This window comes from Pleurodeles waltl, chromosome 5 (assembly GCF_031143425.1).
Source record: "Pleurodeles waltl isolate 20211129_DDA chromosome 5, aPleWal1.hap1.20221129, whole genome shotgun sequence".
Taxonomy (NCBI): domain Eukaryota; kingdom Metazoa; phylum Chordata; class Amphibia; order Caudata; family Salamandridae; genus Pleurodeles; species Pleurodeles waltl.
This window is the reverse complement of record NC_090444.1, coordinates 1,603,511,122-1,603,581,948: the sequence shown is the minus strand read 5'-3', so window position 1 is coordinate 1,603,581,948 and position 70,827 is coordinate 1,603,511,122. Positions and strand designations below refer to the sequence as shown.

General features: G+C 46.4%; 5 non-coding genes and 6 pseudogenes across 5 annotated transcripts; all 11 read right to left on the bottom strand.

Moving 5' to 3' along the window:
- Positions 1-5,507: 5,507 nt before the first annotated feature.
- LOC138297595 (U2 spliceosomal RNA) lies at positions 5,508-5,698 on the bottom strand. The gene has a single exon (XR_011204173.1). It is a non-coding gene; the product is annotated as a U2 spliceosomal RNA (small nuclear RNA).
- Positions 5,699-13,176: 7,478 nt separating this feature from the next.
- Positions 13,177-13,359, bottom strand: LOC138297568 (U2 spliceosomal RNA). The gene has a single exon (XR_011204164.1). It is a non-coding gene; the product is annotated as a U2 spliceosomal RNA (small nuclear RNA).
- A 7,154-nt stretch (positions 13,360-20,513) lies between these two features.
- On the bottom strand, positions 20,514-20,704 carry LOC138297553 (U2 spliceosomal RNA). Its single transcript, XR_011204152.1, has one exon. It is a non-coding gene; the product is annotated as a U2 spliceosomal RNA (small nuclear RNA).
- An 837-nt stretch (positions 20,705-21,541) lies between these two features.
- Positions 21,542-21,732, bottom strand: LOC138297556 (U2 spliceosomal RNA). The gene has a single exon (XR_011204155.1). It is a non-coding gene; the product is annotated as a U2 spliceosomal RNA (small nuclear RNA).
- A 796-nt stretch (positions 21,733-22,528) lies between these two features.
- LOC138297573 (U2 spliceosomal RNA) lies at positions 22,529-22,730 on the bottom strand (annotated as a pseudogene).
- Positions 22,731-29,853: 7,123 nt separating this feature from the next.
- LOC138297592 (U2 spliceosomal RNA) lies at positions 29,854-30,056 on the bottom strand (annotated as a pseudogene).
- A 7,064-nt stretch (positions 30,057-37,120) lies between these two features.
- Positions 37,121-37,322, bottom strand: LOC138297589 (U2 spliceosomal RNA; annotated as a pseudogene).
- A 7,117-nt stretch (positions 37,323-44,439) lies between these two features.
- On the bottom strand, positions 44,440-44,641 carry LOC138297591 (U2 spliceosomal RNA; annotated as a pseudogene).
- Positions 44,642-51,723: 7,082 nt separating this feature from the next.
- LOC138297588 (U2 spliceosomal RNA) lies at positions 51,724-51,925 on the bottom strand (annotated as a pseudogene).
- A 7,151-nt stretch (positions 51,926-59,076) lies between these two features.
- LOC138297581 (U2 spliceosomal RNA) lies at positions 59,077-59,276 on the bottom strand. The gene has a single exon (XR_011204169.1). It is a non-coding gene; the product is annotated as a U2 spliceosomal RNA (small nuclear RNA).
- Positions 59,277-66,386: 7,110 nt separating this feature from the next.
- On the bottom strand, positions 66,387-66,589 carry LOC138297575 (U2 spliceosomal RNA; annotated as a pseudogene).
- Between the last annotated feature and the right edge of the window lie 4,238 nt (positions 66,590-70,827).

Genomic DNA, 70,827 nt, shown 5'->3' with positions numbered 1-70,827 from the left:
GCTATTGTGGTGTATGTGTTGTTTATCCTAGAGGGTTTCTGTGCAGTGAGTATATAAGTAGATTTTTGTCCTTACCAACAAGTAGTCCATTGCCATACCGTCCTTCCTGGAAGTGTTGGTTGATGGTGCAGTGACGGAAGATGAATGCATCATGTACACTCCCAGGATATTTAGCCACGATGTTGCTGATCAGTCCTTGGTGATCGACTATGGCCTGCACGTTGATGGAATGTGTGTGCTTCCTGTTGCGGTAGAGGTGTTCACTCGCAGCAGGTGGCACAAGGCGTACGTGTGTGCAGTCAATTGCACCAAGGACGTGCGGAAAGCCACTGATGGCGTAGAACCCCTGTTTTGTTTCCTGCTGCTTCTGCAGTGTGTTAGGGAAGCAGATGTGGCGGGGTGTCAGTCCAATGATGGCATCCAGTACTTTAGGCAGGAATGCGGAGAAAGATGGTTGTGAGATTCCACCAACCAGGGCACCAGTTGTCTGAAAGGAGCCACTTGCCAGCAGGTGAAGTACGGCAAGCAGCTTTGTTTCTGTTGGGATAGTGCGTGGAGTCACTAAAGTGGGGGCCAATTGCTGTTCAATATTTGTCAGCAGCTGCTGAATGGCCTGCCAGTTCAACCGGTACCTCTGGATGATGTCTCGTTCCCTGAGGCCATGCAGGGTTGTTCTTGGGCGGAATATCCTCTCCTGCCTTCTGCGCTGTCTTTGGGGTCCCTGCTGTTGTTGTTGTGGCTGCTGTTGTTGCTGCAGGGCTCTGCGTCTACGTGCACGTTGAAGAAAAAGCACCTCCATGTCTCCCTGTTGCTGCTCTGCTGCTCTGTTGTTTGTTCTGTGTGTTCTGATTAAGTACAGGTGTGTTTGCCCCATTTTAACGCCTGCCCTGACCCATGCGTTAAAATTTCACGCTATTCGTGCTTTGCGCCATTTTTTTGCGCCGCCTGCCGCGCGGGAGTGATTTTTGCCCTGGAGCATAAATACCACGCACCGCTATGTGCGTCTGTTTTTAGACGGGAACGCCTTTCTTGCATCTAATTAACGCAAGGAAGGCGTTCACGCCAAAAAATGACGCTATTTGCCCATACTTTGGCGCTAGACGCGTCTAACGCCAAAGTATAAATATGGCGTTGTTTTTTTCGACGCAAATTCGGCGCAAAACTGACGCAAATTCGGCGCAAACGAAGTATAAATACGGGCCTTAATATGTTCTGATGTGAAAATATAGTCTATCCTAGAAGTGGTATTCCCATCTCCTGATAACCATGTAAACCCTGTGTTGTTTGGATTACATGTTAGACAATTGTTCCCTACAAGACACTTTTCAATTATGTCATTTAGGGTTTTTGAAGAAATATCTAATTTATAATGTGTCGCTGAACCTATTCTATCTTGTGGGGCTCTTATACAGTTAAAGTCCCCTGCAATAAAGGTGGGTTGTGAACCTGTAACAAAAAATGTTAGGAAAGAAATGATTTGTTCAATGAACTGTTTGTCTGCATGTGCATAAATGTTAATGACTTTAAAAATTGTTTCATTCACTTTTAAGCTACAGGACAAACCTCTCCCTGGGGAAATTACATTTTCCTGTAAAATAGAAAATTTGTTATTTTTACATAAAATGCCTACTCCTGCATTTTTGTTTCCACCTCCTGACCAGGATGATGGACCTTGTCTCCATTCTCTTTTTAGAAAGGAGTAATCTTCAGCATATGGAATGCCACACTCCTGCAAAAAAATAATGTCAGCCTTCAAATTTTCACAATAATTGAAGACAGCAGCTCTTTTGGACTGCTGTCTAATACCCCTGACGTTTAGGGTGGCTAAAGTAATAGCCATTAAAAAGTAGAAAGCATACATGTTTACATTATTATTCTATAGAATCAATCTCAATTATCTCCTGAGGGAGCAAAGATTGGCTCTCCTCAAATGTTATCTCTTCTTCTTTTCCCATGTAAGGGGGAAAACCTTTAAAAGACTTCCCCTCCTCCAAAGAAATCTTAGTAATTTCAGACAGGCCCTTTAAAGGAGGGTCTTCTGTGTCTGATTGTTCCTGGAGTACACTGTACCTGGATCCAGGAACACTGGTTATTTTTGAATTAATATCATTTTTCTGCGATGTTGCTTTTCTTTTATTTCTTTTTTGAACCATTTCTTCAGACGAATTTTGGTTCCTTTTGTCTTTCCTTTTTTTTAACCTCTCTAATTGTCTCATTGATTACCTTGGTGAGGCTTCAAGATCCCTTTCATTAGACCCCTGTTCAGTAGGCATCTCTTCTTCTGAATCGGTTAAAAAATTGTCTTTTAGAGTTTCTTTGGGGTCTGTATTTTTTATTTTTTTGGTGACTTTTCTGTTTTTGGGTTGATCATCTCCCTTAGATTCTATCTCCCCTTCTTCCATGTTCTCTTCTGTTGAAAAGAATGTTTCTGGTGTTTGTGTTACATGAGTGGACCCAGTTGATGGTGTTGCAAAAAGCCACTCCTGATTATAATCTAGATCCAAGTCAATTTCATGCCGCCTTTCAATTTTTTTGTTAGAGTCTGTGCTCTGAGCACTTGATTCAATAATATTTTCTTTTTGAACTAGTTCGCTTTCAGGAGTTTCTGGGATGACAATTTGGGGGTTGGGCTGTGAGGTTATCTCTAAACTTTCGCTCGCATTTATATCAGGTATGGTGGTTTTTTTTCCTCCCTTTGCTGGATCTTTAATGGTTGGGCTTATCTCGTTTGGCCCTGTTTGGTCTAATTGAGTTGAACTCTCCACTCTTGATTTATCATAGAGATTTTGCCTTGCAGGGCAATTTTTATAAAGGTGAGATAATTCCCCACATAAATTGCATTTTTTGGGGGCCTTACATTCATGGGCCATGTGCCCTTTGGTGCCACAATTCCTGCAAATATCCCCTGAACATTGCTCTTTGATATGTCCAAACTGGAAACAAGTTTTACAAAACATGGGTTGTCCTAGGTAGTACCGAAAACCCCTATTTGGCCCTATGGTGAAGTTTAGAGGTGGGTGTTTTGTACCTCCAATCCCTTCATCATCCCTTTGGAGCACTACCATGTATCTCCTCTTTCCATTCCATACCCCCCATTCATTCCTGACTTCACTCCCTCCTCTAACACTTTGGCAGTATCTGCGCAAAAAATGCTCTATTTCTGACGGTGCAGTAAAAGGGTTAAACATATGCACCGTCATTGGGATTTCTCTTGGTGCTGCAAGTGGGGTGATTACATAACTTTCTAAATCTTTGTTTTCTCTATTTTGATTTAATTTATAAATAAAATCTTGATAAATATTTTCGCTCTGGAATGTTATGTCAAATAGCCCCCTGACTCTAAAGTCTTGCATACATTTGATCTGATCAGGCTTAATGCCAAATACCTGTTTAAACACGGTGTCCATAAGGTGGTTCAGGCTCCTCTTGTGTTTTGCTTCCTCCAATATTTCAAATCGAACAGAGAATTTCATCCCTGTAAATGTGTTGTTTCCATTCCTTTGGTTTTTCCCATTATTTCCATTATTGCTCCCGCCAGCGGCTGCTGCGTAGCTCTTAGGGGCTGCCATGGTTTTTGATATTTTTTGTGGCTCCTTACTTTGTTAAAAAGCTCATCTGGGCCTTGTTTTGGGTGTCCCAGACGTGGTCTGTGAATGTCCCCGGGCCGAGCACTTTCCAAGTGCGCCCAGGGACTCTCACCACTTTTCTCCTCTTCTCTGAATCAAACCCCACCCTCTTGTACCCAGTATTTAAAAACACTGTGTTTTCCTGACCTGGGTCAGGTGTTCCTTTCTGGGTGGTGTGAGATACCTCCAATTCCCTCAAAAGAGTGTCCCTAGGCCGAGCACAATCACAGTGCGCCCAGGGACTCTCACTCTGACACCAGGACTCTGGTGCCAGCACCTCCAAATCTTCCAATTGAGTGTCCCTAGGCCGTGCACTCTCAAAGTGCGCCCAGGGACTCTCAGTCTGACACCAGGACTCTGGTGTCAGAACCTCCTGCTCCACGCAGCTATGTGCGTGAGCTCCAAAAATTCCTGGGATGCCTGGAGGGCTTTCCCCAAGCTAACGGATGTCTGGGCATCAGCTGGGTCCCAGTCATGCCAGGAATCCTCAGCCCGTCCCTCTATCGGCAAACCTAGGAATTACCTCCAGGTACAGGGATTCACCTCGGGGTCTCCCCCAGGCACACGCAGCCTTGCCACGGACAAGCCGTGGAGCGAAGGCCCAGTGTCGTCCTCCTGTCAAAAACCCTCCCCCTTCCTCCCCCCTTCCTCCCCCCTCACGCAGCCTGGCCCCGGACAAGCCAGGGAAACGCAGGCCCAGCAAAAAGGAATTCCGGGCTCGGATTCGCCGACCTCTTGACAAAAAACCACGTGTTCGGTTCAAAACATAAACACTGATCTTAGCCAAAAGGCCGAGAAGCAATAACCCGAATTGTGGCAGAATTCTCACCTCACCGGCCGGTCTCCCTGGCTGACTCGGGCTGGGGTCGTCCTTTCCTTGACCGTTGACGGGCCTTTCGCCTCTTTTCCCCATCTCTTGGCAAGAGCTCAGCCAGTGGCGAAAGGAAAAAAGAGGCCCTGGCGTCAGGGTGTCTCCCGGCTCCCAGAGTTCTCAGCAGTCGCCTCATTATGCGTCCATTAGCATACCCACGTTGCCCAGTTTCTAGTTTTTGCATGTCCCTCCCCTTCCTGTCCACTGGGTCCAGCCCCTGGGTCGGAAGGTCGGGCCACCCTGGACAGCAGCCTGGCAGCAAGCGGCCGGCTCCTCGCCCTCGCTTGCCCAGGACTCTGCTTAGGCAGAGCTTAGGCCTATAGATAAGGCTCGGCCGTTCGTGGACGGGCGGGGGTGGGCAAAGAAGGAAAAGGACTCTGTCTTTTCCTTCTGCCCGGAGAAGACCTGGACAGTGTCCACTTCTTCTCTTCTGCCAAAGGCAGCTGCCCCCCCCCCATATATATATATATATATATCTCTATCTATCTATCTATCTATCTCTCTCTCTCTCTCTCTCTCTCTCTCTCTCTCTCTCTCTCTCTCTCTCTCTCTCTCTCTCTCTCTCTTACCTTTCCTATCTTGCTCTTTCTATCTCGCTCCTCTTCACTTGCTGAAAACGCGGTAGATGAAGAAAGGCCTCTTGCCCTCTGCTTTGCCTCTTTGCCATCACTCGCTACCCTGGGAAATGGATCCAAAAACAAAACACTGCTGAAGATGCAGTCTCTTTCTGACATTTTTCTCCACCGAAGTGAAGCCTCTGAGCAGAGGACAATAAAAAAAAAAAAAAAGGGGGGGGGGGGGAGGAGAGTCAGGGAATAAAATACCACAGAAATATAAAACGGAATAAATAAATAAATAACGACATAAATAAAACAAGACACGGCTGCCACAAAGTGGCCAGGTTGGTTTTATTTACACACAAAGACATTAGCGTCACTTTACAGAGAGACAGTGAAACGCTACTTTTGCTTTTCAATCTTTTTTTTCAACAGCATGTTTTTCCCCGGGTGGGGAAGTGCACCATTCCTGGAGGTACTGCAATACCAGGTTGATGCGTGGGGTGGACAGAGCAAGCTCCTATTCCATCTCCCTGTTCCAAAAATCAATTTAATATATGGTCCCCAGATAGAGGACGTATCAGATATTAAACTGATAAGAACAGATTTTTGTTTTGAAAACCTTTATTTATTTATAAAGGGAAAAGGGTACAAAGGAAAATAATTATAATACAATTTGTACAATGTTTGTTTTGGAAAAAAATTTGTTAGTTTACAATGGTGTTTTTTATGATCTGCAAAACATTTTTATAAAGGAAATCAAAAAAGAGACATATGTTTTTTTTCTGAAGTGGAATACAATCCCCATTACCTCCTCCCCAAAACTTGGTTTACTAAAACTTTATTGAAAAAAGGCCTATATAAATGCCAATCCTTTTTCTTCAACACCTGGTGGCTAGGTGTATTCCTTCAAGTCACCCAGCCTTTCCAATTGTTTATTTGCCATAGTCTGTTGGCTTCTTGGGTACCATGAAATGTTTTATCGATATGCCAATATGTAGTCAGTTTGTCAAGGCATAAACACCGACAATCAGCTGGAGAAAGATCTTTATGGAGAAAAAGTAACATATTACGGGCGTCCCAAAGGGTCTGTTTACCGCTGTTAAGAAGCCTCCAGGCTACGAGTTTCCGTGCTGGTGGGAGGTGAAATCCGTACAGTATGGACTCCAGAGTGAGATTCTGAAGCCCGGCTACATGGTCCAAAAAAGGTTTCATCAGTGTCCAAAAGGTCCGTGCATATGAACATCCCCAAAACAGATGGGAAACAGTTTCTTCGTGGAGGCAGTGATTCCTAGGGCATATCGCAGAAGGTGCCAGGCCACGGCGGTGTTGAAAAGTTTTCACAGGTAGACAATCATGGGCGCTCAACCACGCCAAGTCTTTTTGGTTGTGTTGAAGAGAAGCATGGCTTACTAACCCCCATACTGTTTTAGTCTGTGGTTCAGAAAAGTTAAGGAGAGGTTCAGTTTTTTCTTGGCTGAAAAATAATTTCTTCAAACTTTTCGAATTTTTACAAATATCAAGGGATATAACAGTAAAATCCAACCGTTGCATAAAGGCTCTCATTTCTTTGTAATAAGGGGGTACAGAATAGCTTAGGGGGTACAAATTATTGGGGTGATATAAACCAAATTGGCGAAACAATACAGCTGTAAAATAACGTGTAAATAGACCAGCTATAGTTAAAGGTTCTGTATATAGTCGAGATAACGTATGTGAAAATAACTTGGAATACAAAAAAACATAAATATCAGGCATTCCTTTCCCTCCATTGCTCCAATGTTTACAGATTGTAGACCGAGCCAATTTCTCCATTCGGGACCCCCATAGGAATGTAAAAAACAATTTTGTACATTTTTGTAACATAATACGTGACGGGGGATAAACCATGGTAAGATATAACATGATTGGTAGTAACACTGCTTTGATAACCAAAATTTTACCTTCTAAAGACAATTTACGAGTGGTCCAAAGTGTACGTTTTTTCTCCATTTTTTTATATACTTCAGTCCAATTTTTTTGTTCATAGCCTGTTTCTGAAAAGAAAACCCCCAGAATTTTAGTGGGTGCTCGAGTAGTAGTAACTGGCAGGCGGGCAAGAGTGTCCCAGGGGCCCAGTGTTAGACACACACATTTTTCAAGATTAAGACGTAAGCCTGAGACTGGTTGAAATAAATCAGCATGATGTAAAACAGTCCTAACAACTTTGGGATTTGAACATAGAACAGACACGTCATCCATATATGCGACTATCTTGGCTTGTGTGCCAGAACCACCTGGGATAAAAGATCCATTGATTGTGGGATCATTTCGTAGATGACACAAAAAGGGCTCTACTGCACAAACAAATAGGGCTGGGGATAAGGGGCACCCTTGACGAACACCTGCTTTAACCGGGAAGGCTTGGGTGTAGAAGCCATTGATACTAACAACACTACTTGCATTGTGATACAAGGTGGATAACATGTGAATAAACTGTATAGGTACTTTAAGTTGTTGTAGTACTGTAAACAAAAAAGGATGTGAAACTCGATCAAATGCTTTTTCAAAATCTAGACTGAGAACACCAAGAGAATTATGCCGATCATTTGTATAGTACAGGACATCACAAATTGTAGTAAGACTGTCAACAATACGTCTCCCTTTAAGGGCGCAAGTTTGGTCTTGATGGATACATGTATATAATACTGTTTGAAATCTGAGAGCTAATACCTTTGATATCAGTTTATAATCCACATTCAGGAGAGATATTGGGCGCCAGTTTTTTAAAGATGTTTCATCTCCTTTTTTGTAAAGTAAAGTGATTATACCAATAGAAAAACTATTTGGGAATGTGTTGGTGTGAAAGCCATTTTGGATCATGGCCATGAAGTCGACACAGAGAAGGTCCCAATTTTTTTTATAAAAGTCCCAAGGGAGACCATCCATACCTGGACACGAACCAGTAGGTGCTTGTTTGATGGCGGTAAGAAATTCTTCTCCTGTAAGGGGTTTAGCTAAAACAGTTTGTTGTGCTTCGGTAAAGGTGTCTGTTAACAGTGTGCAATATTCTTTGATTGCGTGTTGGGAGAAAACGGAAGGAGCATACAATTGTTTGTAAAACTGAAAAGCAATATTTTGACAATTTTTGGTACCTTGACAACGAACCCCTTGAGCATCTTGTAGCACCTGTAACAATTTATGATGTTTGTGGTTTTTTTTTAAAAAGAAAGAAGTACATTGTTCATCTTCATGAAAAATGCGAACCCGTGCCTGAAAAATGATAGCTTTACTTTTTTTCTGCAACCACCGAGTCATGTCCGTTTTTACCTGTCGGATATCAGCAGTTACATCCTTTCCTGCAGCCCCCAGTTGATGAAGTAGAGTAAGCCGCCTCTGTAGTTTCTGGAAATCATCCCAAGTGGTTTTTCGAAGAAGAAAACTTTGCGTCTGAAAGAAATTCTTGGTTTTGTATTTCACCCATTGCCACCACTGAAATATAGTGGAAAATTTGTGTTTTTGGAGAGTCCATTTTTTATAACAAGCCCGGTATTTTACACATATTTGTTCATGAGTTAATAATGTACAGTTTAGTTTCCAAGATCCTGGGCCCAGGGCAGACTGGGTGGCAAGGTGAAAAGAAGTACAAAGCATATGATGATCAGAAAAAGCAATGGGATGTATACTGCTGTCAACTGACGTGAGGTTTTTAGAAGCAAAGATATAGGGGGTGATTCTGATTCTGGCGGGCGGCGGAGGCCGCCCGCCAGAATTCCGCCCCCATTATACCGCTCCGTGGTCAGAAGACCGCGGAGGGTATTATGAGTTTTTCCCTGGGCTGGCGGGCGGTCTCCAAAAGACCGCCCGCCAGCCCAGGGAAAAACTCCCTTCCCACGAGGATGCCGGCTCGTAATCGAGCCGGCGGAGTGGGAAGGTGCGACGGGTGCAGTGGCACCCGTCGCGTATTTCAGTGTCTGCAAGGCAGACACTGAAATACTTTGCGGGGCCCTCTTACGGGGGCCCCTGCCGTGCCCATGCCATTGGCATGGGCACGGCAGGGGCCCCCAGGGGCCCCGCGACCCCCCCTACCGCCATCCTGTTCATGGCGGCTTTCCCGCCATGAACAGGATGGCGGTAGGGGGGGTCAGAATCCTCATGGCGGCGGAGCGCGCGATTCCCCCGAGCAGCAGTAAGTCGGCGGGAGCCCGCCGACTTGCCGCTTCTCGTGGGAGCACCGCCAGCCTGTTGGCGGTGCTCCCGTGGTCGGTGGCCCTAGCGGCCACCGGCCGCCAGGGTCAGAATGACCCCCATAGTCTATTCGAGATCTTGTAGTACCATGCACTGCCTCCCATGTAAATCCGGTGCCAGGAGGAAAGTGTTTGGCATAAGTATCATATAATTGTAAATCAAACACCAATGACTGCAAAAGTTTAGATGTAACATCAAGAGTATACACATTTTGTTGTCCTTGACGGTCTTGTTGATGTAGTAGACAATTAAAATCCCCTGTGAGGATAAGAGGGATAGCGCCTGTAAGAAAGGGTTTGACTAATTGCAGAAGATACTCTCTATCGGTTTTTTTTGCAGGGGCATAAATATTACATAGCCTCATTGGGATACCATCCATTAGCAAGGACAGGAGAAGAGCTCGTCCGGGGTAAAGGACCTGTTCTCCTATGATTTGCCAATGTTTATTTTTAAAGAGGATTGCCACTCCATCATTTTTATTTGCTCCCCCAGACCAAGCAGATGGACCAGTTTCCCACGCACCACTGTAGGAAGAGTAATTTTTACGAAAGGGAATATGACATTCTTGTAAGCAAATAATATCTGCGGGAACTGTTTTAAAAAAATCAAGTACCATTACTTTCGTGACATCAGTGCTCATCCCACGCACATTGCAGGTGGCAACTGAAACATTCATGTAAAGTGTTGTAAAAGGAAGAGGTTCCACCTACTCCTAATCTGGGGAGGATAAATCTCCATCACTTTGTTGAGCTAGAAACATGCGATTTAGATCAGGGGTAGCATCTAAATCTTTTGGCAGACTGTCACTGACTTCTAGTTCTTGGGCCACTTCGTGAGAAACCTCCTCGGAATCCGAGAGGTGATGGAGAGGCGTAAAACGACTCCCCTTGGAAACACGGTCCAAGGAGGTCGTGCGCCTTTTGATTCGAGTAGGGAGCGGTGGATCTGGCGTGTTTTTTGAGGTTCTTCCTTTTCTTTTGTGTGACAAATAAGTGGACCACCCACTGTGATCCATGTCCGGTATAGGAGAATTCAAAAGGGGGGCAGACAAATTTAACTGTTCAACAGTACCTGATTCATCCTTTGTGGGAAGGTTCTCCTTTCCTTGACTTGGTGCAGATGTACTTGAAGAAGGGGTCTCTGGCACGCAAATAGGTTCATCAGTGGTAGTTTGAAGTTGTGCAGAAGAAGCCTCTGGGCTGGAAGGTGTTTGATTTTTTAAGCGCTTTTTCCGTTGTTCTAGAGCCTTACGTTTGATGCACGCGGCATCTATGCGGTCTGTTTCTTCTTCTATTATTTGTTGAATAGTTAGGCCGGGATCTGAAACAGGAAAAAAAGCAGAAGTAACATCTTTTTCAGGGGGGTCATCCCCTAAGATTCTGTGACTATGGATAGGCAGCCCATCAATATATCCTAAAATTTCTGAATCAGTGACTGGCACTTCAGACACTGGGTTGGTTTCTGTAGGAGGTGCAGGCAGGGTGGTGAGAAAAGGTTGTGCTATTGGAACTGGAGCACTAACCGCCTTGGCGTAGGAAAAATTTGCTTTTGGGCAGGTTTTAAAAAGATGGTCCTCACTGCCACATAAGTTACATTTCTTAGGAGCTGAACATGCCTGTGCACGATGAGTAGAGCTACCACAATTCCTACAATTTGACCCTGAGCAATTTTCTTTTGAATGACCAAATTGTTGACATAGGCGACAAAACAGAGGCTGTCCAGAGTAAAGCAGAAAGCCTTTGTTGACACCCAGGCTGAAGGTTTGGGGGGGGGGGTGTGCAAGGCCTCGAATGCCATTAGGATCTTCTTTAAATGTGACCAGATATTTACGCTTTCCGTTCCAAATGCCACAGATGTTTTTGATTTTTTGTCCCCCCCGGACCTTAGAACAATAACGGGAGAGGAAAACTTCAATCAAGCGGGGATCCGAGAAGGGATTGTACATGTGCACCACTATCACTGTTTCCTTCGGGGCAAACATAGGTATAAGGGTGATACCAGTTTTAATCAACGGGGCGGTGCATTCATTAAATTTCTGTAAAACCATTTGACAAATTGAATCGCTAGAAAATGTAACATCATATACTCCTCTATTTGAAAAATCTTGTATACATTCTATAGCAGTATCAGCAACGGCACACGTAGTTTTAATGCAATCAAATGCCCGGGCATTGCCCGGCATGAGTGGGGTGGTAGTCATTTTGTTAATCCAAAAAATGGGGTAAGAGACACTGTTGTGGGCTTACCTTTCCAAGAAGGTGTTGTTTCTTGATAGGTTTGGTTTTTCCAACAAAGGTATTTTCTTCCATTGATTTTTGGAGAGCTCCGTCCGGGGTTACCACTGACTACTGTTACCACTGACTACTACTGACTTGTGGATCCTTTGTTCGTAGGCAAACCGTAGCCCAAATACCAAAACACGAAAAAAACTTAAAAGGAAAGGAAGCTACTTCCCCCCCCAATCTCCCGAGGTCACAGCGCTAGAATGAACCTGCACTGCTCCTCAAGGGAGACAAGGGACCCCACACCAGTATAACCGGCAGGTGCTATCCAACTCAATGAACCTGCACTGCTCCTCAAGGGAGACAAGGGACCCCACACCAGTATAACCGGCAGGTGCTATCCAACTCAATCCTCGTGACAAGGGAGCATCAGCCCTGCTCCGGTCAGGCCAGAGTACGAGGGCCCGTCCCCCAAGTCACTTGGAAAGAGTATTGATCGCTTCAGAGGAGTTTCTCGTCACCTATGTGCAACGCAGCCAGGCTCCGGACAAGCCAGAGGGCGCAGGCCCAGTCACACAAGGGTCAGAAATTACCCTCACCTTTTTTTCAAGTTCAAACAAAAGTTAGAACTTAGCCAAAAGGCCGAGAAGCGATAACCCGAATGGTGGCAGAATTCTCACCTCACCGGCCGGTCTCCCTGGCTGACTCGGGCTGGGGTCGTCCTTTCCTTGACCGTTGACGGGCCTTTCGCCTCTTTTCCCCATCTCTTGGCAAGAGCTCAGCCAGTGGCGAAAGGAAAAAAGAGGCCCTGGCGTCAGGGTGTCTCCCGGCTCCCAGAGTTCTCAGCAGTCGCCTCATTATGCGTCCATTAGCATACCCACGTTGCCCAGTTTCTAGTTTTTGCATGCCCCTCCCCTTCCTGTCCACTGGGTCCAGCCCCTGGGTGGGAAGGTCGGGCCACCCTGGACAGCAGCCTGGCAGCAAGCGGCCGGCTCCTCGCCCTCGCTTGCCCAGGACTCTGCTTAGGCAGAGCTTAGGCCTATAGATAAGGCTGGCCGATCGTGGACGGGCGGGGGCGGGCAAAGAAGGAAAAGGACTCTGTCTTTTCCTTCTGCCCGGAGAAGACCTGGACAGTGTCCACTTCATCTCTTCTGCCAAAGGCAGCTGCCCCCCCATTTCTCTCTCTCTCTCTCTCTCTCTCTCTCTCTCTCTCTCTCTTACCTTTCCTATCTTGCTCTTTCTATCTCGCTCCTCTTCACTTGCTGAAAACGCGGTAGATGAAGAAAGGCCTCTTGCCCTCTGCTCTGCCTCTTTGCCATCACTCGCTACCCTGGGAAATGGATCCAAAAACAAAACACTGCTGAAGATGCAGTCTCTTTCTGAATTTTTTCTCCACCGAAGTGAAGCCTCTGAGCAGAGGACAATAAAAAAATTAAAAAAAAAAAAAAGGGGGGGGGGGGGTGGGGGGGTGTCAGGGAATAAAATACCACAGAAATATAAAACGGAATAAATAAATAAATAACGACATAAATAAAACAAGACACGGCTGCCACAAAGTGGCCAGGTTGGTTTTATTTACACACAAAGACATTAGCGTCACTTTACAGAGAGACAGTGAAACGCTACTTTTGCTTTTCAATCTTTTTTTTCAACAGCATGTTTTTCCCCGGGTGGGGAAGTGCACCATTCCTGGAGGTACTGCAATACCAGGTTGATGCGTGGAGTGGACAGAGCAAGCTCCTATTCCATCTCCCTGTTCCAAAAATCAATTTAATATATGGTCCCCAGATAGAGGACGTATCAGATATTAAACTGATAAGAACAGATTTTGTTTTGAAATCCTTTATGGAAGGTAATTGTCATAGAAAATACAACACAGTTTTTACAGAAAGGTTTCAAAAAAATGGTTAGGCATAGTTACAAAACATGTTTAGAAACATATGCATGGTTCAAAAAATGTTTACATTGTAACAGTGAGAGAGAAAAAACCCCAGTCCCTTTATGGGTGGGGAAAAACTAAAACTTTATTTAAGGCCTATATATAAGGGCCAATCCATAGACACCTGGTGGCTTGGCGTTATTGTTGAAACTGCCACTCCCGGTTGGGAGGGCTTGAAAAACTAAAATTTTATTCATGGCCTATATAAGTGCCAATCCGTTTGACACCCGGTGGCAAGGTGGGGTGGGGGAATAGGAATCAGGTCACCCAGCCCTTCCAGTTTTTCACCTGCCAAAGACGGTTTGCCTTGTCCTGACCTTGTAAGGTGCGGTCAATGTACAAATAGGTAGTCACTTTGTCGAGGCAAATGTTACGACAGTCTGAGAGGGTTAAATGTTTGTGTGCAAAAAGTAGCAGATTACGGGCTTCCCACAGCGTCTGTTTGCCGCAGTTCAGCAGTCTCCAGGCAACGATGCGCTGAGAGGGAGGAAGGCCCAAACCGTACAACAGAGTCGTAAAAGTGAGGGACGGAATGCCTGCTATGTGAGTCAAGAACGGTTGTAGTAAAGTCCAAAAATCCTTGGCGTATCTGCAGTTCCAAAAAAGATGAGCAATAGTTTCCTCGTGAAGACAAGTAGTCCGGGGGCAAACAGCAGAAGGAGCGAGGCCCCGCCTGTGCTGAAAAGTTTTCACCGGGAGACATCCGTGAACACTCATCCAAGCCAAGTCTTTCTGCACGTGTGTGAGGGAGGGATGACTCACAGATGACCAGATTTCTGTAGTACGTGCTATCGAAAAGGAAAGGACTGTTTCTGTCTGTTCTTTCTCAAAAAGATATTTGTTAAGAATTTTTGTATTCAAACTTGTGTCCAATGGTAAAACGGAAAAATCTAACTCTTTTAGAAATAAACGTAATTGTCGGAAATAGGGAGGGAGGACCTAGGATAAGGGGGTGAGGTTCGTGGGGCGAAATAATTTAAAACGACGTAAAAGAACACCTGCATAATATCGAGTAAAAAAACCAGCGGCATGCATTGGGGAACGAGATACACAGGATAAAACAGCACAAAGGAGTTTGGAATAAATGAAAAAATAGACATCGGGAAAAGTTTTACCACCATGGGACCAATGTTTACAAACTTTGATTCTTGAGAGTTTTTCCATACGGGAGCTCCACAGGTAAGAAAAAAACATTTTAACACATTTATGCAAAGTGGCCCGGGAAGGGGGATAAATCAGAGCCAGGTACAGCATGATTGGCAATAATACTGTTTTGATGATTAATATCTTACCCTCCATCGTGAGTTTCCTGGTAGACCACATAGCAATTTTTTGTGACATTTTTTCGTAAACAGTCACCCAGTTTTTTGTTTCGTGACCGTTCCCTGCAAAGTATATTCCAAGAATTTTTGTAGGTTGACTGGTTACCGATACTGGCAGTTTTGCCATATGGTCCCATGGGCCCAATGTAAGGCACACACATTTGTCCAAATTCAGACCTAGTCCTGACAGTGGCTGAAAGGAAGAAACATGCTGGACAGCACTACGAACTGCCTTTGGGGTAGCACAGAAAACAGTAACATCATCCATGTAAGCCACTACTTTTGCCGGGATACCTGACCCTCCGGGGACAAATGTGCCTGTAAGGAGGGGTTCAGCACGGAGGTGACTTAAAAAAGGTTCCAATGCACTAATAAATAGGATTGGGGACAGGGGGCAGCCCTGCCGGACTCCCGCATGTATAAACAGTTCCGGGGTATGAACACCATTGATATTGATAACACTGTTAGCTTGGGCATATAAAGTAGAAACCATGTGTATAAAGGGGTCAGGAACTTTAAATTTACGTAATACCTTGAACATGTATTGATGGGAAACCCTATCGAAAGCTTTTTGGAAATCTAAACTTAAGACACCTAGGGGGATGTGACGTTCTTGGGTATAGTATATTACGTCCCGGAGGGTAGTGAGGCTATCCGTTATGTGACGTCCACGCAAGGCACAAGTTTGATCTGGGTGTATGCAGGTGCCCATCACGGAACTGAGTCGCCGGGCCAGAATTTTGGACACTAATTTATAATCAATGTTTAAGAGGGAGATGGGTCGCCAGTTTTGGAGAGAGGTTTCATCTCCTTTTTTATGTAGGAGCGTAATGACCCCTTTGGAGAAGTCAGAAGTTAAATCCCTATTTTGAAAGCTGGTGGTTATCATGGTCATAAAGTCTGTACAAATGAGATCCCAAAAAGTCCTATAAAATTCCCATGGAAGACCATCGAGGCCCGGACTGGAGCCCCGTTTAGCAGTGGTGATTGCACTAAGATATTCTTCCCCAGTGAAGGGGGCGGCAAGGTTGGACTGATGGGCATCTGAAAGTTCTGTAATGATGGTTTGGCAATATGTATCTAATTCCTGTGTGGTGGGTAGGGGGTTGTGTGGAGTGTATAATGTTTGATAAAATTGAAAGGCAATTTGTTTACAGTGTGTAAGACCATGGCAGGGGACACCATCAGAATTTTGGAGGACCGTAATAAGCTTATGACTTTGTTTTGCTTTTTGGAAAAAGAAAGAAGTACATTTTTCGTCCTCTTGATAATGTTGAACTCGGGACTGAAAAATGAGCGATTTACCTTTGCGGTGCAGCCAAAGTGTTTGGGCCGTTTTAACGTGTCGCACTTCCTCACTGACATCTTTCCCTGCGTCACTCAGCTGTTGTAGCACTAGAAGTCGTCGCTGAAGATGTTGGAACTGCGCCCAAACTTCTTTCCGAAGAAGAGCTGCCTGTGATTGGAAAAACATTTTAGTTTTGCATTTCACCCACCTCCACCATTGATAGTTGGATGAAAAGAGGGTTTTATTCTGTGCCCATTTGGCATAGCAGCGTCTATATTTTTGGCAAATCAAGGCGTTCTCCAGCAGTTGGCAATTGAGCTTCCAATAACCAGGACCTCTGATTGGGTGCGCAGGAAGTTCGAAGGTGACATGGAGGCAACGGTGATCAGAGAAAGCCACTGGGGTCAAGCAGCACTTGGTGGCAACTAAAGTTTTTGAGGCAAAAACAAAGTCTATGCGAGAACGTGCGTGACCGTGAACAGCTTCCCAGGTGAAGCAGGTGCCTGGAGAATAATGTTTAGCATAGGTATCATACAGGTCCACATCGTACAACAACGTCTTTAAAACTTTTGAGGTGACATCCAGTGAATAAGTATTTTGCTGACCCTGACGATCGCTGAGATGCATGATACAGTTAAAGTCACCAACCAATAGCAGCGGAATAGTACCTGTGAGAAACGGCTTGATCACATGGAATAAGTGTTCTCTCTCCACTTTCTGAGCTGGGGCGTAGATAGTACATACTCTCATGGAAACCCCATCCATTTGTAAAGAGAGAAGGAGTGCACGCCCAGGTGACAAAATCTTTTCCCCTGTTATCTGCCAATGTTTGTTTCGGAAAAGGAGTGCTATTCCGTCATTTTTGTTTGGTCCACCTGACCACACGGAAGGGCCCTCTGTCCAATGTTTGCTGTAGGGGGAGTAGTCAAGACAAGGGGGCATATGACACTCTTGTAAACAAATTAGGTCAGCAGGCAAAGTTTTACAATAGTCCATGATGGCAACCCTAGTCAATTTTGTGCTCATACCTCTGACGTTGCAGGAGGTGATGTTGAGGAGCATAAATATGTAATAAAAAAGGTCTGGCATATACTTTATTCAGGAGAAGAAAGATCATCTGCCTCTGTGCCGAAACGTTGGGCATCAGGAAGCAGTGAAGCTGGAAAAAGAGCTTCCAGGTCAGGAGTGGCTTCGAAGTCTGGCACTGGGCCAGTACGTACCTTGAGTTCCTGAGCCACATGATGGTGATCCTCCTCGGAGTCCGAGAGGTGTGTGAGCGGGGCGTAGCGGCTCCCACTCGAAGGGCGGTCGAGGGATGTCGTCCGCCTCTTAGCTCGAGTAGGTGCAGGAGTGTCTGTTACCTTGGTACTTTTGGTCTTACGTTTACTGGAAAAATACGTTGTCCAGCCACTGTGATCCATGTCCGGTGCTGCAGGAAGTTTCTGTAAAGATACTTGAGGGGAAGAGGAGGATGCAACAACATGTGCAGGTGGTGCTATGTGCGAGGTGGTAGCCCGTGGGTGTGATATTAGGTCCTCTAGTGGTGTTTCTGGAATACAATCTGGCACTGGGCTTTCATTCTGACTGACGGAGGGAATGACTGTGGTTGGAGGGGGAGGTGTGGGGTCAGTGGGATGGGGTTTGGCTCGTTTTTGTCTTTGTTCTAAGGCTCTTTTTTTTATTTTTTGGGCGTCTAATCTATCTAGTTCTTCCTGTACTATCTGTTGTGTGATTTCATGGGGGTCAATTGGCAAAGGGAAGTTTGGATGAACAGTAATATCATCAGGGACCTCTGTCTCTGGGTGGGTGGATAAAATGGGAAGATTGTCAATACATCCTAAGAGCTGTGAGTCAGGAATGTCGGGAATGGCGTTGGGGTCCGGGTGGGGAGCCTCCGGGTTATCAGTGGGTTTGGTAATGGGGAGCGCTGGGTTTGGGGGGGATGAAATGTCACGGGTGGAAGCAGCCTGCGCATAAGTGAATTTCCCTTTTGGACATTGTTTAAATAAGTGGTCGTCGCTCCCGCATAAATTACATTTTTTGGGGGCGGGGCAGAAAGGAGCAGTGTGATTGGAACTACCACAATTGCGGCAAACTGACCCTGAACACTGATCTTTAGTGTGACCGAACTGTTGGCACAGTCTACAAAATAAAGGTTGCCCTGAATACACCAAAAAACCTTTGTTTGTGCCCAATGTGAATGTTTGTGGGGGGTGTGCTAGCCCACGTACACCTTGCGAATCTTCCTTAAAAACCACAGAATATTTACGTTTCCCATTCCATATCCCGCACATATTTTTAATCTTTTGTCCACCCCGAATTTTGGAACAGTACCGGGAAAGGAACACTTCAATAAATCTGGGATCTGTATAGGGGTTGTACATGTGGACAACCAATACCACTTCTTTAGGGGCAAACAGTGGGAGGACAGTAAGCCCGGAAAACACAGAGGGGGGGATTCCAGTATTAGAAGTGTCTAGAACCTGTTGGCAAATAGAGGCACTAGAAAACGTGATATCATAGACACCCCTATTAGAAAAATCTTGAATACATTCTATAGCTGTATGGGAAACATCACAGGTAGTTTTCAACAAATCCTCAACAATAAAAAACAGATTCTTATCTTTACGGTGGTCACCGTTGACCTCAACCCTAATTGAGTTAGGTATATAATCGTAGTTACGAGTAGGACTCGTAGTGGGGAGAGCAGCCGTCATAGTGAAAGGTAAAGGGAAACAGGATGAGGGAGAAAGAAGAAAAAGGAGGTTTGGGGATTAAATATTTGGTATATAGGTCTAAAAAAAGGTGCTTCAGTCCGTTCAGTCAAAGGAGCTGAACTGCGCAAGTAAAAACCATGAAGAATGGCGTGGACAGCAGGAGGTCCTGTGCCAAGCGCCTTACCGGGAGATAAAACAAGGTCCTCTGGTAAATGGCGCGGCGCGGAAATTCCTTTTCAACGGGTCTGTTGAAGAATGATGGCGAAGAACTGCGTCCAGAGGCCGGTGTAGTGATCCTGATGACCAGGGAGAGATGGAGGGCCCCGTCCGGGGCCTCCTGTAGAGGCACCTCTGGATAGTCCTTTCTTGAAGCACTATCGTGTGTTTACTATAAAAATGAAATAATCAAATAATAACATGAATAAAATTAAAATGAAAAAAAATGGGGAACGTAAAATGCAAAAAGAGTGCCTAAGGAGTAATTGTCCTGAAAAGGACAGCTCCTAGCACTACTGTCAACTCCGGTAGGGCTAGCCCAGATGTTACACAAGCTTCCCCCCCAATCTCCTGAGGTCACTGCGCAAGAACAAACTCGCACTGCTCCTCAAAGGAGATAAGGGACCCCACACCGCTCCTCAAAGGAGATAAGGGACCCCACACCGGGAGGGACCGGCAGGTGCAATCCGTCTCAATCCTTGTGACAAGGGGGCATCAGCCTTGCTCCGGACAAGCCAGAGGAGGCCCATCCCCCAAGTCACTCAGAAAGAGATTCGATCACTTCAGAGGAGTTTTCGTCCCCTTTGCGTGACGCAGCCAGGCTCCGGTCAAGCCAGAGGTCGCAGGCCCAGTCCCACAAGGGTCGGAAATCACCCTCACCTTTTTTTTAAGTTCAAACAAAAGTTTGAACTTAGCCAAAAGGCCGAGAAGCGATAACCCGAAGAGGGGCCAGAATTCTCACCTCACCGGCCGGTCTCCCTGGCTGACTCGGGCTGGCGCCGTCCTTTCCTTGGCCGTTCACGGGCCTTTCGCCTCTTTTCCCCATCTCTTGGCAAGAGCTCAGCCAGTGACAAAAGGAAAAAGAGGCCCTGGCGTCGGGGGCGGGGGTCTTCCGGCTCCCAGAATCCTCAGCAGTCGCCTCATTATGCGTCCATTAGCATACCCACGTTGCCCAGTTTCTAGTTTTTGCATGCCCCTCCCCTTCCTGTCCACTGCCTCCAGCCCCTTGGTCGGGAGGCCTGGCCACCCTGGACAGCACCCTGGCAGCAAGTGGCCGGCACCTCGCCCTCGCTTACCCAGGACTCTGTTGCCCTGTAGCTTAGGCCTATAGATAAGGCTCGGCCGTTCGGGGGCGGGCGGGGGCAGGCAAAGAAGGCAAAGGACTCTGCCTCTTCCTTCTACCCAGAGAAGGCATGGACAGTGTCCAGCTCTTCTGTTCTGCCACAGGCAGCTCCCCCCCCCCGACTCTCTCTCTCTCTCTCTCTCTCTCTCTCTCTCTCTCTCCCTCTCCCTCTCCCTCTCTCCCTCTCTCCCCCTTCCTTCCTTCCTGTCTTACCAACGCGGTAGGGCTAAAACGAAATAAATAATTAAATAAATCAATCAATCAATCAATAAAACAAGACACGGCTGCCAAAAAGTGGCCAGGTTGGTTTTATTTACACCCAAAGACATTAGCGCCACTTTACGGAAAGCCAGTGAAACGCTCCTTTTGCATCTTTTTTTTCAACAGCATGTGTTTCCCCGGGTGGGGAGGTGCACCATTCCTGGAGGTACTGCAATACCAGGTTGATGCGTGGAGTGGACAGAGCAAGCTCCTATTCCATCTCCCTGTTCCAAAAATCAATTTAATATATGGTCCCCAGATAGAGGACGTATCAGATATTAAACTGATAAGAACAGATACTACACTTGATCTTAGCCAAAAGGCCGAGAAGCGATAACCCGAAGAGGGGCCAGAATTCTCACCTCACCGGCCGGTCTCCCTGGCTGACTCGGGCTGGCGCCGTCCTTTCCTTGGCCGTTCACGGGCCTTTCGCCTCTTTTCCCCATCTCTTGGCAAGAGCTCAGCCAGTGACAAAAGGAAAAAGAGGCCCTGGCGTCGGGGGCGGGGGTCTTCCGGCTCCCAGAATCCTCAGCAGTCGCCTCATTATGCGTCCATTAGCATACCCACGTTGCCCAGTTTCTAGTTTTTGCATGCCCCTCCCCTTCCTGTCCACTGCCTCCAGCCCCTTGGTCGGGAGGCCTGGCCACCCTGGACAGCACCCTGGCAGCAAGTGGCCGGCACCTCGCCCTCGCTTACCCAGGACTCTGTTGCCCTGTAGCTTAGGCCTATAGATAAGGCTCGGCCGTTCGGGGGCGGGCGGGGGCAGGCAAAGAAGGCAAAGGACTCTGCCTCTTCCTTCTACCCAGAGAAGGCATGGACAGTGTCCAGCTCTTCTGTTCTGCCACAGGCAGCTCCCCCCCCCCGACTCTCTCACTCTCTCTCTCTCTCTCTCTCTCTCTCTCTCCCTCTCCCTCTCCCTCTCCCTCTCCCTCTCCCTCTCCCTCTCTCCCTCTCTCCCCCTTCCTTCCTTCCTGTCTTACCAACGCGGTAGGGCTAAAACGAAATAAATAATTAAATAAATCAATCAATCAATCAATAAAACAAGACACGGCTGCCAAAAAGTGGCCAGGTTGGTTTTATTTACACCCAAAGACATTAGCGCCACTTTACGGAAAGCCAGTGAAACGCTCCTTTTGCATCTTTTTTTTCAACAGCATGTGTTTCCCCGGGTGGGGAGGTGCACCATTCCTGGAGGTACTGCAATACCAAGTTGATGCGTGGAGTGGACAGAGCAAGCTCCTATTCCATCTCCCTGTTCCAAAAATCAATTTAATATATGGTCCCCAGATAGAGGACGTATCAGATATTAAACTGATAAGAACAGATACTACACTTGATCTTAGCCAAAAGGCCGAGAAGCGATAACCCGAAGAGGGGCCAGAATTCTCACCTCACCGGCCGGTCTCCCTGGCTGACTCGGGCTGGCGCCGTCCTTTCCTTGGCCGTTCACGGGCCTTTCGCCTCTTTTCCCCATCTCTTGGCAAGAGCTCAGCCAGTGACAAAAGGAAAAAGAGGCCCTGGCGTCGGGGGCGGGGGTCTTCCGGCTCCCAGAATCCTCAGCAGTCGCCTCATTATGCGTCCATTAGCATACCCACGTTGCCCAGTTTCTAGTTTTTTCATGCCCCTCCCCTTCCTGTCCACTGCCTCCAGCCCCTTGGTCGGGAGGCCTGGCCACCCTGGACAGCACCCTGGCAGCAAGTGGCCGGCACCTCGCCCTCGCTTACCCAGGACTCTGTTGCCCTGTAGCTTAGGCCTATAGATAAGGCTCGGCCGTTCGTGGCCGTTCGGGGGCGGGCGGGGGCAGGCAAAGAAGGCAAAGGACTCTGCCTCTTCCTTCTACCCAGAGAAGGCATGGACAGTGTCCAGCTCTTCTGTTCTGCCACAGGCAGCTCCCCCCCCCCCCCCCCCCCCCCTGACTCTCTCTCTCTCTCTCTCTCTCTCTCCCCCTTCCTTCCTTATTTCCTTCCTGTCTTACCAACGCGGTAGGGCTAAAACGAAATAAAGAATTAAATAAATCAATCAATAAAACAAGACACGGCTGCCAAAAAGTGGACAGGTTGGTTTTATTTACACCCAAAGACATTAGCGCCACTTTACGGAAAGCCAGTGAAACGCTCCTTTTGCATCTTTTTTTTCAACAGCATGTGTTTCCCCGGGTGGGGAGGTGCACCATTCCTGGAGGTACTGCAATACCAGGTTGATGCGTGGAGTGGACAGAGCAAGCTCCTATTCCATCTCCCTGTTCCAAAAATCAATTTAATATATGGTCCCCAGATAGAGGACGTATCAGATATTAAACTGATAAGAACAGATATTTTTTTTTTTTTTTTTTTTTTTTTTGAAATCCTTTATTGAAGGTATTTGTCATAGAAAATACAACACAGTTTTTACAGAAAGGTTTCAAAAAAATGGTTAGGCATAGTTTACAAAACATGTTTAGAAACATATGCATGGTTCAAAAATTGTTCATATTGTAACAGTGAGAGAGAAAAAACCCCAGTCCCTTTATGGGTGGGGAAAAACTAAAACTTTATTTAAGGCCTATATATAAGGGCCAATCCATAGACACCTGGTGGCTTGGTGTTATTGTTGAAACTGCCACTCCCGGTTGGGAGGGTTTGAAAAACTAAAATTTTATTCATGGCCTATATAAGTGCCAATCCGTTTGACACCCGGTGGCAAGGTGGGGTGGGGGAATAGGAATCAGGTCACCCAGCCCTTCCAGTTTTTCACCTGCCAAAGATGGTTTGCCTTGTCCTGACCTTGTAAGGTGCGGTCAATGTACAAATAGGTAGTCACTTTGTCAAGGCAAAGGTTACGACAGTCTGAGAGGGTTAAATGTTTGTGCGCAAAAAGTAGCAGATTACGGGCTTCCCACAGCGTCTGTTTGCCGCAGTTCAGCAGTCTCCAGGCAACGATGCGCTGAGAGGGAGGAAGGCCCAAACCGTACAACAGAGTCGTAAAAGTGAGGGACGGAATGCCTGCTATGTGAGTCAAGAACGGTTGTAGTAAAGTCCAAAAATCCTTGGCGTATCTGCAGTTCCAAAAAAGATGAGCAATAGTTTCCTCGTGAAGACAAGTAGTCCGGGGGCAAACTGCAGAAGGAGCGAGGCCCCGCCTGTGCTGAAAAGTTTTCACCGGGAGACATCCGTGAACACTCATCCAAGCCAAGTCTTTCTGCACGTGTGTGAGGGAGGGATGACTCACAGAGGACCAGATTTCTGTAGTATGTGCTTCCGAAAAGGAAAGGACTGTTTCTGTCTGTTCTTTCTCAAAAAGATATTTGTTAAGAATTTTTGTATTCAAACTTGTGTCCAATGGTAAAACGGAAAAATCTAACTCCTTTAGAAATAAACGTAATTGTCGGAAATAGGGAGGGAGGACATAGGATAAGGGGGTGAGGTTCGTGGGGCGAAATAATTTAAAACGACGTAAAAGAACACCTGCGTAATATCGAGTAAAAAAACCAGCGGCATGCATTGGGGAACGAGATACACAGGATAAAACAGCACAAAGGAGTTTGGAATAAATGAAAAAATAGACATCGGGAAAAGTTTTACCACCATGGGACCAATGTTTACAAACTTTGATTCTTGAGAGTTTTTCCATACGGGAGCTCCACAGGTAAGAAAAAAACATTTTAACACATTTCTGCAAAGTGGCCCGGGAAGGGGGATAAATCAGAGCCAGGTACAGCATGATTGGCAATAATACTGTTTTGATGATTAATATCTTACCCTCCATCGTGAGTTTCCTGGTAGACCACATAGCAATTTTTTGTGACATTTTTTCGTAAACAGTCACCCAGTTTTTTGTTTCGTGACCGTTCCCTGCAAAGTATATTCCAAGAATTTTTGTAGGTTGACTGGTTACCGATACTGGCAGTTTTGCCATATGGTCCCATGGGCCCAATGTAAGGCACACACATTTGTCCAAATTCAGACCTAGTCCTGACAGTGGCTGAAAGGAAGAAACATGCTGGACAGCACTACGAACTGCCTTTGGGGTAGCACAGAAAACAGTAACATCATCCATGTAAGCCACTACTTTTGCCGGGATACCTGACCCTCCGGGGACAAATGTGCCTGTAAGGAGGGGTTCAGCACGGAGGTGACTTAAAAAAGGTTCCAATGCACTAATAAATAGGATTGGGGACAGGGGGCAGCCCTGCCGGACTCCCGCATGTATAAACAGTTCCGGGGTATGAACACCATTGATATTGATAACACTGTTAGCTTGGGCATATAAAGTAGAAACCATGTGTATAAAGGGGTCAGGAACTTTAAATTTACGTAATACCTTGAACATGTATTGATGGGAAACCCTATCGAAAGCTTTTTGGAAATCTAAACTTAAGACACCTAGGGGGATGTGACGTTCTTGGGTATAGTATATTACGTCCCGGAGGGTAGTGAGGCTATCCGTTATGTGACGTCCACGCAAGGCACAAGTTTGATCTGGGTGTATGCAGGTGCCCATCACGGAACTGAGTCGCCGGGCCAGAATTTTGGACACTAATTTATAATCAATGTTTAAGAGGGAGATGGGTCGCCAGTTTTGGAGAGAGGTTTCATCTCCTTTTTTATGTAGGAGTGTAATGACCCCTTTGGAGAAGTCAGAAGTTAAATCCCTATTTTGAAAGCTGGTGGTTATCATGGTCATAAAGTCTGTACAAATGAGATCCCAAAAAGTCCTATAAAATTCCCATGGAAGACCATCGAGGCCCGGACTGGAGCCCCGTTTAGCAGTGGTGATTGCACTAAGATATTCTTCCCCAGTGAAGGGGGCGGCAAGGTTGGACTGATGGGCATCTGAAAGTTCTGTAATGATGGTTTGGCAATATGTATCTAATTCCTGTGTGGTGGGTAGGGGGTTGTGTGGAGTGTATAATGTTTGATAAAATTGAAAGGCAATTTGTTTACAGTGTGTAAGACCATGGCAGGGGACACCATCAGAATTTTGGAGGACCGTAATAAGCTTATGACTTTGTTTTGCTTTTTGGAAAAAGAAAGAAGTACATTTTTCGTCCTCTTGATAATGTTGAACTCGGGACTGAAAAATGAGCGATTTACCTTTGCGGTGCAGCCAAAGTGTTTGGGCCGTTTTAACGTGTCGCACTTCCTCACTGACATCTTTCCCTGCGTCACTCAGCTGTTGTAGCACTAGAAGTCGTCGCTGAAGATGTTGGAACTGCGCCCAAACTTCTTTCCGAAGAAGAGCTGCCTGTGATTGGAAAAACATTTTAGTTTTGCATTTCACCCACCTCCACCATTGATAGTTGGATGAAAAGAGGGTTTTATTCTGTGCCCATTTGGCATAGCAGCGTCTATATTTTTGGCAAATCAAGGCGTTCTCCAGCAGTTGGCAATTGAGCTTCCAATAACCAGGACCTCTGATTGGGTGTGCAGGAAGTTCGAAGGTGACATGGAGGCAACGGTGATCAGAGAAAGCCACTGGGGTCAAGCAGCACTTGGTGGCAACTAAAGTTTTTGAGGCAAAAACAAAGTCTATGCGAGAACGTGCGTGACCGTGAACAGCTTCCCAGGTGAAGCAGGTGCCTGGAGAATAATGTTTAGCATAGGTATCATACAGGTCCACATCGTACAACAACGTCTTTAAAACTTTTGAGGTGACATCCAGTGAATAAGTATTTTGCTGACCCTGACGATCGCTGAGATGCATGATACAGTTAAAGTCACCAACCAATAGCAGCGGAATAGTACCTGTGAGAAACGGCTTGATCACATGGAATAAGTGTTCTCTCTCCACTTTCTGAGCTGGGGCGTAGATAGTACATACTCTCATGGAAACCCCATCCATTTGTAAAGAGAGAAGGAGTGCACGCCCAGGTGACAAAATCTTTTCCCCTGTTATCTGCCAATGTTTGTTTCGGAAAAGGAGTGCTATTCCGTCATTTTTGTTTGGTCCACCTGACCACACGGAAGGGCCCTCTGTCCAATGTTTGCTGTAGGGGGAGTAGTCAAGACAAGGGGGCATATGACACTCTTGTAAACAAATTAGGTCAGCAGGCAAAGTTTTACAATAGTCCATGATGGCAACCCTAGTCAATTTTGTGCTCATACCTCTGACGTTGCAGGAGGTGATGTTGAGGAGCATAAATATGTAATAAAAAAGGTCTGGCATATACTTTATTCAGGAGAAGAAAGATCATCTGCCTCTGTGCCGAAACGTTGGGCATCAGGAAGCAGTGAAGCTGGAAAAAGAGCTTCCAGGTCAGGAGTGGCTTCGAAGTCTGGCACTGGGCCAGTACGTACCTTGAGTTCCTGAGCCACATGATGGTGATCCTCCTCGGAGTCCGAGAGGTGTGTGAGCGGGGCGTAGCGGCTCCCACTCGAAGGGCGGTCGAGGGATGTCGTCCGCCTCTTAGCTCGAGTAGGTGCAGGAGTGTCTGTTACCTTGGTACTTTTGGTCTTACGTTTACTGGAAAAATACGTTGTCCAGCCACTGTGATCCATGTCCGGTGCTGCAGGAAGTTTCTGTAAAGATACTTGAGGGGAAGAGGAGGATGCAACAACATGTGCAGGTGGTGCTATGTGCGAGGTGGTAGCCCGTGGGTGTGATATTAGGTCCTCTAGTGGTGTTTCTGGAATACAATCTGGCACTGGGCTTTCATTCTGACTGACGGAGGGAATGACTGTGGTTGGAGGGGGAGGTGTGGGGTCAGTGGGATGGGGTTTGGCTCGTTTTTGTCTTTGTTCTAAGGCTCTGTTTTTTATTTTTTGGGCGTCTAATCTATCTAGTTCTTCCTGTACTATCTGTTGTGTGATTTCATGGGGGTCAATTGGCAAAGGGAAGTTTGGATGAACAGTAATATCATCAGGGACCTCTGTCTCTGGGTGGGTGGATAAAATGGGAAGATTGTCAATACATCCTAAGAGCTGTGAGTCAGGAATGTCGGGAATGGCGTTGGGGTCCGGGTGGGGAGCCTCCGGGTTATCAGTGGGTTTGGTAATGGGGAGCGCTGGGTTTGGGGGGGATGAAATGTCACGGGTGGAAGCAGCCTGCGCATAAGTGAATTTCCCTTTTGGACATTGTTTAAATAAGTGGTCGTCGCTCCCGCATAAATTACATTTTTTGGGGGCGGGGCAGAAAGGAGCAGTGTGATTGGAACTACCACAATTGCGGCAAACTGACCCTGAACACTGATCTTTAGTGTGACCGAACTGTTGGCACAGTCTACAAAATAAAGGTTGCCCTGAATACACCAAAAAACCTTTGTTTGTGCCCAATGTGAATGTTTGTGGGGGGTGTGCTAGCCCACGTACACCTTGCGAATCTTCCTTAAAAACCACAGAATATTTACGTTTCCCATTCCATATCCCGCACATATTTTTAATCTTTTGTCCACCCCGAATTTTGGAACAGTACCGGGAAAGGAACACTTCAATAAATCTGGGATCTGTATAGGGGTTGTACATGTGGACAACCAATACCACTTCTTTAGGGGCAAACAGTGGGAGGACAGTAAGCCCGGAAAACACAGAGGGGGGGATTCCAGTATTAGAAGTGTCTAGAACCTGTTGGCAAATAGAGGCACTAGAAAACGTGATATCATAGACACCCCTATTAGAAAAATCTTGAATACATTCTATAGCTGTATGGGAAACATCACAGGTAGTTTTCAACAAATCCTCAACAATAAAAAACAGATTCTTATCTTTACGGTGGTCACCGTTGACCTCAACCCTAATTGAGTTAGGTATATAATCGTAGTTACGAGTAGGACTCGTAGTGGGGAGAGCAGCCGTCATAGTGAAAGGTAAAGGGAAACAGGATGAGGGAGAAAGAAGAAAAAGGAGGTTTGGGGATTAAATATTTGGTATATAGGTCTAAAAAAAGGTGCTTCAGTCCGTTCAGTCAAAGGAGCTGAACTGCGCAAGTAAAAACCATGAAGAATGGCGTGGACAGCAGGAGGTCCTGTGCCAAGCGCCTTACCGGGAGATAAAACAAGGTCCTCTGGTAAATGGCGCGGCGCGGAAATTCCTTTTCAACGGGTCTGTTGAAGAATGATGGCGAAGAACTGCGTCCAGAGGCCGGTGTAGTGATCCTGATGACCAGGGAGAGATGGAGGGCCCCGTCCGGGGCCTCCTGTAGAGGCACCTCTGGATAGTCCTTTCTTGAAGCACTATCGTGTGTTTACTATAAAAATGAAATAATCAAATAATAACATGAATAAAATTAAAATGAAAAAAAATGGGGAACGTAAAATGCAAAAAGAGTGCCTAAGGAGTAATTGTCCTGAAAAGGACAGCTCCTAGCACTACTGTCAACTCCGGTAGGGCTAGCCCAGATGTTACACAAGCTTCCCCCCCAATCTCCTGAGGTCACTGCGCAAGAACAAACTCGCACTGCTCCTCAAAGGAGATAAGGGACCCCACACCGCTCCTCAAAGGAGATAAGGGACCCCACACCGGGAGGGACCGGCAGGTGCAATCCGTCTCAATCCTTGTGACAAGGGGGCATCAGCCTTGCTCCGGACAAGCCAGAGGAGGCCCATCCCCCAAGTCACTCAGAAAGAGATTCGATCACTTCAGAGGAGTTTTCGTCCCCTTTGCGCAGCCAGGCTCCGGTCAAGCCAGAGGTCGCAGGCCCAGTCCCACAAGGGTCGGAAATCACCCTCACCTTTTTTTTAAGTTCAAACAAAAGTTTGAACTTAGCCAAAAGGCCGAGAAGCGATAACCCGAAGAGGGGCCAGAATTCTCACCTCACCGGCCGGTCTCCCTGGCTGACTCGGGCTGGCGCCGTCCTTTCCTTGGCCGTTCACGGGCCTTTCGCCTCTTTTCCCCATCTCTTGGCAAGAGCTCAGCCAGTGACAAAAGGAAAAAGAGGCCCTGGCGTCGGGGGCGGGGGTCTTCCGGCTCCCAGAATCCTCAGCAGTCGCCTCATTATGCGTCCATTAGCATACCCACGTTGCCCAGTTTCTAGTTTTTGCATGCCCCTCCCCTTCCTGTCCACTGCCTCCAGCCCCTTGGTCGGGAGGCCTGGCCACCCTGGACAGCACCCTGGCAGCAAGTGGCCGGCACCTCGCCCTCGCTTACCCAGGACTCTGTTGCCCTGTAGCTTAGGCCTATAGATAAGGCTCGGCCGTTCGTGGCCGTTCGGGGGCAGGCAAAGAAGGCAAAGGACTCTGCCTCTTCCTTCTACCCAGAGAAGGCATGGACAGTGTCCAGCTCTTCTGTTCTGCCACAGGCAGCTCCCCCCCCCGACTCTCTCTCTCTCTCTCTCTCTCTCTCTCTCTCCCTCTCTCCCCCTTCCTTCCTTCCTGTCTTACCAACGCGGTAGGGCTAAAACGAAATAAATAATTAAATAAATCAATCAATCAATCAATAAAACAAGACACGGCTGCCAAAAAGTGGCCAGGTTGGTTTTATTTACACCCAAAGACATTAGCGCCACTTTACAGAAAGCCAGTGAAACGCTCCTTTTGCATCTTTTTTTTCAACAGCATGTGTTTCCCCGGGTGGGGAGGTGCACCATTCCTGGAGGTACTGCAATACCAGGTTGATGCGTGGAGTGGACAGAGCAAGCTCCTATTCCATCTCCCTGTTCCAAAAATCAATTTAATATATGGTCCCCAGATAGAGGACGTATCAGATATTAAACTGATAAGAACAGATTTTTTTTTTTTTTTTTTTTTTTTGTTTTGAAATCCTTTATTGAAGGTATTTGTCATAGAAAATACAACACAGTTTTTACAGAAAGGTTTCAAAAAAATGGTTAGGCATAGTTTACAAAACATGTTTCGAAACATATGCATGGTTCAAAAATTGTTCATATTGTAACAGTGAGAGAGAAAAAACCCCAGTCCCTTTATGGGTGGGGAAAAACTAAAACTTTATTTAAGGCCTATATATAAGGGCCAATCCATAGACACCTGGTGGCTTGGTGTTATTGTTGAAACTGCCACTCCCGGTTGGGAGGGTTTGAAAAACTAAAATTTTATTCATGGCCTATATAAGTGCCAATCCGTTTGACACCCGGTGGCAAGGTGGGGTGGGGGAATAGGAATCAGGTCACCCAGCCCTTCCAGTTTTTCACCTGCCAAAGATGGTTTGCCTTGTCCTGACCTTGTAAGGTGCGGTCAATGTACAAATAGGTAGTCACTTTGTCAAGGCAAAGGTTACGACAGTCTGAGAGGGTTAAATGTTTGTGCGCAAAAAGTAGCAGATTACGGGCTTCCCACAGCGTCTGTTTGCCGCAGTTCAGCAGTCTCCAGGCAACGATGCGCTGAGAGGGAGGAAGGCCCAAACCGTACAACAGAGTCGTAAAAGTGAGGGACGGAATGCCTGCTATGTGAGTCAAGAACGGTTGTAGTAAAGTCCAAAAATCCTTGGCGTATCTGCAGTTCCAAAAAAGATGAGCAATAGTTTCCTCGTGAAGACAAGTAGTCCGGGGGCAAACTGCAGAAGGAGCGAGGCCCCGCCTGTGCTGAAAAGTTTTCACCGGGAGACATCCGTGAACACTCATCCAAGCCAAGTCTTTCTGCACGTGTGTGAGGGAGGGATGACTCACAGAGGACCAGATTTCTGTAGTATGTGCTTCCGAAAAGGAAAGGACTGTTTCTGTCTGTTCTTTCTCAAAAAGATATTTGTTAAGAATTTTTGTATTCAAACTTGTGTCCAATGGTAAAACGGAAAAATCTAACTCCTTTAGAAATAAACGTAATTGTCGGAAATAGGGAGGGAGGACATAGGATAAGGGGGTGAGGTTCGTGGGGCGAAATAATTTAAAACGACGTAAAAGAACACCTGCGTAATATCGAGTAAAAAAACCAGCGGCATGCATTGGGGAACGAGATACACAGGATAAAACAGCACAAAGGAGTTTGGAATAAATGAAAAAATAGACATCGGGAAAAGTTTTACCACCATGGGACCAATGTTTACAAACTTTGATTCTTGAGAGTTTTTCCATACGGGAGCTCCACAGGTAAGAAAAAAACATTTTAACACATTTCTGCAAAGTGGCCCGGGAAGGGGGATAAATCAGAGCCAGGTACAGCATGATTGGCAATAATACTGTTTTGATGATTAATATCTTACCCTCCATCGTGAGTTTCCTGGTAGACCACATAGCAATTTTTTGTGACATTTTTTCGTAAACAGTCACCCAGTTTTTTGTTTCGTGACCGTTCCCTGCAAAGTATATTCCAAGAATTTTTGTAGGTTGACTGGTTACCGATACTGGCAGTTTTGCCATATGGTCCCATGGGCCCAATGTAAGGCACACACATTTGTCCAAATTCAGACCTAGTCCTGACAGTGGCTGAAAGGAAGAAACATGCTGGACAGCACTACGAACTGCCTTTGGGGTAGCACAGAAAACAGTAACATCATCCATGTAAGCCACTACTTTTGCCGGGATACCTGACCCTCCGGGGACAAATGTGCCTGTAAGGAGGGGTTCAGCACGGAGGTGACTTAAAAAAGGTTCCAATGCACTAATAAATAGGATTGGGGACAGGGGGCAGCCCTGCCGGACTCCCGCATGTATAAACAGTTCCGGGGTATGAACACCATTGATATTGATAACACTGTTAGCTTGGGCATATAAAGTAGAAACCATGTGTATAAAGGGGTCAGGAACTTTAAATTTACGTAATACCTTGAACATGTATTGATGGGAAACCCTATCGAAAGCTTTTTGGAAATCTAAACTTAAGACACCTAGGGGGATGTGACGTTCTTGGGTATAGTATATTACGTCCCGGAGGGTAGTGAGGCTATCCGTTATGTGACGTCCACGCAAGGCACAAGTTTGATCTGGGTGTATGCAGGTGCCCATCACGGAACTGAGTCGCCGGGCCAGAATTTTGGACACTAATTTATAATCAATGTTTAAGAGGGAGATGGGTCGCCAGTTTTGGAGAGAGGTTTCATCTCCTTTTTTATGTAGGAGTGTAATGACCCCTTTGGAGAAGTCAGAAGTTAAATCCCTATTTTGAAAGCTGGTGGTTATCATGGTCATAAAGTCTGTACAAATGAGATCCCAAAAAGTCCTATAAAATTCCCATGGAAGACCATCGAGGCCCGGACTGGAGCCCCGTTTAGCAGTGGTGATTGCACTAAGATATTCTTCCCCAGTGAAGGGGGCGGCAAGGTTGGACTGATGGGCATCTGAAAGTTCTGTAATGATGGTTTGGCAATATGTATCTAATTCCTGTGTGGTGGGTAGGGGGTTGTGTGGAGTGTATAATGTTTGATAAAATTGAAAGGCAATTTGTTTACAGTGTGTAAGACCATGGCAGGGGACACCATCAGAATTTTGGAGGACCGTAATAAGCTTATGACTTTGTTTTGCTTTTTGGAAAAAGAAAGAAGTACATTTTTCGTCCTCTTGATAATGTTGAACTCGGGACTGAAAAATGAGCGATTTACCTTTGCGGTGCAGCCAAAGTGTTTGGGCCGTTTTAACGTGTCGCACTTCCTCACTGACATCTTTCCCTGCGTCACTCAGCTGTTGTAGCACTAGAAGTCGTCGCTGAAGATGTTGGAACTGCGCCCAAACTTCTTTCCGAAGAAGAGCTGCCTGTGATTGGAAAAACATTTTAGTTTTGCATTTCACCCACCTCCACCATTGATAGTTGGATGAAAAGAGGGTTTTATTCTGTGCCCATTTGGCATAGCAGCGTCTATATTTTTGGCAAATCAAGGCGTTCTCCAGCAGTTGGCAATTGAGCTTCCAATAACCAGGACCTCTGATTGGGTGTGCAGGAAGTTCGAAGGTGACATGGAGGCAACGGTGATCAGAGAAAGCCACTGGGGTCAAGCAGCACTTGGTGGCAACTAAAGTTTTTGAGGCAAAAACAAAGTCTATGCGAGAACGTGCGTGACCGTGAACAGCTTCCCAGGTGAAGCAGGTGCCTGGAGAATAATGTTTAGCATAGGTATCATACAGGTCCACATCGTACAACAACGTCTTTAAAACTTTTGAGGTGACATCCAGTGAATAAGTATTTTGCTGACCCTGACGATCGCTGAGATGCATGATACAGTTAAAGTCACCAACCAATAGCAGCGGAATAGTACCTGTGAGAAACGGCTTGATCACATGGAATAAGTGTTCTCTCTCCACTTTCTGAGCTGGGGCGTAGATAGTACATACTCTCATGGAAACCCCATCCATTTGTAAAGAGAGAAGGAGTGCACGCCCAGGTGACAAAATCTTTTCCCCTGTTATCTGCCAATGTTTGTTTCGGAAAAGGAGTGCTATTCCGTCATTTTTGTTTGGTCCACCTGACCACACGGAAGGGCCCTCTGTCCAATGTTTGCTGTAGGGGGAGTAGTCAAGACAAGGGGGCATATGACACTCTTGTAAACAAATTAGGTCAGCAGGCAAAGTTTTACAATAGTCCATGATGGCAACCCTAGTCAATTTTGTGCTCATACCTCTGACGTTGCAGGAGGTGATGTTGAGGAGCATAAATATGTAATAAAAAAGGTCTGGCATATACTTTATTCAGGAGAAGAAAGATCATCTGCCTCTGTGCCGAAACGTTGGGCATCAGGAAGCAGTGAAGCTGGAAAAAGAGCTTCCAGGTCAGGAGTGGCTTCGAAGTCTGGCACTGGGCCAGTACGTACCTTGAGTTCCTGAGCCACATGATGGTGATCCTCCTCGGAGTCCGAGAGGTGTGTGAGCGGGGCGTAGCGGCTCCCACTCGAAGGGCGGTCGAGGGATGTCGTCCGCCTCTTAGCTCGAGTAGGTGCAGGAGTGTCTGTTACCTTGGTACTTTTGGTCTTACGTTTACTGGAAAAATACGTTGTCCAGCCACTGTGATCCATGTCCGGTGCTGCAGGAAGTTTCTGTAAAGATACTTGAGGGGAAGAGGAGGATGCAACAACATGTGCAGGTGGTGCTATGTGCGAGGTGGTAGCCCGTGGGTGTGATATTAGGTCCTCTAGTGGTGTTTCTGGAATACAATCTGGCACTGGGCTTTCATTCTGACTGACGGAGGGAATGACTGTGGTTGGAGGGGGAGGTGTGGGGTCAGTGGGATGGGGTTTGGCTCGTTTTTGTCTTTGTTCTAAGGCTCTGTTTTTTATTTTTTGGGCGTCTAATCTATCTAGTTCTTCCTGTACTATCTGTTGTGTGATTTCATGGGGGTCAATTGGCAAAGGGAAGTTTGGATGAACAGTAATATCATCAGGGACCTCTGTCTCTGGGTGGGTGGATAAAATGGGAAGATTGTCAATACATCCTAAGAGCTGTGAGTCAGGAATGTCGGGAATGGCGTTGGGGTCCGGGTGGGGAGCCTCCGGGTTATCAGTGGGTTTGGTAATGGGGAGCGCTGGGTTTGGGGGGGATGAAATGTCACGGGTGGAAGCAGCCTGCGCATAAGTGAATTTCCCTTTTGGACATTGTTTAAATAAGTGGTCGTCGCTCCCGCATAAATTACATTTTTTGGGGGCGGGGCAGAAAGGAGCAGTGTGATTGGAACTACCACAATTGCGGCAAACTGACCCTGAACACTGATCTTTAGTGTGACCGAACTGTTGGCACAGTCTACAAAATAAAGGTTGCCCTGAATACACCAAAAAACCTTTGTTTGTGCCCAATGTGAATGTTTGTGGGGGGTGTGCTAGCCCACGTACACCTTGCGAATCTTCCTTAAAAACCACAGAATATTTACGTTTCCCATTCCATATCCCGCACATATTTTTAATCTTTTGTCCACCCCGAATTTTGGAACAGTACCGGGAAAGGAACACTTCAATAAATCTGGGATCTGTATAGGGGTTGTACATGTGGACAACCAATACCACTTCTTTAGGGGCAAACAGTGGGAGGACAGTAAGCCCGGAAAACACAGAGGGGGGGATTCCAGTATTAGAAGTGTCTAGAACCTGTTGGCAAATAGAGGCACTAGAAAACGTGATATCATAGACACCCCTATTAGAAAAATCTTGAATACATTCTATAGCTGTATGGGAAACATCACAGGTAGTTTTCAACAAATCCTCAACAATAAAAAACAGATTCTTATCTTTACGGTGGTCACCGTTGACCTCAACCCTAATTGAGTTAGGTATATAATCGTAGTTACGAGTAGGACTCGTAGTGGGGAGAGCAGCCGTCATAGTGAAAGGTAAAGGGAAACAGGATGAGGGAGAAAGAAGAAAAAGGAGGTTTGGGGATTAAATATTTGGTATATAGGTCTAAAAAAAGGTGCTTCAGTCCGTTCAGTCAAAGGAGCTGAACTGCGCAAGTAAAAACCATGAAGAATGGCGTGGACAGCAGGAGGTCCTGTGCCAAGCGCCTTACCGGGAGATAAAACAAGGTCCTCTGGTAAATGGCGCGGCGCGGAAATTCCTTTTCAACGGGTCTGTTGAAGAATGACGGCGAAGAACTGCGTCCAGAGGCCGGTGTAGTGATCCTGATGACCAGGGAGAGATGGAGGGCCCCGTCCGGGGCCTCCTGTAGAGGCACCTCTGGATAGTCCTTTCTTGAAGCACTATCGTGTGTTTACTATAAAAATGAAATAATCAAATAATAACATGAATAAAATTAAAATGAAAAAAAATGGGGAACGTAAAATGCAAAAAGAGTGCCTAAGGAGTAATTGTCCTGAAAAGGACAGCTCCTAGCACTACTGTCAACTCCGGTAGGGCTAGCCCAGATGTTACACAAGCTTCCCCCCCAATCTCCTGAGGTCACTGCGCAAGAACAAACTCGCACTGCTCCTCAAAGGAGATAAGGGACCCCACACCGGGAGGGACCGGCAGGTGCAATCCGTCTCAATCCTTGTGACAAGGGGGCATCAGCCTTGCTCCGGACAAGCCAGAGGACGAAGGCCCATCCCCCAAGTCACTCAGAAAGAGATTCGATCACTTCAGGCTCCGGTCAAGCCAGAGGTCGCAGGCCCAGTCCCACAAGGGTCGGAAATCACCCTCACCTTTTTTTTAAGTTCAAACAAAAGTTTGAACTTAGCCAAAAGGCCGAGAAGCGATAACCCGAAGAGGGGCCAGAATTCTCACCTCACCGGCCGGTCTCCCTGGCTGACTCGGGCTGGCGCCGTCCTTTCCTTGGCCGTTCACGGGCCTTTCGCCTCTTTTCCCCATCTCTTGGCAAGAGCTCAGCCAGTGACAAAAGGAAAAAGAGGCCCTGGCGTCGGGGGCGGGGGTCTTCCGGCTCCCAGAATCCTCAGCAGTCGCCTCATTATGCGTCCATTAGCATACCCACGTTGCCCAGTTTCTAGTTTTTGCATGCCCCTCCCCTTCCTGTCCACTGCCTCCAGCCCCTTGGTCGGGAGGCCTGGCCACCCTGGACAGCACCCTGGCAGCAAGTGGCCGGCACCTCGCCCTCGCTTACCCAGGACTCTGTTGCCCTGTAGCTTAGGCCTATAGATAAGGCTCGGCCGTTCGTGGCCGTTCGGGGGCAGGCAAAGAAGGCAAAGGACTCTGCCTCTTCCTTCTACCCAGAGAAGGCATGGACAGTGTCCAGCTCTTCTGTTCTGCCACAGGCAGCTCCCCCCCCGACTCTCTCTCTCTCTCTCTCTCTCTCTCTCTCCCTCTCTCCCCCTTCCTTCCTTCCTGTCTTACCAACGCGGTAGGGCTAAAACGAAATAAATAATTAAATAAATCAATCAATCAATCAATAAAACAAGACACGGCTGCCAAAAAGTGGCCAGGTTGGTTTTATTTACACCCAAAGACATTAGCGCCACTTTACAGAAAGCCAGTGAAACGCTCCTTTTGCATCTTTTTTTTCAACAGCATGTGTTTCCCCGGGTGGGGAGGTGCACCATTCCTGGAGGTACTGCAATACCAGGTTGATGCGTGGAGTGGACAGAGCAAGCTCCTATTCCATCTCCCTGTTCCAAAAATCAATTTAATATATGGTCCCCAGATAGAGGACGTATCAGATATTAAACTGATAAGAACAGATTTTTTTTTTTTTTTTTTTTTTTGTTTTGAAATCCTTTATTGAAGGTATTTGTCATAGAAAATACAACACAGTTTTTACAGAAAGGTTTCAAAAAAATGGTTAGGCATAGTTTACAAAACATGTTTAGAAACATATGCATGGTTCAAAAATTGTTCATATTGTAACAGTGAGAGAGAAAAAACCCCAGTCCCTTTATGGGTGGGGAAAAACTAAAACTTTATTTAAGGCCTATATATAAGGGCCAATCCATAGACACCTGGTGGCTTGGTGTTATTGTTGAAACTGCCACTCCCGGTTGGGAGGGTTTGAAAAACTAAAATTTTATTCATGGCCTATATAAGTGCCAATCCGTTTGACACCCGGTGGCAAGGTGGGGTGGGGGAATAGGAATCAGGTCACCCAGCCCTTCCAGTTTTTCACCTGCCAAAGATGGTTTGCCTTGTCCTGACCTTGTAAGGTGCGGTCAATGTACAAATAGGTAGTCACTTTGTCAAGGCAAAGGTTACGACAGTCTGAGAGGGTTAAATGTTTGTGCGCAAAAAGTAGCAGATTACGGGCTTCCCACAGCGTCTGTTTGCCGCAGTTCAGCAGTCTCCAGGCAACGATGCGCTGAGAGGGAGGAAGGCCCAAACCGTACAACAGAGTCGTAAAAGTGAGGGACGGAATGCCTGCTATGTGAGTCAAGAACGGTTGTAGTAAAGTCCAAAAATCCTTGGCGTATCTGCAGTTCCAAAAAAGATGAGCAATAGTTTCCTCGTGAAGACAAGTAGTCCGGGGGCAAACTGCAGAAGGAGCGAGGCCCCGCCTGTGCTGAAAAGTTTTCACCGGGAGACATCCGTGAACACTCATCCAAGCCAAGTCTTTCTGCACGTGTGTGAGGGAGGGATGACTCACAGAGGACCAGATTTCTGTAGTATGTGCTTCCGAAAAGGAAAGGACTGTTTCTGTCTGTTCTTTCTCAAAAAGATATTTGTTAAGAATTTTTGTATTCAAACTTGTGTCCAATGGTAAAACGGAAAAATCTAACTCCTTTAGAAATAAACGTAATTGTCGGAAATAGGGAGGGAGGACATAGGATAAGGGGGTGAGGTTCGTGGGGCGAAATAATTTAAAACGACGTAAAAGAACACCTGCGTAATATCGAGTAAAAAAACCAGCGGCATGCATTGGGGAACGAGATACACAGGATAAAACAGCACAAAGGAGTTTGGAATAAATGAAAAAATAGACATCGGGAAAAGTTTTACCACCATGGGACCAATGTTTACAAACTTTGATTCTTGAGAGTTTTTCCATACGGGAGCTCCACAGGTAAGAAAAAAACATTTTAACACATTTCTGCAAAGTGGCCCGGGAAGGGGGATAAATCAGAGCCAGGTACAGCATGATTGGCAATAATACTGTTTTGATGATTAATATCTTACCCTCCATCGTGAGTTTCCTGGTAGACCACATAGCAATTTTTTGTGACATTTTTTCGTAAACAGTCACCCAGTTTTTTGTTTCGTGACCGTTCCCTGCAAAGTATATTCCAAGAATTTTTGTAGGTTGACTGGTTACCGATACTGGCAGTTTTGCCATATGGTCCCATGGGCCCAATGTAAGGCACACACATTTGTCCAAATTCAGACCTAGTCCTGACAGTGGCTGAAAGGAAGAAACATGCTGGACAGCACTACGAACTGCCTTTGGGGTAGCACAGAAAACAGTAACATCATCCATGTAAGCCACTACTTTTGCCGGGATACCTGACCCTCCGGGGACAAATGTGCCTGTAAGGAGGGGTTCAGCACGGAGGTGACTTAAAAAAGGTTCCAATGCACTAATAAATAGGATTGGGGACAGGGGGCAGCCCTGCCGGACTCCCGCATGTATAAACAGTTCCGGGGTATGAACACCATTGATATTGATAACACTGTTAGCTTGGGCATATAAAGTAGAAACCATGTGTATAAAGGGGTCAGGAACTTTAAATTTACGTAATACCTTGAACATGTATTGATGGGAAACCCTATCGAAAGCTTTTTGGAAATCTAAACTTAAGACACCTAGGGGGATGTGACGTTCTTGGGTATAGTATATTACGTCCCGGAGGGTAGTGAGGCTATCCGTTATGTGACGTCCACGCAAGGCACAAGTTTGATCTGGGTGTATGCAGGTGCCCATCACGGAACTGAGTCGCCGGGCCAGAATTTTGGACACTAATTTATAATCAATGTTTAAGAGGGAGATGGGTCGCCAGTTTTGGAGAGAGGTTTCATCTCCTTTTTTATGTAGGAGTGTAATGACCCCTTTGGAGAAGTCAGAAGTTAAATCCCTATTTTGAAAGCTGGTGGTTATCATGGTCATAAAGTCTGTACAAATGAGATCCCAAAAAGTCCTATAAAATTCCCATGGAAGACCATCGAGGCCCGGACTGGAGCCCCGTTTAGCAGTGGTGATTGCACTAAGATATTCTTCCCCAGTGAAGGGGGCGGCAAGGTTGGACTGATGGGCATCTGAAAGTTCTGTAATGATGGTTTGGCAATATGTATCTAATTCCTGTGTGGTGGGTAGGGGGTTGTGTGGAGTGTATAATGTTTGATAAAATTGAAAGGCAATTTGTTTACAGTGTGTAAGACCATGGCAGGGGACACCATCAGAATTTTGGAGGACCGTAATAAGCTTATGACTTTGTTTTGCTTTTTGGAAAAAGAAAGAAGTACATTTTTCGTCCTCTTGATAATGTTGAACTCGGGACTGAAAAATGAGCGATTTACCTTTGCGGTGCAGCCAAAGTGTTTGGGCCGTTTTAACGTGTCGCACTTCCTCACTGACATCTTTCCCTGCGTCACTCAGCTGTTGTAGCACTAGAAGTCGTCGCTGAAGATGTTGGAACTGCGCCCAAACTTCTTTCCGAAGAAGAGCTGCCTGTGATTGGAAAAACATTTTAGTTTTGCATTTCACCCACCTCCACCATTGATAGTTGGATGAAAAGAGGGTTTTATTCTGTGCCCATTTGGCATAGCAGCGTCTATATTTTTGGCAAATCAAGGCGTTCTCCAGCAGTTGGCAATTGAGCTTCCAATAACCAGGACCTCTGATTGGGTGTGCAGGAAGTTCGAAGGTGACATGGAGGCAACGGTGATCAGAGAAAGCCACTGGGGTCAAGCAGCACTTGGTGGCAACTAAAGTTTTTGAGGCAAAAACAAAGTCTATGCGAGAACGTGCGTGACCGTGAACAGCTTCCCAGGTGAAGCAGGTGCCTGGAGAATAATGTTTAGCATAGGTATCATACAGGTCCACATCGTACAACAACGTCTTTAAAACTTTTGAGGTGACATCCAGTGAATAAGTATTTTGCTGACCCTGACGATCGCTGAGATGCATGATACAGTTAAAGTCACCAACCAATAGCAGCGGAATAGTACCTGTGAGAAACGGCTTGATCACATGGAATAAGTGTTCTCTCTCCACTTTCTGAGCTGGGGCGTAGATAGTACATACTCTCATGGAAACCCCATCCATTTGTAAAGAGAGAAGGAGTGCACGCCCAGGTGACAAAATCTTTTCCCCTGTTATCTGCCAATGTTTGTTTCGGAAAAGGAGTGCTATTCCGTCATTTTTGTTTGGTCCACCTGACCACACGGAAGGGCCCTCTGTCCAATGTTTGCTGTAGGGGGAGTAGTCAAGACAAGGGGGCATATGACACTCTTGTAAACAAATTAGGTCAGCAGGCAAAGTTTTACAATAGTCCATGATGGCAACCCTAGTCAATTTTGTGCTCATACCTCTGACGTTGCAGGAGGTGATGTTGAGAAGCATAAATATGTAATAAAAAAGGTCTGGCATATACTTTATTCAGGAGAAGAAAGATCATCTGCCTCTGTGCCGAAACGTTGGGCATCAGGAAGCAGTGAAGCTGGAAAAAGAGCTTCCAGGTCAGGAGTGGCTTCGAAGTCTGGCACTGGGCCAGTACGTACCTTGAGTTCCTGAGCCACATGATGGTGATCCTCCTCGGAGTCCGAGAGGTGTGTGAGCGGGGCGTAGCGGCTCCCACTCGAAGGGCGGTCGAGGGATGTCGTCCGCCTCTTAGCTCGAGTAGGTGCAGGAGTGTCTGTTACCTTGGTACTTTTGGTCTTACGTTTACTGGAAAAATACGTTGTCCAGCCACTGTGATCCATGTCCGGTGCTGCAGGAAGTTTCTGTAAAGATACTTGAGGGGAAGAGGAGGATGCAACAACATGTGCAGGTGGTGCTATGTGCGAGGTGGTAGCCCGTGGGTGTGATATTAGGTCCTCTAGTGGTGTTTCTGGAATACAATCTGGCACTGGGCTTTCATTCTGACTGACGGAGGGAATGACTGTGGTTGGAGGGGGAGGTGTGGGGTCAGTGGGATGGGGTTTGGCTCGTTTTTGTCTTTGTTCTAAGGCTCTGTTTTTTATTTTTTGGGCGTCTAATCTATCTAGTTCTTCCTGTACTATCTGTTGTGTGATTTCATGGGGGTCAATTGGCAAAGGGAAGTTTGGATGAACAGTAATATCATCAGGGACCTCTGTCTCTGGGTGGGTGGATAAAATGGGAAGATTGTCAATACATCCTAAGAGCTGTGAGTCAGGAATGTCGGGAATGGCGTTGGGGTCCGGGTGGGGAGCCTCCGGGTTATCAGTGGGTTTGGTAATGGGGAGCGCTGGGTTTGGGGGGGATGAAATGTCACGGGTGGAAGCAGCCTGCGCATAAGTGAATTTCCCTTTTGGACATTGTTTAAATAAGTGGTCGTCGCTCCCGCATAAATTACATTTTTTGGGGGCGGGGCAGAAAGGAGCAGTGTGATTGGAACTACCACAATTGCGGCAAACTGACCCTGAACACTGATCTTTAGTGTGACCGAACTGTTGGCACAGTCTACAAAATAAAGGTTGCCCTGAATACACCAAAAAACCTTTGTTTGTGCCCAATGTGAATGTTTGTGGGGGGTGTGCTAGCCCACGTACACCTTGCGAATCTTCCTTAAAAACCACAGAATATTTACGTTTCCCATTCCATATCCCGCACATATTTTTAATCTTTTGTCCACCCCGAATTTTGGAACAGTACCGGGAAAGGAACACTTCAATAAATCTGGGATCTGTATAGGGGTTGTACATGTGGACAACCAATACCACTTCTTTAGGGGCAAACAGTGGGAGGACAGTAAGCCCGGAAAACACAGAGGGGGGGATTCCAGTATTAGAAGTGTCTAGAACCTGTTGGCAAATAGAGGCACTAGAAAACGTGATATCATAGACACCCCTATTAGAAAAATCTTGAATACATTCTATAGCTGTATGGGAAACATCACAGGTAGTTTTCAACAAATCCTCAACAATAAAAAACAGATTCTTATCTTTACGGTGGTCACCGTTGACCTCAACCCTAATTGAGTTAGGTATATAATCGTAGTTACGAGTAGGACTCGTAGTGGGGAGAGCAGCCGTCATAGTGAAAGGTAAAGGGAAACAGGATGAGGGAGAAAGAAGAAAAAGGAGGTTTGGGGATTAAATATTTGGTATATAGGTCTAAAAAAAGGTGCTTCAGTCCGTTCAGTCAAAGGAGCTGAACTGCGCAAGTAAAAACCATGAAGAATGGCGTGGACAGCAGGAGGTCCTGTGCCAAGCGCCTTACCGGGAGATAAAACAAGGTCCTCTGGTAAATGGCGCGGCGCGGAAATTCCTTTTCAACGGGTCTGTTGAAGAATGACGGCGAAGAACTGCGTCCAGAGGCCGGTGTAGTGATCCTGATGACCAGGGAGAGATGGAGGGCCCCGTCCGGGGCCTCCTGTAGAGGCACCTCTGGATAGTCCTTTCTTGAAGCACTATCGTGTGTTTACTATAAAAATGAAATAATCAAATAATAACATGAATAAAATTAAAATGAAAAAAAATGGGGAACGTAAAATGCAAAAAGAGTGCCTAAGGAGTAATTGTCCTGAAAAGGACAGCTCCTAGCACTACTGTCAACTCCGGTAGGGCTAGCCCAGATGTTACACAAGCTTCCCCCCCAATCTCCTGAGGTCACTGCGCAAGAACAAACTCGCACTGCTCCTCAAAGGAGATAAGGGACCCCACACCGGGAGGGACCGGCAGGTGCAATCCGTCTCAATCCTTGTGACAAGGGGGCATCAGCCTTGCTCCGGACAAGCCAGAGGACGAAGGCCCATCCCCCAAGTCACTCAGAAAGAGATTCGATCACTTCAGAGGAGTTTTCGTCCCCTTTGCGTGACGCAGCCAGGCTCCGGTCAAGCCAGAGGTCGCAGGCCCAGTCCCACAAGGGTCGGAAATCACCCTCACCTTTTTTTTAAGTTCAAACAAAAGTTTGAACTTAGCCAAAAGGCCGAGAAGCGATAACCCGAAGAGGGGCCAGAATTCTCACCTCACCGGCCGGTCTCCCTGGCTGACTCGGGCTGGCGCCGTCCTTTCCTTGGCCGTTCACGGGCCTTTCGCCTCTTTTCCCCATCTCTTGGCAAGAGCTCAGCCAGTGACAAAAGGAAAAAGAGGCCCTGGCGTCGGGGGCGGGGGTCTTCCGGCTCCCAGAATCCTCAGCAGTCGCCTCATTATGCGTCCATTAGCATACCCACGTTGCCCAGTTTCTAGTTTTTGCATGCCCCTCCCCTTCCTGTCCACTGCCTCCAGCCCCTTGGTCGGGAGGCCTGGCCACCCTGGACAGCACCCTGGCAGCAAGTGGCCGGCACCTCGCCCTCGCTTACCCAGGACTCTGTTGCCCTGTAGCTTAGGCCTATAGATAAGGCTCGGCCGTTCGTGGCCGTTCGGGGGCAGGCAAAGAAGGCAAAGGACTCTGCCTCTTCCTTCTACCCAGAGAAGGCATGGACAGTGTCCAGCTCTTCTGTTCTGCCACAGGCAGCTCCCCCCCCCGACTCTCTCTCTCTCTCTCTCTCTCTCTCTCTCTCTCTCTCTCTCTCCCTCTCTCCCTCTCTCCCCCTTCCTTCCTGTCTTACCAACGCGGTAGGGCTAAAACGAAATAAATAATTAAATAAATCAATCAATCAATCAATAAAACAAGACACGGCTGCCAAAAAGTGGCCAGGTTGGTTTTATTTACACCCAAAGACATTAGCGCCACTTTACAGAAAGCCAGTGAAACGCTCCTTTTGCATCTTTTTTTTCAACAGCATGTGTTTCCCCGGGTGGGGAGGTGCACCATTCCTGGAGGTACTGCAATACCAGGTTGATGCGTGGAGTGGACAGAGCAAGCTCCTATTCCATCTCCCTGTTCCAAAAATCAATTTAATATATGGTCCCCAGATAGAGGACGTATCAGATATTAAACTGATAAGAACAGATTTTTTTTTTTTTTTTTTTTTTTTTTTTGAAATCCTTTATTGAAGGTATTTGTCATAGAAAATACAACACAGTTTTTACAGAAAGGTTTCAAAAAAATGGTTAGGCATAGTTTACAAAACATGTTTAGAAACATATGCATGGTTCAAAAATTGTTCATATTGTAACAGTGAGAGAGAAAAAACCCCAGTCCCTTTATGGGTGGGGAAAAACTAAAACTTTATTTAAGGCCTATATATAAGGGCCAATCCATAGACACCTGGTGGCTTGGTGTTATTGTTGAAACTGCCACTCCCGGTTGGGAGGGTTTGAAAAACTAAAATTTTATTCATGGCCTATATAAGTGCCAATCCGTTTGACACCCGGTGGCAAGGTGGGGTGGGGGAATAGGAATCAGGTCACCCAGCCCTTCCAGTTTTTCACCTGCCAAAGATGGTTTGCCTTGTCCTGACCTTGTAAGGTGCGGTCAATGTACAAATAGGTAGTCACTTTGTCAAGGCAAAGGTTACGACAGTCTGAGAGGGTTAAATGTTTGTGCGCAAAAAGTAGCAGATTACGGGCTTCCCACAGCGTCTGTTTGCCGCAGTTCAGCAGTCTCCAGGCAACGATGCGCTGAGAGGGAGGAAGGCCCAAACCGTACAACAGAGTCGTAAAAGTGAGGGACGGAATGCCTGCTATGTGAGTCAAGAACGGTTGTAGTAAAGTCCAAAAATCCTTGGCGTATCTGCAGTTCCAAAAAAGATGAGCAATAGTTTCCTCGTGAAGACAAGTAGTCCGGGGGCAAACTGCAGAAGGAGCGAGGCCCCGCCTGTGCTGAAAAGTTTTCACCGGGAGACATCCGTGAACACTCATCCAAGCCAAGTCTTTCTGCACGTGTGTGAGGGAGGGATGACTCACAGAGGACCAGATTTCTGTAGTATGTGCTTCCGAAAAGGAAAGGACTGTTTCTGTCTGTTCTTTCTCAAAAAGATATTTGTTAAGAATTTTTGTATTCAAACTTGTGTCCAATGGTAAAACGGAAAAATCTAACTCCTTTAGAAATAAACGTAATTGTCGGAAATAGGGACGGAGGACATAGGATAAGGGGGTGAGGTTCGTGGGGCGAAATAATTTAAAACGACGTAAAAGAACACCTGCGTAATATCGAGTAAAAAAACCAGCGGCATGCATTGGGGAACGAGATACACAGGATAAAACAGCACAAAGGAGTTTGGAATAAATGAAAAAATAGACATCGGGAAAAGTTTTACCACCATGGGACCAATGTTTACAAACTTTGATTCTTGAGAGTTTTTCCATACGGGAGCTCCACAGGTAAGAAAAAAACATTTTAACACATTTCTGCAAAGTGGCCCGGGAAGGGGGATAAATCAGAGCCAGGTACAGCATGATTGGCAATAATACTGTTTTGATGATTAATATCTTACCCTCCATCGTGAGTTTCCTGGTAGACCACATAGCAATTTTTTGTGACATTTTTTCGTAAACAGTCACCCAGTTTTTTGTTTCGTGACCGTTCCCTGCAAAGTATATTCCAAGAATTTTTGTAGGTTGACTGGTTACCGATACTGGCAGTTTTGCCATATGGTCCCATGGGCCCAATGTAAGGCACACACATTTGTCCAAATTCAGACCTAGTCCTGACAGTGGCTGAAAGGAAGAAACATGCTGGACAGCACTACGAACTGCCTTTGGGGTAGCACAGAAAACAGTAACATCATCCATGTAAGCCACTACTTTTGCCGGGATACCTGACCCTCCGGGGACAAATGTGCCTGTAAGGAGGGGTTCAGCACGGAGGTGACTTAAAAAAGGTTCCAATGCACTAATAAATAGGATTGGGGACAGGGGGCAGCCCTGCCGGACTCCCGCATGTATAAACAGTTCCGGGGTATGAACACCATTGATATTGATAACACTGTTAGCTTGGGCATATAAAGTAGAAACCATGTGTATAAAGGGGTCAGGAACTTTAAATTTACGTAATACCTTGAACATGTATTGATGGGAAACCCTATCGAAAGCTTTTTGGAAATCTAAACTTAAGACACCTAGGGGGATGTGACGTTCTTGGGTATAGTATATTACGTCCCGGAGGGTAGTGAGGCTATCCGTTATGTGACGTCCACGCAAGGCACAAGTTTGATCTGGGTGTATGCAGGTGCCCATCACGGAACTGAGTCGCCGGGCCAGAATTTTGGACACTAATTTATAATCAATGTTTAAGAGGGAGATGGGTCGCCAGTTTTGGAGAGAGGTTTCATCTCCTTTTTTATGTAGGAGTGTAATGACCCCTTTGGAGAAGTCAGAAGTTAAATCCCTATTTTGAAAGCTGGTGGTTATCATGGTCATAAAGTCTGTACAAATGAGATCCCAAAAAGTCCTATAAAATTCCCATGGAAGACCATCGAGGCCCGGACTGGAGCCCCGTTTAGCAGTGGTGATTGCACTAAGATATTCTTCCCCAGTGAAGGGGGCGGCAAGGTTGGACTGATGGGCATCTGAAAGTTCTGTAATGATGGTTTGGCAATATGTATCTAATTCCTGTGTGGTGGGTAGGGGGTTGTGTGGAGTGTATAATGTTTGATAAAATTGAAAGGCAATTTGTTTACAGTGTGTAAGACCATGGCAGGGGACACCATCAGAATTTTGGAGGACCGTAATAAGCTTATGACTTTGTTTTGCTTTTTGGAAAAAGAAAGAAGTACATTTTTCGTCCTCTTGATAATGTTGAACTCGGGACTGAAAAATGAGCGATTTACCTTTGCGGTGCAGCCAAAGTGTTTGGGCCGTTTTAACGTGTCGCACTTCCTCACTGACATCTTTCCCTGCGTCACTCAGCTGTTGTAGCACTAGAAGTCGTCGCTGAAGATGTTGGAACTGCGCCCAAACTTCTTTCCGAAGAAGAGCTGCCTGTGATTGGAAAAACATTTTAGTTTTGCATTTCACCCACCTCCACCATTGATAGTTGGATGAAAAGAGGGTTTTATTCTGTGCCCATTTGGCATAGCAGCGTCTATATTTTTGGCAAATCAAGGCGTTCTCCAGCAGTTGGCAATTGAGCTTCCAATAACCAGGACCTCTGATTGGGTGTGCAGGAAGTTCGAAGGTGACATGGAGGCAACGGTGATCAGAGAAAGCCACTGGGGTCAAGCAGCACTTGGTGGCAACTAAAGTTTTTGAGGCAAAAACAAAGTCTATGCGAGAACGTGCGTGACCGTGAACAGCTTCCCAGGTGAAGCAGGTGCCTGGAGAATAATGTTTAGCATAGGTATCATACAGGTCCACATCGTACAACAACGTCTTTAAAACTTTTGAGGTGACATCCAGTGAATAAGTATTTTGCTGACCCTGACGATCGCTGAGATGCATGATACAGTTAAAGTCACCAACCAATAGCAGCGGAATAGTACCTGTGAGAAACGGCTTGATCACATGGAATAAGTGTTCTCTCTCCACTTTCTGAGCTGGGGCGTAGATAGTACATACTCTCATGGAAACCCCATCCATTTGTAAAGAGAGAAGGAGTGCACGCCCAGGTGACAAAATCTTTTCCCCTGTTATCTGCCAATGTTTGTTTCGGAAAAGGAGTGCTATTCCGTCATTTTTGTTTGGTCCACCTGACCACACGGAAGGGCCCTCTGTCCAATGTTTGCTGTAGGGGGAGTAGTCAAGACAAGGGGGCATATGACACTCTTGTAAACAAATTAGGTCAGCAGGCAAAGTTTTACAATAGTCCATGATGGCAACCCTAGTCAATTTTGTGCTCATACCTCTGACGTTGCAGGAGGTGATGTTGAGGAGCATAAATATGTAATAAAAAAGGTCTGGCATATACTTTATTCAGGAGAAGAAAGATCATCTGCCTCTGTGCCGAAACGTTGGGCATCAGGAAGCAGTGAAGCTGGAAAAAGAGCTTCCAGGTCAGGAGTGGCTTCGAAGTCTGGCACTGGGCCAGTACGTACCTTGAGTTCCTGAGCCACATGATGGTGATCCTCCTCGGAGTCCGAGAGGTGTGTGAGCGGGGCGTAGCGGCTCCCACTCGAAGGGCGGTCGAGGGATGTCGTCCGCCTCTTAGCTCGAGTAGGTGCAGGAGTGTCTGTTACCTTGGTACTTTTGGTCTTACGTTTACTGGAAAAATACGTTGTCCAGCCACTGTGATCCATGTCCGGTGCTGCAGGAAGTTTCTGTAAAGATACTTGAGGGGAAGAGGAGGATGCAACAACATGTGCAGGTGGTGCTATGTGCGAGGTGGTAGCCCGTGGGTGTGATATTAGGTCCTCTAGTGGTGTTTCTGGAATACAATCTGGCACTGGGCTTTCATTCTGACTGACGGAGGGAATGACTGTGGTTGGAGGGGGAGGTGTGGGGTCAGTGGGATGGGGTTTGGCTCGTTTTTGTCTTTGTTCTAAGGCTCTGTTTTTTATTTTTTGGGCGTCTAATCTATCTAGTTCTTCCTGTACTATCTGTTGTGTGATTTCATGGGGGTCAATTGGCAAAGGGAAGTTTGGATGAACAGTAATATCATCAGGGACCTCTGTCTCTGGGTGGGTGGATAAAATGGGAAGATTGTCAATACATCCTAAGAGCTGTGAGTCAGGAATGTCGGGAATGGCGTTGGGGTCCGGGTGGGGAGCCTCCGGGTTATCAGTGGGTTTGGTAATGGGGAGCGCTGGGTTTGGGGGGGGATGAAATGTCACGGGTGGAAGCAGCCTGCGCATAAGTGAATTTCCCTTTTGGACATTGTTTAAATAAGTGGTCGTCGCTCCCGCATAAATTACATTTTTTGGGGGCGGGGCAGAAAGGAGCAGTGTGATTGGAACTACCACAATTGCGGCAAACTGACCCTGAACACTGATCTTTAGTGTGACCGAACTGTTGGCACAGTCTACAAAATAAAGGTTGCCCTGAATACACCAAAAAACCTTTGTTTGTGCCCAATGTGAATGTTTGTGGGGGGTGTGCTAGCCCACGTACACCTTGCGAATCTTCCTTAAAAACCACAGAATATTTACGTTTCCCATTCCATATCCCGCACATATTTTTAATCTTTTGTCCACCCCGAATTTTGGAACAGTACCGGGAAAGGAACACTTCAATAAATCTGGGATCTGTATAGGGGTTGTACATGTGGACAACCAATACCACTTCTTTAGGGGCAAACAGTGGGAGGACAGTAAGCCCGGAAAACACAGAGGGGGGGATTCCAGTATTAGAAGTGTCTAGAACCTGTTGGCAAATAGAGGCACTAGAAAACGTGATATCATAGACACCCCTATTAGAAAAATCTTGAATACATTCTATAGCTGTATGGGAAACATCACAGGTAGTTTTCAACAAATCCTCAACAATAAAAAACAGATTCTTATCTTTACGGTGGTCACCGTTGACCTCAACCCTAATTGAGTTAGGTATATAATCGTAGTTACGAGTAGGACTCGTAGTGGGGAGAGCAGCCGTCATAGTGAAAGGTAAAGGGAAACAGGATGAGGGAGAAAGAAGAAAAAGGAGGTTTGGGGATTAAATATTTGGTATATAGGTCTAAAAAAAGGTGCTTCAGTCCGTTCAGTCAAAGGAGCTGAACTGCGCAAGTAAAAACCATGAAGAATGGCGTGGACAGCAGGAGGTCCTGTGCCAAGCGCCTTACCGGGAGATAAAACAAGGTCCTCTGGTAAATGGCGCGGCGCGGAAATTCCTTTTCAACGGGTCTGTTGAAGAATGACGGCGAAGAACTGCATCCAGAGGCCGGTGTAGTGATCCTGATGACCAGGGAGAGATGGAGGGCCCCGTCCGGGGCCTCCTGTAGAGGCACCTCTGGATAGTCCTTTCTTGAAGCACTATCGTGTGTTTACTATAAAAATGAAATAATCAAATAATAACATGAATAAAATTAAAATGAAAAAAAATGGGGAACGTAAAATGCAAAAAGAGTGCCTAAGGAGTAATTGTCCTGAAAAGGACAGCTCCTAGCACTACTGTCAACTCCGGTAGGGCTAGCCCAGATGTTACACAAGCTTCCCCCCCAATCTCCTGAGGTCACTGCGCAAGAACAAACTCGCACTGCTCCTCAAAGGAGATAAGGGACCCCACACCGGGAGGGACCGGCAGGTGCAATCCGTCTCAATCCTTGTGACAAGGGGGCATCAGCCTTGCTCCGGACAAGCCAGAGGACGAAGGCCCATCCCCCAAGTCACTCAGAAAGAGATTCGATCACTCGTCCCCTTTGCGTGACGCAGCCAGGCTCCGGTCAAGCCAGAGGTCGCAGGCCCAGTCCCACAAGGGTCGGAAATCACCCTCACCTTTTTTTTAAGTTCAAACAAAAGTTTGAACTTAGCCAAAAGGCCGAGAAGCGATAACCCGAAGAGGGGCCAGAATTCTCACCTCACCGGCCGGTCTCCCTGGCTGACTCGGGCTGGCGCCGTCCTTTCCTTGGCCGTTCACGGGCCTTTCGCCTCTTTTCCCCATCTCTTGGCAAGAGCTCAGCCAGTGACAAAAGGAAAAAGAGGCCCTGGCGTCGGGGGCGGGGGTCTTCCGGCTCCCAGAATCCTCAGCAGTCGCCTCATTATGCGTCCATTAGCATACCCACGTTGCCCAGTTTCTAGTTTTTGCATGCCCCTCCCCTTCCTGTCCACTGCCTCCAGCCCCTTGGTCGGGAGGCCTGGCCACCCTGGACAGCACCCTGGCAGCAAGTGGCCGGCACCTCGCCCTCGCTTACCCAGGACTCTGTTGCCCTGTAGCTTAGGCCTATAGATAAGGCGGGGGCGGGCGGGGGCAGGCAAAGAAGGCAAAGGACTCTGCCTCTTCCTTCTACCCAGAGAAGGCATGGACAGTGTCCAGCTCTTCTGTTCTGCCACAGGCAGCTCCCCCCCCCCGACTCTCTCTCTCTCTCTCTCTCTCTCTCTCTCTCTCTCTCCCTCTCTCCCCCTTCCTTCCTTCCTGTCTTACCAACGCGGTAGGGCTAAAACGAAATAAATAATTAAATCAATCAATCAATCAATAAAACAAGACACGGCTGCCAAAAAGTGGCCAGGTTGGTTTTATTTACACCCAAAGACATTAGCGCCACTTTACAGAAAGCCAGTGAAACGCTCCTTTTGCATCTTTTTTTTCAACAGCATGTGTTTCCCCGGGTGGGGAGGTGCACCATTCCTGGAGGTACTGCAATACCAGGTTGATGCGTGGAGTGGACAGAGCAAGCTCCTATTCCATCTCCCTGTTCCAAAAATCAATTTAATATATGGTCCCCAGATAGAGGACGTATCAGATATTAAACTGATAAGAACAGATTTTTTTTTTTTTTTTTTTTTTTGTTTTGAAATCCTTTATTGAAGGTATTTGTCATAGAAAATACAACACAGTTTTTACAGAAAGGTTTCAAAAAAATGGTTAGGCATAGTTTACAAAACATGTTTCGAAACATATGCATGGTTCAAAAATTGTTCATATTGTAACAGTGAGAGAGAAAAAACCCCAGTCCCTTTATGGGTGGGGAAAAACTAAAACTTTATTTAAGGCCTATATATAAGGGCCAATCCATAGACACCTGGTGGCTTGGTGTTATTGTTGAAACTGCCACTCCCGGTTGGGAGGGTTTGAAAAACTAAAATTTTATTCATGGCCTATATAAGTGCCAATCCGTTTGACACCCGGTGGCAAGGTGGGGTGGGGGAATAGGAATCAGGTCACCCAGCCCTTCCAGTTTTTCACCTGCCAAAGATGGTTTGCCTTGTCCTGACCTTGTAAGGTGCGGTCAATGTACAAATAGGTAGTCACTTTGTCAAGGCAAAGGTTACGACAGTCTGAGAGGGTTAAATGTTTGTGCGCAAAAAGTAGCAGATTACGGGCTTCCCACAGCGTCTGTTTGCCGCAGTTCAGCAGTCTCCAGGCAACGATGCGCTGAGAGGGAGGAAGGCCCAAACCGTACAACAGAGTCGTAAAAGTGAGGGACGGAATGCCTGCTATGTGAGTCAAGAACGGTTGTAGTAAAGTCCAAAAATCCTTGGCGTATCTGCAGTTCCAAAAAAGATGAGCAATAGTTTCCTCGTGAAGACAAGTAGTCCGGGGGCAAACTGCAGAAGGAGCGAGGCCCCGCCTGTGCTGAAAAGTTTTCACCGGGAGACATCCGTGAACACTCATCCAAGCCAAGTCTTTCTGCACGTGTGTGAGGGAGGGATGACTCACAGAGGACCAGATTTCTGTAGTATGTGCTTCCGAAAAGGAAAGGACTGTTTCTGTCTGTTCTTTCTCAAAAAGATATTTGTTAAGAATTTTTGTATTCAAACTTGTGTCCAATGGTAAAACGGAAAAATCTAACTCCTTTAGAAATAAACGTAATTGTCGGAAATAGGGAGGGAGGACATAGGATAAGGGGGTGAGGTTCGTGGGGCGAAATAATTTAAAACGACGTAAAAGAACACCTGCGTAATATCGAGTAAAAAAACCAGCGGCATGCATTGGGGAACGAGATACACAGGATAAAACAGCACAAAGGAGTTTGGAATAAATGAAAAAATAGACATCGGGAAAAGTTTTACCACCATGGGACCAATGTTTACAAACTTTGATTCTTGAGAGTTTTTCCATACGGGAGCTCCACAGGTAAGAAAAAAACATTTTAACACATTTCTGCAAAGTGGCCCGGGAAGGGGGATAAATCAGAGCCAGGTACAGCATGATTGGCAATAATACTGTTTTGATGATTAATATCTTACCCTCCATCGTGAGTTTCCTGGTAGACCACATAGCAATTTTTTGTGACATTTTTTCGTAAACAGTCACCCAGTTTTTTGTTTCGTGACCGTTCCCTGCAAAGTATATTCCAAGAATTTTTGTAGGTTGACTGGTTACCGATACTGGCAGTTTTGCCATATGGTCCCATGGGCCCAATGTAAGGCACACACATTTGTCCAAATTCAGACCTAGTCCTGACAGTGGCTGAAAGGAAGAAACATGCTGGACAGCACTACGAACTGCCTTTGGGGTAGCACAGAAAACAGTAACATCATCCATGTAAGCCACTACTTTTGCCGGGATACCTGACCCTCCGGGGACAAATGTGCCTGTAAGGAGGGGTTCAGCACGGAGGTGACTTAAAAAAGGTTCCAATGCACTAATAAATAGGATTGGGGACAGGGGGCAGCCCTGCCGGACTCCCGCATGTATAAACAGTTCCGGGGTATGAACACCATTGATATTGATAACACTGTTAGCTTGGGCATATAAAGTAGAAACCATGTGTATAAAGGGGTCAGGAACTTTAAATTTACGTAATACCTTGAACATGTATTGATGGGAAACCCTATCGAAAGCTTTTTGGAAATCTAAACTTAAGACACCTAGGGGGATGTGACGTTCTTGGGTATAGTATATTACGTCCCGGAGGGTAGTGAGGCTATCCGTTATGTGACGTCCACGCAAGGCACAAGTTTGATCTGGGTGTATGCAGGTGCCCATCACGGAACTGAGTCGCCGGGCCAGAATTTTGGACACTAATTTATAATCAATGTTTAAGAGGGAGATGGGTCGCCAGTTTTGGAGAGAGGTTTCATCTCCTTTTTTATGTAGGAGTGTAATGACCCCTTTGGAGAAGTCAGAAGTTAAATCCCTATTTTGAAAGCTGGTGGTTATCATGGTCATAAAGTCTGTACAAATGAGATCCCAAAAAGTCCTATAAAATTCCCATGGAAGACCATCGAGGCCCGGACTGGAGCCCCGTTTAGCAGTGGTGATTGCACTAAGATATTCTTCCCCAGTGAAGGGGGCGGCAAGGTTGGACTGATGGGCATCTGAAAGTTCTGTAATGATGGTTTGGCAATATGTATCTAATTCCTGTGTGGTGGGTAGGGGGTTGTGTGGAGTGTATAATGTTTGATAAAATTGAAAGGCAATTTGTTTACAGTGTGTAAGACCATGGCAGGGGACACCATCAGAATTTTGGAGGACCGTAATAAGCTTATGACTTTGTTTTGCTTTTTGGAAAAAGAAAGAAGTACATTTTTCGTCCTCTTGATAATGTTGAACTCGGGACTGAAAAATGAGCGATTTACCTTTGCGGTGCAGCCAAAGTGTTTGGGCCGTTTTAACGTGTCGCACTTCCTCACTGACATCTTTCCCTGCGTCACTCAGCTGTTGTAGCACTAGAAGTCGTCGCTGAAGATGTTGGAACTGCGCCCAAACTTCTTTCCGAAGAAGAGCTGCCTGTGATTGGAAAAACATTTTAGTTTTGCATTTCACCCACCTCCACCATTGATAGTTGGATGAAAAGAGGGTTTTATTCTGTGCCCATTTGGCATAGCAGCGTCTATATTTTTGGCAAATCAAGGCGTTCTCCAGCAGTTGGCAATTGAGCTTCCAATAACCAGGACCTCTGATTGGGTGTGCAGGAAGTTCGAAGGTGACATGGAGGCAACGGTGATCAGAGAAAGCCACTGGGGTCAAGCAGCACTTGGTGGCAACTAAAGTTTTTGAGGCAAAAACAAAGTCTATGCGAGAACGTGCGTGACCGTGAACAGCTTCCCAGGTGAAGCAGGTGCCTGGAGAATAATGTTTAGCATAGGTATCATACAGGTCCACATCGTACAACAACGTCTTTAAAACTTTTGAGGTGACATCCAGTGAATAAGTATTTTGCTGACCCTGACGATCGCTGAGATGCATGATACAGTTAAAGTCACCAACCAATAGCAGCGGAATAGTACCTGTGAGAAACGGCTTGATCACATGGAATAAGTGTTCTCTCTCCACTTTCTGAGCTGGGGCGTAGATAGTACATACTCTCATGGAAACCCCATCCATTTGTAAAGAGAGAAGGAGTGCACGCCCAGGTGACAAAATCTTTTCCCCTGTTATCTGCCAATGTTTGTTTCGGAAAAGGAGTGCTATTCCGTCATTTTTGTTTGGTCCACCTGACCACACGGAAGGGCCCTCTGTCCAATGTTTGCTGTAGGGGGAGTAGTCAAGACAAGGGGGCATATGACACTCTTGTAAACAAATTAGGTCAGCAGGCAAAGTTTTACAATAGTCCATGATGGCAACCCTAGTCAATTTTGTGCTCATACCTCTGACGTTGCAGGAGGTGATGTTGAGGAGCATAAATATGTAATAAAAAAGGTCTGGCATATACTTTATTCAGGAGAAGAAAGATCATCTGCCTCTGTGCCGAAACGTTGGGCATCAGGAAGCAGTGAAGCTGGAAAAAGAGCTTCCAGGTCAGGAGTGGCTTCGAAGTCTGGCACTGGGCCAGTACGTACCTTGAGTTCCTGAGCCACATGATGGTGATCCTCCTCGGAGTCCGAGAGGTGTGTGAGCGGGGCGTAGCGGCTCCCACTCGAAGGGCGGTCGAGGGATGTCGTCCGCCTCTTAGCTCGAGTAGGTGCAGGAGTGTCTGTTACCTTGGTACTTTTGGTCTTACGTTTACTGGAAAAATACGTTGTCCAGCCACTGTGATCCATGTCCGGTGCTGCAGGAAGTTTCTGTAAAGATACTTGAGGGGAAGAGGAGGATGCAACAACATGTGCAGGTGGTGCTATGTGCGAGGTGGTAGCCCGTGGGTGTGATATTAGGTCCTCTAGTGGTGTTTCTGGAATACAATCTGGCACTGGGCTTTCATTCTGACTGACGGAGGGAATGACTGTGGTTGGAGGGGGAGGTGTGGGGTCAGTGGGATGGGGTTTGGCTCGTTTTTGTCTTTGTTCTAAGGCTCTGTTTTTTATTTTTTGGGCGTCTAATCTATCTAGTTCTTCCTGTACTATCTGTTGTGTGATTTCATGGGGGTCAATTGGCAAAGGGAAGTTTGGATGAACAGTAATATCATCAGGGACCTCTGTCTCTGGGTGGGTGGATAAAATGGGAAGATTGTCAATACATCCTAAGAGCTGTGAGTCAGGAATGTCGGGAATGGCGTTGGGGTCCGGGTGGGGAGCCTCCGGGTTATCAGTGGGTTTGGTAATGGGGAGCGCTGGGTTTGGGGGGGATGAAATGTCACGGGTGGAAGCAGCCTGCGCATAAGTGAATTTCCCTTTTGGACATTGTTTAAATAAGTGGTCGTCGCTCCCGCATAAATTACATTTTTTGGGGGCGGGGCAGAAAGGAGCAGTGTGATTGGAACTACCACAATTGCGGCAAACTGACCCTGAACACTGATCTTTAGTGTGACCGAACTGTTGGCACAGTCTACAAAATAAAGGTTGCCCTGAATACACCAAAAAACCTTTGTTTGTGCCCAATGTGAATGTTTGTGGGGGGTGTGCTAGCCCACGTACACCTTGCGAATCTTCCTTAAAAACCACAGAATATTTACGTTTCCCATTCCATATCCCGCACATATTTTTAATCTTTTGTCCACCCCGAATTTTGGAACAGTACCGGGAAAGGAACACTTCAATAAATCTGGGATCTGTATAGGGGTTGTACATGTGGACAACCAATACCACTTCTTTAGGGGCAAACAGTGGGAGGACAGTAAGCCCGGAAAACACAGAGGGGGGGATTCCAGTATTAGAAGTGTCTAGAACCTGTTGGCAAATAGAGGCACTAGAAAACGTGATATCATAGACACCCCTATTAGAAAAATCTTGAATACATTCTATAGCTGTATGGGAAACATCACAGGTAGTTTTCAACAAATCCTCAACAATAAAAAACAGATTCTTATCTTTACGGTGGTCACCGTTGACCTCAACCCTAATTGAGTTAGGTATATAATCGTAGTTACGAGTAGGACTCGTAGTGGGGAGAGCAGCCGTCATAGTGAAAGGTAAAGGGAAACAGGATGAGGGAGAAAGAAGAAAAAGGAGGTTTGGGGATTAAATATTTGGTATATAGGTCTAAAAAAAGGTGCTTCAGTCCGTTCAGTCAAAGGAGCTGAACTGCGCAAGTAAAAACCATGAAGAATGGCGTGGACAGCAGGAGGTCCTGTGCCAAGCGCCTTACCGGGAGATAAAACAAGGTCCTCTGGTAAATGGCGCGGCGCGGAAATTCCTTTTCAACGGGTCTGTTGAAGAATGATGGCGAAGAACTGCGTCCAGAGGCCGGTGTAGTGATCCTGATGACCAGGGAGAGATGGAGGGCCCCGTCCGGGGCCTCCTGTAGAGGCACCTCTGGATAGTCCTTTCTTGAAGCACTATCGTGTGTTTACTATAAAAATGAAATAATCAAATAATAACATGAATAAAATTAAAATGAAAAAAAATGGGGAACGTAAAATGCAAAAAGAGTGCCTAAGGAGTAATTGTCCTGAAAAGGACAGCTCCTAGCACTACTGTCAACTCCGGTAGGGCTAGCCCAGATGTTACACAAGCTTCCCCCCCAATCTCCTGAGGTCACTGCGCAAGAACAAACTCGCACTGCTCCTCAAAGGAGATAAGGGACCCCACACCGCTCCTCAAAGGAGATAAGGGACCCCACACCGGAAGGGACCGGCAGGTGCAATCCGTCTCAATCCTTGTGACAAGGGGGCATCAGCCTTGCTCCGGACAAGCCAGAGGAGGCCCATCCCCCAAGTCACTCAGAAAGAGATTCGATCACTTCAGAGAAGTTTTCGTCCCCTTTGCGTGACGGAGCCTGCCAGGCTCCGGTCAAGCCAGAGGTCGCAGGCCCAGTCCCACAAGGGTCGGAAATCACCCTCACCTTTTTTTTAAGTTCAAACAAAAGTTTGAACTTAGCCAAAAGGCCGAGAAGCGATAACCCGAAGAGGGGCCAGAATTCTCACCTCACCGGCCGGTCTCCCTGGCTGACTCGGGCTGGCGCCGTCCTTTCCTTGGCCGTTCACGGGCCTTTCGCCTCTTTTCCCCATCTCTTGGCAAGAGCTCAGCCAGTGACAAAAGGAAAAAGAGGCCCTGGCGTCGGGGGCGGGGGTCTTCCGGCTCCCAGAATCCTCAGCAGTCGCCTCATTATGCGTCCATTAGCATACCCACGTTGCCCAGTTTCTAGTTTTTGCATGCCCCTCCCCTTCCTGTCCACTGCCTCCAGCCCCTTGGTCGGGAGGCCTGGCCACCCTGGACAGCACCCTGGCAGCAAGTGGCCGGCACCTCGCCCTCGCTTACCCAGGACTCTGTTGCCCTGTAGCTTAGGCCTATAGATAAGGCTCGGCCGTTCGTGGCCGTTCGGGGGCAGGCAAAGAAGGCAAAGGACTCTGCCTCTTCCTTCTACCCAGAGAAGGCATGGACAGTGTCCAGCTCTTCTGTTCTGCCACAGGCAGCTTCCCCCCCCCGACTCTCTGACTCTCTCTCTCTCTCTCTCTCTCTCCCTCTCTCTCCCTCTCTCCCCCTTCCTTCCTTCCTTCCTTCCTGTCTTACCAACGCGGTAGGGCTAAAACGAAATAAATAATTAAATAAATCAATCAATCAATCAATAAAACAAGACACGGCTGCCAAAAAGTGGCCAGGTTGGTTTTATTTACACCCAAAGACATTAGCGCCACTTTACAGAAAGCCAGTGAAACGCTCCTTTTGCATCTTTTTTTTCAACAGCATGTGTTTCCCCGGGTGGGGAGGTGCACCATTCCTGGAGGTACTGCAATACCAGGTTGATGCGTGGAGTGGACAGAGCAAGCTCCTATTCCATCTCCCTGTTCCAAAAATCAATTTAATATATGGTCCCCAGATAGAGGACGTATCAGATATTAAACTGATAAGAACAGATTTTTTTTTTTTTTTTTTTTTTTTTTGAAATCCTTTATTGAAGGTATTTGTCATAGAAAATACAACACAGTTTTTACAGAAAGGTTTCAAAAAAATGGTTAGGCATAGTTTACAAAACATGTTTCGAAACATATGCATGGTTCAAAAATTGTTCATATTGTAACAGTGAGAGAGAAAAAACCCCAGTCCCTTTATGGGTGGGGAAAAACTAAAACTTTATTTAAGGCCTATATATAAGGGCCAATCCATAGACACCTGGTGGCTTGGTGTTATTGTTGAAACTGCCACTCCCGGTTGGGAGGGTTTGAAAAACTAAAATTTTATTCATGGCCTATATAAGTGCCAATCCGTTTGACACCCGGTGGCAAGGTGGGGTGGGGGAATAGGAATCAGGTCACCCAGCCCTTCCAGTTTTTCACCTGCCAAAGATGGTTTGCCTTGTCCTGACCTTGTAAGGTGCGGTCAATGTACAAATAGGTAGTCACTTTGTCAAGGCAAAGGTTACGACAGTCTGAGAGGGTTAAATGTTTGTGCGCAAAAAGTAGCAGATTACGGGCTTCCCACAGCGTCTGTTTGCCGCAGTTCAGCAGTCTCCAGGCAACGATGCGCTGAGAGGGAGGAAGGCCCAAACCGTACAACAGAGTCGTAAAAGTGAGGGACGGAATGCCTGCTATGTGAGTCAAGAACGGTTGTAGTAAAGTCCAAAAATCCTTGGCGTATCTGCAGTTCCAAAAAAGATGAGCAATAGTTTCCTCGTGAAGACAAGTAGTCCGGGGGCAAACTGCAGAAGGAGCGAGGCCCCGCCTGTGCTGAAAAGTTTTCACCGGGAGACATCCGTGAACACTCATCCAAGCCAAGTCTTTCTGCACGTGTGTGAGGGAGGGATGACTCACAGAGGACCAGATTTCTGTAGTATGTGCTTCCGAAAAGGAAAGGACTGTTTCTGTCTGTTCTTTCTCAAAAAGATATTTGTTAAGAATTTTTGTATTCAAACTTGTGTCCAATGGTAAAACGGAAAAATCTAACTCCTTTAGAAATAAACGTAATTGTCGGAAATAGGGAGGGAGGACATAGGATAAGGGGGTGAGGTTCGTGGGGCGAAATAATTTAAAACGACGTAAAAGAACACCTGCGTAATATCGAGTAAAAAAACCAGCGGCATGCATTGGGGAACGAGATACACAGGATAAAACAGCACAAAGGAGTTTGGAATAAATGAAAAAATAGACATCGGGAAAAGTTTTACCACCATGGGACCAATGTTTACAAACTTTGATTCTTGAGAGTTTTTCCATACGGGAGCTCCACAGGTAAGAAAAAAACATTTTAACACATTTCTGCAAAGTGGCCCGGGAAGGGGGATAAATCAGAGCCAGGTACAGCATGATTGGCAATAATACTGTTTTGATGATTAATATCTTACCCTCCATCGTGAGTTTCCTGGTAGACCACATAGCAATTTTTTGTGACATTTTTTCGTAAACAGTCACCCAGTTTTTTGTTTCGTGACCGTTCCCTGCAAAGTATATTCCAAGAATTTTTGTAGGTTGACTGGTTACCGATACTGGCAGTTTTGCCATATGGTCCCATGGGCCCAATGTAAGGCACACACATTTGTCCAAATTCAGACCTAGTCCTGACAGTGGCTGAAAGGAAGAAACATGCTGGACAGCACTACGAACTGCCTTTGGGGTAGCACAGAAAACAGTAACATCATCCATGTAAGCCACTACTTTTGCCGGGATACCTGACCCTCCGGGGACAAATGTGCCTGTAAGGAGGGGTTCAGCACGGAGGTGACTTAAAAAAGGTTCCAATGCACTAATAAATAGGATTGGGGACAGGGGGCAGCCCTGCCGGACTCCCGCATGTATAAACAGTTCCGGGGTATGAACACCATTGATATTGATAACACTGTTAGCTTGGGCATATAAAGTAGAAACCATGTGTATAAAGGGGTCAGGAACTTTAAATTTACGTAATACCTTGAACATGTATTGATGGGAAACCCTATCGAAAGCTTTTTGGAAATCTAAACTTAAGACACCTAGGGGGATGTGACGTTCTTGGGTATAGTATATTACGTCCCGGAGGGTAGTGAGGCTATCCGTTATGTGACGTCCACGCAAGGCACAAGTTTGATCTGGGTGTATGCAGGTGCCCATCACGGAACTGAGTCGCCGGGCCAGAATTTTGGACACTAATTTATAATCAATGTTTAAGAGGGAGATGGGTCGCCAGTTTTGGAGAGAGGTTTCATCTCCTTTTTTATGTAGGAGTGTAATGACCCCTTTGGAGAAGTCAGAAGTTAAATCCCTATTTTGAAAGCTGGTGGTTATCATGGTCATAAAGTCTGTACAAATGAGATCCCAAAAAGTCCTATAAAATTCCCATGGAAGACCATCGAGGCCCGGACTGGAGCCCCGTTTAGCAGTGGTGATTGCACTAAGATATTCTTCCCCAGTGAAGGGGGCGGCAAGGTTGGACTGATGGGCATCTGAAAGTTCTGTAATGATGGTTTGGCAATATGTATCTAATTCCTGTGTGGTGGGTAGGGGGTTGTGTGGAGTGTATAATGTTTGATAAAATTGAAAGGCAATTTGTTTACAGTGTGTAAGACCATGGCAGGGGACACCATCAGAATTTTGGAGGACCGTAATAAGCTTATGACTTTGTTTTGCTTTTTGGAAAAAGAAAGAAGTACATTTTTCGTCCTCTTGATAATGTTGAACTCGGGACTGAAAAATGAGCGATTTACCTTTGCGGTGCAGCCAAAGTGTTTGGGCCGTTTTAACGTGTCGCACTTCCTCACTGACATCTTTCCCTGCGTCACTCAGCTGTTGTAGCACTAGAAGTCGTCGCTGAAGATGTTGGAACTGCGCCCAAACTTCTTTCCGAAGAAGAGCTGCCTGTGATTGGAAAAACATTTTAGTTTTGCATTTCACCCACCTCCACCATTGATAGTTGGATGAAAAGAGGGTTTTATTCTGTGCCCATTTGGCATAGCAGCGTCTATATTTTTGGCAAATCAAGGCGTTCTCCAGCAGTTGGCAATTGAGCTTCCAATAACCAGGACCTCTGATTGGGTGTGCAGGAAGTTCGAAGGTGACATGGAGGCAACGGTGATCAGAGAAAGCCACTGGGGTCAAGCAGCACTTGGTGGCAACTAAAGTTTTTGAGGCAAAAACAAAGTCTATGCGAGAACGTGCGTGACCGTGAACAGCTTCCCAGGTGAAGCAGGTGCCTGGAGAATAATGTTTAGCATAGGTATCATACAGGTCCACATCGTACAACAACGTCTTTAAAACTTTTGAGGTGACATCCAGTGAATAAGTATTTTGCTGACCCTGACGATCGCTGAGATGCATGATACAGTTAAAGTCACCAACCAATAGCAGCGGAATAGTACCTGTGAGAAACGGCTTGATCACATGGAATAAGTGTTCTCTCTCCACTTTCTGAGCTGGGGCGTAGATAGTACATACTCTCATGGAAACCCCATCCATTTGTAAAGAGAGAAGGAGTGCACGCCCAGGTGACAAAATCTTTTCCCCTGTTATCTGCCAATGTTTGTTTCGGAAAAGGAGTGCTATTCCGTCATTTTTGTTTGGTCCACCTGACCACACGGAAGGGCCCTCTGTCCAATGTTTGCTGTAGGGGGAGTAGTCAAGACAAGGGGGCATATGACACTCTTGTAAACAAATTAGGTCAGCAGGCAAAGTTTTACAATAGTCCATGATGGCAACCCTAGTCAATTTTGTGCTCATACCTCTGACGTTGCAGGAGGTGATGTTGAGGAGCATAAATATGTAATAAAAAAGGTCTGGCATATACTTTATTCAGGAGAAGAAAGATCATCTGCCTCTGTGCCGAAACGTTGGGCATCAGGAAGCAGTGAAGCTGGAAAAAGAGCTTCCAGGTCAGGAGTGGCTTCGAAGTCTGGCACTGGGCCAGTACGTACCTTGAGTTCCTGAGCCACATGATGGTGATCCTCCTCGGAGTCCGAGAGGTGTGTGAGCGGGGCGTAGCGGCTCCCACTCGAAGGGCGGTCGAGGGATGTCGTCCGCCTCTTAGCTCGAGTAGGTGCAGGAGTGTCTGTTACCTTGGTACTTTTGGTCTTACGTTTACTGGAAAAATACGTTGTCCAGCCACTGTGATCCATGTCCGGTGCTGCAGGAAGTTTCTGTAAAGATACTTGAGGGGAAGAGGAGGATGCAACAACATGTGCAGGTGGTGCTATGTGCGAGGTGGTAGCCCGTGGGTGTGATATTAGGTCCTCTAGTGGTGTTTCTGGAATACAATCTGGCACTGGGCTTTCATTCTGACTGACGGAGGGAATGACTGTGGTTGGAGGGGGAGGTGTGGGGTCAGTGGGATGGGGTTTGGCTCGTTTTTGTCTTTGTTCTAAGGCTCTGTTTTTTATTTTTTGGGCGTCTAATCTATCTAGTTCTTCCTGTACTATCTGTTGTGTGATTTCATGGGGGTCAATTGGCAAAGGGAAGTTTGGATGAACAGTAATATCATCAGGGACCTCTGTCTCTGGGTGGGTGGATAAAATGGGAAGATTGTCAATACATCCTAAGAGCTGTGAGTCAGGAATGTCGGGAATGGCGTTGGGGTCCGGGTGGGGAGCCTCCGGGTTATCAGTGGGTTTGGTAATGGGGAGCGCTGGGTTTGGGGGGGATGAAATGTCACGGGTGGAAGCAGCCTGCGCATAAGTGAATTTCCCTTTTGGACATTGTTTAAATAAGTGGTCGTCGCTCCCGCATAAATTACATTTTTTGGGGGCGGGGCAGAAAGGAGCAGTGTGATTGGAACTACCACAATTGCGGCAAACTGACCCTGAACACTGATCTTTAGTGTGACCGAACTGTTGGCACAGTCTACAAAATAAAGGTTGCCCTGAATACACCAAAAAACCTTTGTTTGTGCCCAATGTGAATGTTTGTGGGGGGTGTGCTAGCCCACGTACACCTTGCGAATCTTCCTTAAAAACCACAGAATATTTACGTTTCCCATTCCATATCCCGCACATATTTTTAATCTTTTGTCCACCCCGAATTTTGGAACAGTACCGGGAAAGGAACACTTCAATAAATCTGGGATCTGTATAGGGGTTGTACATGTGGACAACCAATACCACTTCTTTAGGGGCAAACAGTGGGAGGACAGTAAGCCCGGAAAACACAGAGGGGGGGATTCCAGTATTAGAAGTGTCTAGAACCTGTTGGCAAATAGAGGCACTAGAAAACGTGATATCATAGACACCCCTATTAGAAAAATCTTGAATACATTCTATAGCTGTATGGGAAACATCACAGGTAGTTTTCAACAAATCCTCAACAATAAAAAACAGATTCTTATCTTTACGGTGGTCACCGTTGACCTCAACCCTAATTGAGTTAGGTATATAATCGTAGTTACGAGTAGGACTCGTAGTGGGGAGAGCAGCCGTCATAGTGAAAGGTAAAGGGAAACAGGATGAGGGAGAAAGAAGAAAAAGGAGGTTTGGGGATTAAATATTTGGTATATAGGTCTAAAAAAAGGTGCTTCAGTCCGTTCAGTCAAAGGAGCTGAACTGCGCAAGTAAAAACCATGAAGAATGGCGTGGACAGCAGGAGGTCCTGTGCCAAGCGCCTTACCGGGAGATAAAACAAGGTCCTCTGGTAAATGGCGCGGCGCGGAAATTCCTTTTCAACGGGTCTGTTGAAGAATGATGGCGAAGAACTGCGTCCAGAGGCCGGTGTAGTGATCCTGATGACCAGGGAGAGATGGAGGGCCCCGTCCGGGGCCTCCTGTAGAGGCACCTCTGGATAGTCCTTTCTTGAAGCACTATCGTGTGTTTACTATAAAAATGAAATAATCAAATAATAACATGAATAAAATTAAAATGAAAAAAAATGGGGAACGTAAAATGCAAAAAGAGTGCCTAAGGAGTAATTGTCCTGAAAAGGACAGCTCCTAGCACTACTGTCAACTCCGGTAGGGCTAGCCCAGATGTTACACAAGCTTCCCCCCCAATCTCCTGAGGTCACTGCGCAAGAACAAACTCGCACTGCTCCTCAAAGGAGATAAGGGACCCCACACCGGGAGGGACCGGCAGGTGCAATCCGTCTCAATCCTTGTGACAAGGGGGCATCAGCCTTGCTCCGGACAAGCCAGAGGACGAAGGCCCATCCCCCAAGTCACTCAGAAAGAGATTCGATCACTTCAGAGGAGTTTTCGTCCCCTTTGCGTCCCCTTTGCGTGACGCAGCCAGGCTCCGGTCAAGCCAGAGGTCGCAGGCCCAGTCCCACAAGGGTCGGAAATCACCCTCACCTTTTTTTTAAGTTCAAACAAAAGTTTGAACTTAGCCAAAAGGCCGAGAAGCGATAACCCGAAGAGGGGCCAGAATTCTCACCTCACCGGCCGGTCTCCCTGGCTGACTCGGGCTGGCGCCGTCCTTTCCTTGGCCGTTCACGGGCCTTTCGCCTCTTTTCCCCATCTCTTGGCAAGAGCTCAGCCAGTGACAAAAGGAAAAAGAGGCCCTGGCGTCGGGGGCGGGGGTCTTCCGGCTCCCAGAATCCTCAGCAGTCGCCTCATTATGCGTCCATTAGCATACCCACGTTGCCCAGTTTCTAGTTTTTGCATGCCCCTCCCCTTCCTGTCCACTGCCTCCAGCCCCTTGGTCGGGAGGCCTGGCCACCCTGGACAGCACCCTGGCAGCAAGTGGCCGGCACCTCGCCCTCGCTTACCCAGGACTCTGTTGCCCTGTAGCTTAGGCCTATAGATAAGGCTCGGCCGTTCGTGGCCGTTCGGGGGCAGGCAAAGAAGGCAAAGGACTCTGCCTCTTCCTTCTACCCAGAGAAGGCATGGACAGTGTCCAGCTCTTCTGTTCTGCCACAGGCAGCTCCCCCCCCCGACTCTCTCTCTCTCTCTCTCTCTCTCTCTCTCCCTCTCTCCCCCTTCCTTCCTTCCTGTCTTACCAACGCGGTAGGGCTAAAACGAAATAAATAATTAAATAAATCAATCAATCAATCAATAAAACAAGACACGGCTGCCAAAAAGTGGCCAGGTTGGTTTTATTTACACCCAAAGACATTAGCGCCACTTTACAGAAAGCCAGTGAAACGCTCCTTTTGCATCTTTTTTTTCAACAGCATGTGTTTCCCCGGGTGGGGAGGTGCACCATTCCTGGAGGTACTGCAATACCAGGTTGATGCGTGGAGTGGACAGAGCAAGCTCCTATTCCATCTCCCTGTTCCAAAAATCAATTTAATATATGGTCCCCAGATAGAGGACGTATCAGATATTAAACTGATAAGAACAGATATTTTTTTTTTTTTTTTTTTTTTGTTTTGAAATCCTTTATTGAAGGTATTTGTCATAGAAAATACAACACAGTTTTTACAGAAAGGTTTCAAAAAAATGGTTAGGCATAGTTTACAAAACATGTTTAGAAACATATGCATGGTTCAAAAATTGTTCATATTGTAACAGTGAGAGAGAAAAAACCCCAGTCCCTTTATGGGTGGGGAAAAACTAAAACTTTATTTAAGGCCTATATATAAGGGCCAATCCATAGACACCTGGTGGCTTGGTGTTATTGTTGAAACTGCCACTCCCGGTTGGGAGGGTTTGAAAAACTAAAATTTTATTCATGGCCTATATAAGTGCCAATCCGTTTGACACCCGGTGGCAAGGTGGGGTGGGGGAATAGGAATCAGGTCACCCAGCCCTTCCAGTTTTTCACCTGCCAAAGATGGTTTGCCTTGTCCTGACCTTGTAAGGTGCGGTCAATGTACAAATAGGTAGTCACTTTGTCAAGGCAAAGGTTACGACAGTCTGAGAGGGTTAAATGTTTGTGCGCAAAAAGTAGCAGATTACGGGCTTCCCACAGCGTCTGTTTGCCGCAGTTCAGCAGTCTCCAGGCAACGATGCGCTGAGAGGGAGGAAGGCCCAAACCGTACAACAGAGTCGTAAAAGTGAGGGACGGAATGCCTGCTATGTGAGTCAAGAACGGTTGTAGTAAAGTCCAAAAATCCTTGGCGTATCTGCAGTTCCAAAAAAGATGAGCAATAGTTTCCTCGTGAAGACAAGTAGTCCGGGGGCAAACTGCAGAAGGAGCGAGGCCCCGCCTGTGCTGAAAAGTTTTCACCGGGAGACATCCGTGAACACTCATCCAAGCCAAGTCTTTCTGCACGTGTGTGAGGGAGGGATGACTCACAGAGGACCAGATTTCTGTAGTATGTGCTTCCGAAAAGGAAAGGACTGTTTCTGTCTGTTCTTTCTCAAAAAGATATTTGTTAAGAATTTTTGTATTCAAACTTGTGTCCAATGGTAAAACGGAAAAATCTAACTCCTTTAGAAATAAACGTAATTGTCGGAAATAGGGAGGGAGGACATAGGATAAGGGGGTGAGGTTCGTGGGGCGAAATAATTTAAAACGACGTAAAAGAACACCTGCGTAATATCGAGTAAAAAAACCAGCGGCATGCATTGGGGAACGAGATACACAGGATAAAACAGCACAAAGGAGTTTGGAATAAATGAAAAAATAGACATCGGGAAAAGTTTTACCACCATGGGACCAATGTTTACAAACTTTGATTCTTGAGAGTTTTTCCATACGGGAGCTCCACAGGTAAGAAAAAAACATTTTAACACATTTCTGCAAAGTGGCCCGGGAAGGGGGATAAATCAGAGCCAGGTACAGCATGATTGGCAATAATACTGTTTTGATGATTAATATCTTACCCTCCATCGTGAGTTTCCTGGTAGACCACATAGCAATTTTTTGTGACATTTTTTCGTAAACAGTCACCCAGTTTTTTGTTTCGTGACCGTTCCCTGCAAAGTATATTCCAAGAATTTTTGTAGGTTGACTGGTTACCGATACTGGCAGTTTTGCCATATGGTCCCATGGGCCCAATGTAAGGCACACACATTTGTCCAAATTCAGACCTAGTCCTGACAGTGGCTGAAAGGAAGAAACATGCTGGACAGCACTACGAACTGCCTTTGGGGTAGCACAGAAAACAGTAACATCATCCATGTAAGCCACTACTTTTGCCGGGATACCTGACCCTCCGGGGACAAATGTGCCTGTAAGGAGGGGTTCAGCACGGAGGTGACTTAAAAAAGGTTCCAATGCACTAATAAATAGGATTGGGGACAGGGGGCAGCCCTGCCGGACTCCCGCATGTATAAACAGTTCCGGGGTATGAACACCATTGATATTGATAACACTGTTAGCTTGGGCATATAAAGTAGAAACCATGTGTATAAAGGGGTCAGGAACTTTAAATTTACGTAATACCTTGAACATGTATTGATGGGAAACCCTATCGAAAGCTTTTTGGAAATCTAAACTTAAGACACCTAGGGGGATGTGACGTTCTTGGGTATAGTATATTACGTCCCGGAGGGTAGTGAGGCTATCCGTTATGTGACGTCCACGCAAGGCACAAGTTTGATCTGGGTGTATGCAGGTGCCCATCACGGAACTGAGTCGCCGGGCCAGAATTTTGGACACTAATTTATAATCAATGTTTAAGAGGGAGATGGGTCGCCAGTTTTGGAGAGAGGTTTCATCTCCTTTTTTATGTAGGAGTGTAATGACCCCTTTGGAGAAGTCAGAAGTTAAATCCCTATTTTGAAAGCTGGTGGTTATCATGGTCATAAAGTCTGTACAAATGAGATCCCAAAAAGTCCTATAAAATTCCCATGGAAGACCATCGAGGCCCGGACTGGAGCCCCGTTTAGCAGTGGTGATTGCACTAAGATATTCTTCCCCAGTGAAGGGGGCGGCAAGGTTGGACTGATGGGCATCTGAAAGTTCTGTAATGATGGTTTGGCAATATGTATCTAATTCCTGTGTGGTGGGTAGGGGGTTGTGTGGAGTGTATAATGTTTGATAAAATTGAAAGGCAATTTGTTTACAGTGTGTAAGACCATGGCAGGGGACACCATCAGAATTTTGGAGGACCGTAATAAGCTTATGACTTTGTTTTGCTTTTTGGAAAAAGAAAGAAGTACATTTTTCGTCCTCTTGATAATGTTGAACTCGGGACTGAAAAATGAGCGATTTACCTTTGCGGTGCAGCCAAAGTGTTTGGGCCGTTTTAACGTGTCGCACTTCCTCACTGACATCTTTCCCTGCGTCACTCAGCTGTTGTAGCACTAGAAGTCGTCGCTGAAGATGTTGGAACTGCGCCCAAACTTCTTTCCGAAGAAGAGCTGCCTGTGATTGGAAAAACATTTTAGTTTTGCATTTCACCCACCTCCACCATTGATAGTTGGATGAAAAGAGGGTTTTATTCTGTGCCCATTTGGCATAGCAGCGTCTATATTTTTGGCAAATCAAGGCGTTCTCCAGCAGTTGGCAATTGAGCTTCCAATAACCAGGACCTCTGATTGGGTGTGCAGGAAGTTCGAAGGTGACATGGAGGCAACGGTGATCAGAGAAAGCCACTGGGGTCAAGCAGCACTTGGTGGCAACTAAAGTTTTTGAGGCAAAAACAAAGTCTATGCGAGAACGTGCGTGACCGTGAACAGCTTCCCAGGTGAAGCAGGTGCCTGGAGAATAATGTTTAGCATAGGTATCATACAGGTCCACATCGTACAACAACGTCTTTAAAACTTTTGAGGTGACATCCAGTGAATAAGTATTTTGCTGACCCTGACGATCGCTGAGATGCATGATACAGTTAAAGTCACCAACCAATAGCAGCGGAATAGTACCTGTGAGAAACGGCTTGATCACATGGAATAAGTGTTCTCTCTCCACTTTCTGAGCTGGGGCGTAGATAGTACATACTCTCATGGAAACCCCATCCATTTGTAAAGAGAGAAGGAGTGCACGCCCAGGTGACAAAATCTTTTCCCCTGTTATCTGCCAATGTTTGTTTCGGAAAAGGAGTGCTATTCCGTCATTTTTGTTTGGTCCACCTGACCACACGGAAGGGCCCTCTGTCCAATGTTTGCTGTAGGGGGAGTAGTCAAGACAAGGGGGCATATGACACTCTTGTAAACAAATTAGGTCAGCAGGCAAAGTTTTACAATAGTCCATGATGGCAACCCTAGTCAATTTTGTGCTCATACCTCTGACGTTGCAGGAGGTGATGTTGAGGAGCATAAATATGTAATAAAAAAGGTCTGGCATATACTTTATTCAGGAGAAGAAAGATCATCTGCCTCTGTGCCGAAACGTTGGGCATCAGGAAGCAGTGAAGCTGGAAAAAGAGCTTCCAGGTCAGGAGTGGCTTCGAAGTCTGGCACTGGGCCAGTACGTACCTTGAGTTCCTGAGCCACATGATGGTGATCCTCCTCGGAGTCCGAGAGGTGTGTGAGCGGGGCGTAGCGGCTCCCACTCGAAGGGCGGTCGAGGGATGTCGTCCGCCTCTTAGCTCGAGTAGGTGCAGGAGTGTCTGTTACCTTGGTACTTTTGGTCTTACGTTTACTGGAAAAATACGTTGTCCAGCCACTGTGATCCATGTCCGGTGCTGCAGGAAGTTTCTGTAAAGATACTTGAGGGGAAGAGGAGGATGCAACAACATGTGCAGGTGGTGCTATGTGCGAGGTGGTAGCCCGTGGGTGTGATATTAGGTCCTCTAGTGG